General features: G+C 39.8%; 1 protein-coding gene across 1 annotated transcript; it reads right to left on the reverse strand.

Annotated features, from left to right (window-relative positions):
* Nucleotides 1-1,073: 1,073 nt before the first annotated feature.
* On the reverse strand, nt 1,074-28,360 carry LOC136568908 (leukemia inhibitory factor receptor-like). Its single transcript, XM_066569133.1, has 19 exons — nt 28,253-28,360; nt 27,435-27,555; nt 25,023-25,165; nt 23,542-23,705; nt 22,579-22,753; nt 22,027-22,293; nt 19,388-19,517; nt 17,428-17,591; nt 15,657-15,802; nt 13,183-13,348; nt 12,958-13,028; nt 12,314-12,527; nt 8,901-9,080; nt 7,167-7,268; nt 5,449-5,616; nt 4,645-4,806; nt 3,529-3,622; nt 2,909-2,987; nt 1,074-2,239 (listed from the first exon to the last, which is right to left on the reverse strand). Exons 1-19 carry the CDS (start codon nt 28,332-28,334, stop codon nt 1,601-1,603), a joined length of 3,267 nt encoding a protein of 1,088 aa, XP_066425230.1. The 5' UTR covers nt 28,335-28,360; the 3' UTR covers nt 1,074-1,600.
* Between the last annotated feature and the right edge of the window lie 43,729 nt (nt 28,361-72,089).

Here is a 72,089-nt window from a genome sequence, read left to right on the forward strand (position 1 = left end):
ATGTCTTATTTATTTAAAAAAAAAAACAAACCCAAAAACCAAAACCAAACAGCAATCTAAACCCCAAACAAAGCACAGTAGCTAAGGAAATGGAGATTAAAAAAAAATTGGTTAGAACCGTATGGAGACCCTTTTTGATCAAGCTCATCTGATACCTCCCCACTGTTTTACAGGAAGAAACAGGTAAATTTCTCAAAAGTTTCTCCTGTAAACTAGTGAAATTCATGTATGCCACAGCCTGAAATTTACACAGTGAAATGTTACAGTTACAGTTGTCTAGAGATGCACATGGGAAAACAAGCATTTTAAAAGATGATTGTTCTAAACACTCCTTTAAGCACACAAATGTATATAATTTAAGCTTTCTTTGCATTACATATCTGGTAAAGGAGAGGTAGAATTAGTGGCACTAAAACCTCCCTGGGTTTCTCTCTGCCACTAGAGAAATCCTACCTTGTAGTCCCAGGTAGGATTTGTATAGAAGGTCCTGTTGGGTTGACACATAAGATCAAAGATCAGTCAGACAGCAGGTAATACAAAGCTAATACAATAAAGACCATCCAAAAAGCAATTTCTCCTCAAGGACCTAGTCCTACTACCTCTAATTTCATGTGCCAAACTGCTTCAGCAGCTAAGGTGAGTTGACAGAGATTTCCCCGTGGCTTACATTACTGCTTAGTGCAAATCTGCTGAACACTGAGGGTGAATGGACTACTGTACCACTTCAAAGCAGGAGGTCTGGAGCAGAAGCTATGAAATACAAAATGTATTAGTGCAATACATTAGGCAAGATTAACTCTTTAACCAAAAGATAGAAAAAATATAGAGCATTCTAAGGTATTTCTTTAAAAAAAGGAAGTTTTAAACTTTATGCAGTTCTTGTTGAGGTTTCAATCAGTGTTACACTTCTTTTCCCCAAGTTTGTACCCCTGAGTCAAACATTTAATAAACATTGTACAGTAGGTACAGAAATTAGTGTCTAGTCAAAAAGCAACAGATTTGAATGGCCATTGCTTTGTAAGTGTTAAACAGTGACAATAACCTTCCATACAGGAGAAGAAAAAAAATAGCACTCTCATTTGTTCATTGTTTATAACTAGGTACAAGATCTCAACAGTTTCCAACCACATTGTTTCTGAGTCTTAGGCTGAGATTTGCTATAAATTAAACCTTCAGTAAGGAAATCTGTTGGTGCTGCATCATTTGAGTCTGCATGGTTGAGAACGACTGCAACAAAGCAAAGCAATCTTTCCAAGTTATAAATTGCATGAGACCATGTTTATCTTGGAGCACTCTGTGAAGGTAGGCAGAGTTCTTTGACTATAATTATCAGGGGCTGTAAATTCAAAACCCCTTACATCCAATATATTTTACTAGAGTAATAACTAAATTGCTATAATTTTGGCCTCTCAGCCTCTATTACAATGGAATATTAACACTTTGACTAACTTAAACATGGTAACATTCAGCTCACTAGAACTTCTGCTGACTGTCTCCAAGAATAATTCATGCCTTTTGCACTTTTCTTCTTCCTTTCTTAACAATACCAGGAATAAAAGCTTATTCAGAAGGCAGGTTCACATGCAATGAGGACTCACTGTTAATCATTTGGTTTGTTCTGAAAAAAGTGTGTGAAGGACCACCCTGTGTTAATGGGTTTAGGAGAGTCTTCATCATCTTTTGGGGGAAGCAAAAACTGTCGGGAATTAATTGAACATGGGCTCCCAAAAGATGCATTTTCATTGTTGCTTTCAACTGATCCAGGAGAGTCTGGAGTGCCCATGTTCCATGCATTTGTGTTTGCTTGAGGTCTATAGCCTGCAGTTTTATCCAATTCTTCCTCCACAGGTGAATGGCCCTCTATTTTCAGAGCACTGATAGAGAGCTGCATTTGTGGCTTATAGCCTGCTGTAGTCACTAAGTCTATTTCTGGCTCCTCCTCTGGTTTAATTTGAGGCTGATACATTGACTGGATGTCAATGTAAACCACCTGAGATGACCCTCCAGGTTCATCTGTAGGGGGATTTGAGATCTCCTCTTCAATGATAGGAGGGCAGTAGGAGACAACAACATGGTTTTCCATTTCTGAGTCAGAGCCATCTTCAGGCACAGTGGTCTCTGCTGCTGGGGACATCATCTCTGTGTCTTCAATCTTTGGAGCTGTGGACTGTGTTTCCACCACTTCAACACTGTTGGGGGTGCATGGGTTCATTTCCAGTGTTTTAAGTGTCTTATTCCCCTGAAATGAGAAAAAGGAGAAGGGGGAGACACTAAGCTAAAAGATCTGGAAAATCTGAAAGCAACAAGTTGCTGAAATTACAGCAGTTTGGTGGCTTGTGGACTGTACTCATTCCATGGCCACTATAATGATACATTAAAAAGAAAAAAGTGCTTATCATTTTCTGGCTCACATTCCTGTAAATGTTAGAAGTATTTTATGCAAATTAAAGAGACTTGAGATCTTGCAGTATATTTTTAAGAACTTTCTCCAAATCTTGTCTTTGTACAACCCATTTCTGAAGGCTGTTTAAATATTCTGCCCATCTCAACTGATGTATCTACCGGGATAATGGGATATGGCAGATCTCCATACTTCCTGCTTCTTCTAATACTTCAACAAAGATGCCTGTATTACTCTTGTATTCTTATCAGGTACTGACACTTCTCATTAGCTGGAAGAAGAGAAATGCAACAGTCCTTTCCTAGTTCAAACATTGCAATTAACTACATTACAACAACAAAGCTCTAGATAGCACCTGACAGAAGTTACTCAGTAAATTGGCTTGTTTCCCCCTGCCACAGAATTTTTTCCTACAATTGGAACAGATGAGTCAAAGTTTGCAAAAGAATTCTTTAACTGGTTTTATCTTTTAGAAGCTTAAAATACTAGATTTAAAATAAGGGTTACCTCACAGATGTTCCTCTGAAACTGCAGTGCCTTACTGTTCTCAGGATTTGGGATTTCTGGATAAAATGTTTCTTTAATCCTTTAAAAAGGAAAGAATAAACTATTATAAAGATAGCAAGGCCTGAAACAGATTGTGAATACACAAAAGGAGTCAGGACACTTCCCTTTAACTCAGAATACTGAAGACATCTGGTGCAAAGATTTAGTGTGTTAAACTTTCACTGAGTATAATGGAAAAAACAGCAACCCCTTTTTTTTTTAAGTTGGGAATTTAATATGCCACATTTACTAAAAGCTGAAGATGATACGTCTATCTTTGTTTGTAGAGGGCACACAAATTACAGTATGTCGCCAGCTTATTTCCACTCGGAAACTGTTTATAAACGGTGCTCACTGAAGAGAGGCTCCTGCAAAAGCTTTTTGCATTCCTCCCTCTGACCTCTCTCCAGCTCAGTTTCTCCCTCACTTTCCACATGGTGTTTTTGCCACCCACCATTGAAAAAAGCCCACCAACATCTTTGGGTATATAGAGAAAACAGGGAGTAATTAAAATAATGGAAAACCCTAGCACTGAAGCAAACACTTCCAGGAAAAGATGAGAACCCGAGGCAGGCAGTTACCATTCCCTCTTTCGGTAGCAGAAGATGCTGGCCAACACTCCAAGCAGCACCACCACTGCAACAGGGATGAGAATTGCAATGATTAATCCTACAGCTGGGGGATAAGAAAAAGAGGAGACAGTAAATATATATCCAATATAATCAGTAAGTTTTACAGCTTTTCTAATATTCCCCCCATTAAACTTTTCTAATATTCCCCCCATTCCATTAAACTCAGCTAGTGCAATGGTCTGCAAACAGTGACCTACACTATCACCCTTTCCCTTTGCTGGAATTCACAGATTCATTGATAACTACAGGAATCAGCAGATATTTCTCTCTGATTGTTTAATTACAGAAGGATTCATGTGCAGCACAAGACTCACTGGTACAGTGATTCTGTTCTCATTAAGCACTTGCACTGCACTTTCATGCTACCTGAGCTGGCCCAGTTTCTGATAATGGCTCTTCTAGGCCAACAACTAATTGCATAAACAGCATTGTCTTTTATATGTTTTACAATGATTCTAATCCCTGAGCTTTAGCTCCAATAGATCTCCACTGTCTTCTTCCATTGATATTAAATGCTTCAAGCTTGATTTTAGTTGCACCCCAGTGTTTAGTCCTTCATAGAAGTACTTTTTTTCTCTTATTCTCCAAAGTCAATCTCTTTTTTGTAATTGTCTTTCTGTGTTTGCTTCTGTCAAGGGATCAATAAAACTGAATTCAAAGCAGAGAAGCATCTGTTTTCAGCTCTGAAACTGATAAATATTTCCACAATATCTTTCTTCCCATCATGTATTAGCAGATATTCATAATGGGAAACCTGGCAGAAACAACTGGCTGCTTGAGAAAACTAAGCTCAGACTCCACTATATTTAGTAGTAGGTTAGAAGTTATTTTTTATGCATACATTACCATGAACTACAAAGTAGCTGTAATAGAAAAGGATGTTTCCCTTACTTTGAACTGTATTTTTGTATTTAAAAATAACCAACTAAATAAAGGTAAAAATTAGACTGTAGGCCCAAACCTACAGGACCAGAATAAACCAACAAAATAAGCTCAGCTTTATATACATTGTACAGCCCATGTGTTAAAGACCGGGATATGTCTGAACAGGGATAATCAACTTACAGTCTTCCTTTGTCACCACATAGAGGCTGTTTGGAGGGCTCAATCCACCGGCAGTGTAGGCTTGTAGTTCCAGCTGGTAACTCGTTTTGCCTTGAAGATCAAGTATTTTCATAGACTTCTTTGTTAAGTCAGTGATATTGTTAACTTTAAGTTCTGGATTTCCTGTTTGTTTGGAAGCAGTAAGAAAAGCATAACTTCGTAAGAAAGGATTAAAAAAGACAACCTCAGCTTCAGCAAAACTGTCTTGAAGTGAGCAGATGAAACCAGAAGAACAGTCTGTGTAAAAAAAACTGAAATAAAGAACCCTAGCAATGCTACATGCTTACACAGCCCCAAGCAGCACAGGAGTGTGGTGCTGCTGCTGCAGATTGACTACATTTCCTTACCCTCCTGAGTGTCCTCTTATGAATGTCAGTCAGGCTTCAGTCCTGACAGGACAGGCACTGGAAGAATGTTAAATTTATTTAACCCTATTAAATATAGCCTTGTAACCTCCCCACCTCATCTCCCCAGGGTATCTGAGCACAGGACAGCAGTACACATTGCCACTTAGTCACTGCATTACTTTATGGCCTCAGTGAGACAGGGTTTTCTCCAACTTTTGCTTTATATTAAAAAACAACTGGGCTAATCACACAAAGGCATTTTAAATGCCTTTGTCACATATCAGGAGCAAATTATAACAGTGAGTAATGCAACTGAATTATTATTAAAGCATCTTTTTTATTAAGGTGAAATGAAATTATTAAAAAATAAAAAGGAAATATGTAAGCAAGGAAGTTGCAATCTACACAATTAACTTACCTGATTCTGAAAGTCTAGGCTTTAAAGCATCTTTTTCACCTTTTGCAAAGGAAAGAAGATATCCTTTTAGAAATCCTCTGCATTCTTCAATAGGAATGTCTTCCCATTTTACCAATATAGAATCTGAAGAAGTTTCTTCAACAATAAAATTTGGTGCAGTTTTTGGAGCTGTAGAGAGAGTTATGAAGGAAGAAACCAGTAAGAAATTGCCTTATTATAAAATGCTGAAAACATGTAAGTATTTAATCAGTTTTATTTTGGAGCTAGCATTTTCCAACATTTTCCTCAAGACTCCTCACTGTAAAGTACATGTGAAAGACTTAGCAGGAGTCTACAAAAATACAGCAAAGTTGGGCTAATTGTTAATAATTACTGCAGTATTAGCTACTAAGAGGTGCTAGAAGAAAAATTTCTCTTTGGTCAGTCTTCTTACAGACCCATACCCTTCTTCCTGCAACAAACCCCTAAAGATTGTATAAACATTCAGAGGATACATGTTAGCTTTTACAGGCTTTAACTCATAGCCTGTCTTAAAACAAAAAAAAAAAACCTACACAATTTTACCATCTCAGCTTAAAAGAACTACTCTTAGCAGTTTACACAAGTCCTTTTTCCAATACCTGAGGCCTACTGAAAGTGTTACAGCAGCTAATGTATACCCCCATGTATAATGTCAGGACTTAGCTGACATTTGGCTTTAAACCACCATGGCTAAACTCATGTTTAAGAATGCATCAATTTTTCTCTCGATGGTTATCTGTCCAAAGGCAAATCTGAAGTTTTAGAATGAATCTATGCTCTCTTGTGCATTTCTCAGTTCCCAATAAGTTTCTTCTGCACGCTCAACGCATTATTAGTCCCTCAAAGTCTTTTTATCTTGAAAGCTTCTGTTTGATCTGTTCATAACACATATGGAAAACTCTTCTGGGAAACCTTTCAGAATTTCTGCAGAAATACAAATGGCTGACAATTGAGTTTCTGGTAAAAGCGCCTTAACCTCACCTTCAACCTTAGCAATGAAGTAAACAACACCATTTCCAAGGACTCAGATTATGTCAGCAGTTCAGTTTTCTAGGCAAACTATTTTAGCAGAAAACATATTAAACTTCAAAGTGAAATCGGTGCTGTAGTTACAATACCATACAGCTATGATGTTAAAGGCTAAAGTCATGTCCAGACACCTGGGAACAGAAAGCATTCAGACACTAATGCATCTTCACGCCAGCAAAGCTCAGCACTGGGTCAAACCCCAGTTACCCACACAGGGTTGTCTGGGACAGAATACAATTCTCAAAGTAGTTGTGCTCTAGGATCTAGTTTGGATCTATGAAATGCTTTCATTTCAACACAGAAATGTTATGGATACTTTTTACATTTTCTGAGCTGTACCAGATGTGCTTAGAAGTTTACTTGGACCTGATGAATCAAAAAAGTTGCCTCTTCTTGTGTAGAATGGACCACAGCCATGTGGTTCAAATTATGGCTGTGAATTGCTGTGACACTCTGTGCCACCACACAAGCTGGAGAACACAGGGTTATTGCATAAGCTTGGAACTGGAAGTGGCTGGAGAAATGTGTTACAGTTATACACAGAACAAAGAGAAGTCAGCAGTACTGCATGGAGATTCTGGTCTCAGCCTTCTACCAACACTGAGCTAAAAAACAAACACAGATTAAGTTCACTTTTCAGAGATCCTGAATGATAAAAGTGCACTCACGCAGCTCTTTCATATACCCAGTTATGTTTTTCAACAACTGATATCCCATGGATTTGCAGCCATACAGAGAAAAGTTGTATCTCACGCCAGGTTTGAAGAGAGCTGCAAGAGAAAACTGCTGTAAGAATATTTCACTTCAGAAGAACAATGCATTTAGATTTCACATGATGCAGATATATAAGTACATATTAAAAAATTAGAAAGTATAATGGTATAAATACCATTCCTGCTTGTAATTTCTACAAAAGCTATGCCATCAGATGTGGTTTAGAAGCAGTAACCAAGTCTAGCTACCAGAGAAAGCTTAGTACTAAACAAAGAAGATTCAAAACAAGCTACTCAAGTTGCATAAATTGCCCTTTCCATGGGGAAACACAAATTGAAGTTACCAGAAATAATCCCCTTACTTTCCTCCCACAGCAGCCATGTAGATCCTGCCTCCTCAGAAATACAAATGCATTTGGAAATAACCAGGCTTACTGGAGCAACAGTACAAAAGATATGCAGAAAACTCGCAGAAGTGACAGTGAAACAACTTAGCAATGAACTTCAGTCCTGAACTCACTTTAAAAAACACAGATAGTCAGCATATTTATGCTTCCCATGTCTTTGGTGGACATGATACTATAATTTTGATACTATAATTTGATTATTTGATACTATAATGTGTAAATAATTTACCACTTTCTGGGATTTTCTCAAGTTGGGGCTGTACACTGCTTTCAAGACTTTTTCTAAACAAGATACCACTGTGAAACTACACAGAAGTCAACTGGGTTTTGCAAGAGTTCAGGCCCAGCCTGAGGGATTCTCCTAGCAGGACTAAGAGCAGAGGTGGATTTGCCAGCTTAAGCCCAGCCCTAGCAGCTGGATAACTCATAAAAGAGTCACATGCTGCACGAAGCATCCCAGTGAAGAGCTCAGGAGTAAAGCAGTGCATCACAGACACTGTATTGTCTGCTTAAAAAAAAGAAATCTCTAGCTAGCACAAACAGAAACAACATGGACACAGTGTTGCAGTAACAGACAGAAAAACATATTGCCCCCTTCCTTCCAGGTCTCAATCCCCCTCAACTTTCCCATGTACACAGCTCCAAGTTGTTTCCTTGAATGGAGACTTTAATACTAAATTCTTTTAAAAGGCAAATATATACCCTTATAGAAAGCAGAGAAAAAAGTCCCACATCTTTAATGGGTTCTCTCTTTCCTCTTCTGCTGCTACTAGTCCCACCACAGCTGAATTTCATTTCCCTGATCTGCCCACCAGCATCTAGAGACCTGGAATGTGCCCTGTTCCAGGAAATTTCAATAGCTGACAGCAAGCCAACACATGGAGGTCACACTTAAAAAAATTTGCCTCATGTAAAAACAACGGATTAGTCTTCTCCCATCCTGAGCAGCACTGTTTATGCTTAGAATCCAAATAAAACCCCTAACCCTAGATTAACCACTATGCATTAGGCTGAGTTAGGAAATTTTGGCGTACAGCTAGAAGAGGTAATTTCAAAACAGTTAATAAACACGGGATGACAAAAGTTAAATCAAGACTGATATTTGGATTTGGCAAGGCTGTGTAAGAAATTAAAATAAACACAGTACCAAGAAGAAATTCATTTATTTACAGAAGTACACAGGAATCAAACCATCTGCAACCTATAGCTTCATGCTGCTCTCATTCCACTTGCTGCTTGGGATCTCAACCAGAAAGACTCACAAGAAAGTATTCTGACTTACCAGATTTTATCACTGCATTTGTTGTACTTGAAGGAAACTTCTGCCAGTCCACACTACAGGGTTCAGACCCAGATGAATGACACCATTTTACTATGTAGCCACACGTCATGTTGGGGTAAGAATCCCAAGAAATATTAATTCCATTGCCCATTGCCACGGCCTGATCTGTTGTGACATTGTCTGCAACAAAGATGACACAAAAATCCATCAAAGAGCAGACACTTATCTAAAGCCCAAGATGAAAGAAAGCCTTCCAGCCACAGCACAATGGCTTTATAAACAGCAGTCATTTCTAGGGGCAGTCATTTCTAGGAATGAGAGGCATGAGTGAACTCAGAATTCGAAGCAGTGCACTCAGCTGAGCTTTCTGGAGTGCTCACAATCAGACATAGCCTCCAGCAAATCCCTCAGCCAGCCTTAAGTACAATGAAGAGAAATGCAGCAGCTCAGGACTGGCTTAAACAGCACTTTTTCAAGGTAAGGATTTACAGCAGATGTCAGGTTCAAATATGAATTGACACCAATCTGGCAGGAGCCTCCAGCTATAAATTCCTGCTGTCATTTCATCAAATGGTTTGCTTTGTGTTTCTTTCAAAATGTCTTGCTGTCACCTGCCCAACCACAGACAACCATTTTTCATGAAAAATCAACATCAATAATCATGTCCCCGGTGAACTTTATGGAGGCTTCAGTCTACCAAGGGTAAATTATACAAGAAAGAAAAGAAAAAAAAAGCTTTGCCTTTAATTTATTTTTCTTGTTTCTGATTATCAAAGATCTAGCTGCCCTTGTGAAGTGATCAGATCTGGGAACAGCTTCCAATTCCTGCAGCTGCCTTCCATGGCTGTCCATTACATGGGACCCCACAGAGCTAAGGGACAGCTTCCAAAGGCCACCACAAAAGGGGTGGCCCCATGACAGATCTGCAAAAACAATCTCAGTGTTTCAGTTTTCCTTTTTCAGTGTTCTCATTTATGCTCCCCATTGAGTCTATTATTTCATTTTATTAAAGCCATAAACTAGGGAAGGCTCAAGGGCAAGGACAGTTTTCAAGAATTAGTGCTATGAAAACTTTACTCTCATAGATGTGCTGCAAATGTCAAAGGACTGCCTATTTCTAAATAATCTTAGCACACAGTTAAGTGTATAATTGTTTTGTAGCTTGCTTATGGTAAGAAAAAGACATAAGCAAATGAACTCCACAAGGGCCTTGATACTTTCCCCAGAAAAACTACTATGCATCCAGTGAAACTATATTTCTGTGATGCTGGTAAAGATCATATTTCTAATTAGCAGACTTTAATTTTTCTATTTACAGAAAAGAGTTTTTTACTGACAGTAATCACATACTGTCTAAAAACCATTTAAATACACCACACTCCACCTTATTTTCTGAGCTAGATGACTAGAAATTCACCATGGGCAGTACTACTCATTTTGGTGTATTTATAGCTGCAACCCAGACTAGAAGAACAAACTACTAGCACTAGAACACTACTATGTTAGGGGAGCCTGGATCAGCCAGATTATATGCCTCAACTCTCTACAGAGCACTGTTCAAGGACAGTGACAAATTAATTATGGCAGTGTATCCTTTGTTTGTGTTTTCAGTTTTCATAAACTCCAGCTTCAGACCCTTTGCTCTCTTATTGACATTAAAAGCACTTACAGACTGCATACAGGAAGCAGCCAGAAAAGATGTCTGGGCAAAAATGTCATCCAGTTCTTTGAATGAGTCATCTTGTATGACTCCAGTCAGTGGCTCAATTCCTATACCAACTCAGGAGCAAATCTTTAATGAGTACAAGTTGGGTAACACCAAAGGGAGCCTCAGACATCTAAGAGAAAGCTATAAATGAATGCAAAGCTCTAGCTGCCATCAGCTCTCCCAAACCACAAACCTATTATAGACCTCTTTGACTTCCAGATCCTGACTCTTTCTCTGCTAAAGGAGAGCTATAAAAGCATTTCAAATCAACTGTCCCATATAGTTACTTTTCCTTCCAATGGGCAGACTAAGAATATACTACCAGGTATTAGCATCAGTGCTGTGCTCAGTTCTGGGCTCCTCAGGACAACAGAGACATGGAATTCCTGGCATAGGTCCAGTGGAGGGCAGCAAAGATGCTTAAGGGAGTGGAGCATCTCTCTTACGAGGACAGGCTGAGGGAGCTGGGCCTGTTCAGCCTCAACAAGAGCCGAGAGGGGACCTCATCAGCGTCTGCCAAAGCATGCAGAGAGGGGATAGAGGAGGGACCAGGCTCTGATTGGTAGTGCCAAGCAATAGGACAGAAACTGATGCACAGGATCACGAACATGAGGAAGAACTTTCCTGTGCAGTGACCAGGCCCAGAGAGGTTGTGGAGTCTGCCTTATTGGAGATACCCAAGCACTATCTGGACACAATCCTGTGCCCTGTGCTCTGAGATGATCCTGCTTGAGTGAGGAGGTTAGACGGTGGGCCCTTCCAACCTGACCTATTCTGTGAGTCTTTGTTTTGGAGGAGCACAAGAAACATTGTATTTCACATGGTTTTGCTTTACACAGAAACAAACTTGTTTTTTATCTCACTGTGAATCTCACGCAGAACACATTTCTTCCTGTGAGAGATGGCCAAGTCTTACCAGAACCTGAGTTGCCAGACAACCAACTGTGACACCTGTTCCCCAGGTGGGCAAGGAGAAGTGGACCCATGAATGCTCCTGGCAAACAAGTTGAGACAGGCCTTGCTGTGTGAATCTGTTCTCCCTGCAGAGCATCAGCCAAATATGGAGCTAAAGATTTGGTGTGCAGGGAAGCGTGGACTCTCAATAACTGCTTTGCAATATTATCTACTCTGCAAGCTCAGTGTTAAGAGCAGGAAATCATTATCAGGCTCAGCTATTTCTGTATACAAAGCCTTCAGGAAGAGCAGCAGTGTTTTAATTGGGAAGCTAAAGCCCTACCTCCTTTTCAAATACTGGCTCCCTAGCACAAGGATGCCAACACCTTACCAACCAGCCCAATTAATGTTCTCCTACAGAGCTCTCAGGCATTGAACTGACAATTGTCACCTTAAAAAGCCACACAACACCTCCAAAACTTCTGAATCTCTTTAGCATGTCACACTTCTCAGTGTCTCAACAAGAACCACACAGGAATACACTGAGCTCCCTAAATATCAGGGATCCACACCAATGCTTTTGAAAAGTGCAAATAGCTGTAAAGACTGCACATTATCATCTTTATTTTATGTAAAGAGCACAATTAATTGGTGAGACACTACTCCAAAAGCAAAGCATTTGTCCCCCCACCCAGCAGATTTGTGTGGGGAAATAAACGCAAACAAACAAAGCATTATTTTTCAATAAAAAAACTCTACTAGATATTCCCCAAGCTTTGAAGGTGTTTAATTCTCAGCTGGGAGCACTCACCACTTGGAAGTTCCACGCTTGTTATCCTTGAAGGGGGAGATGAGCCCGCATGGTTTCTGGCTACAACACTAATTACACAGTCACTTTTTCCAAGTTTTATCTCAGTACTGTTTGAAGGTTCAGAGACTACTTTACGCTCCAGTAGCCTCTCTAGCAGGTAGCAGGACACTTCATGAGACACTATTTTTCCATTGGTTTCAGATAGGGATAAGGGCTATGAACAGACAAAGAGTGCATTAAAACCAAAATGCAATATACAGAAGATGACATAGGATAATATGAATTTACAGGTCCTGATCTAGTCTGATGACTGTGTAAGATTATAAGGCAAAAAAGTAACTCATGTGTAATTTGAGAATTAACATGTAAATTCCTAAGTTTTTAATTTTCAACTCAAATGCATTTAATTCTTCATGTGAAATGCTTCTCAAAGCAATATTTAAATTATAAAACTTTAATAACATTCTTATTTGGGGAAAAATATTTGTCTCAATAGATGGTTCTATAAAAAGTTAAGAAAAGCAGTCTGGTTTATTGACTATAAACTTTACTAATTTGTAAACGTTTATATATATTTATAAATTTATAAAAGTAAATAGTTTTTTGTACGTTACATGACATAATATTTTACTTGTTCTATCTACCTTCCAGAAGACTATTATGCTTTCACCAGAAGGACTTCTCTCTCTCCAGATATCCGGTCCTCTTGCAGGAGCTAAATAAAAAAATAAGAGTGGTTGTATTTTTCCCCAGTAGCAGAGTAGACAATTTACCATCTATTGAAAAGTTAGGTTTTTTTAGATGACTAATTTTGAAATACGTATCTTCCCAAGTTCAACATTTTATCATCAAGAGTGAGAGGAACTTACGGGCTTCTGATGTAGTCTGCTCCACCCCCCTGCTCCAGTCACTCCACCTCCAGAAGTGGTCAGCAGCCGAGCAGCGCACCCTGAGCTGGTATTTGGTGTCAGGGCGCAATGCATTCAGCTGAGCTGTATAAGTTGAAGATTTCCGCCCAGGTATGGAGACATTGTGCTGTTCAAAATTTACAGAAATTGACATGATACAAGTATTTTTTTTCTCCTAAATTACACTGCTAGTCAACACCTAAAAAAGTGAGGGCTTTTGTCCCCCAAAAATACTGACAGTGTCAAAGCTGCAGTCAAGCCCTATGAAGAAAATAGTGGGAAAAAAATGTCCCATGCAGTCACCCTGAACAAAAACTTCAGAGATGCACCAAAATAAAGTTCTATACAGACAGTATTTGAAGCATACAGTAATGTGCAAAAAGGAGCAGCAACATGGGTGATTCTTCAACAGGGTGCACACAGCAGCAGGTGATTGTTTCCCATCTATCCCATTCAGTCCCCCTCTCTCCCATTTGCATCCAAACTGCTCACATGGGGCAGGCCAGAATTCTGGTGTTCAGAACCCACACTTCCACTGAACACATGCACATCTTGCAGGGACAAAGGCCTTTTTCCTATGAGACATGCACAGAAGTTCACTAAAGACAGTCTGCTTGAGCAGGATGCTTATCATGCAGTCTGCTGCCTCCATTTTTCCTTTAGAAGACATTATCCAGGTCCTACCCAAGTGATCTCAGTTCACAGCTCTTATGACAGGACTAGCTCTCCTATTATTCTTAAAGTGGTGTGAGTCTAGAGAGCATTTCAATTTCACAATTAAAGAAATCCTAAGCCCAGGAATATTTTTTACTGATTCTAATTATAACACATGTGCATCACAGCTGCCAAAAACTGGACTCCAAGTGACTTTACGATGCAACTAATTTTGCATTTCTAAAGCCAAATGACAACTTGAAAAATAATAGAAAATCCAAATAACAACTTGAAAAATACTAGAAAAGCCAACAATCTCTCATGCAGATGGAAATGCTTCTGAAAACATCCTCAAAATGCCATGTAAAACCCCATAGCAATTTCACAGCTCCTTTTGTGACAGGGAACTCCTGGAGTTTTTTTATTAAGCAACCAGCAACCATAAAACAAAGCTATAAAAGCTTTTGCCAAGCTGTTTGCTGCATACAAAATATCCATGGGTGAGGGCTCTGATACAGGTGAAGGGAATCAAACTGCTGTGGAAGTGTAAGTCCTGACCCTTTTCCACTATCCCAGATGATTGATGCAGTAGCAGAATTCACAAATGAGTTCAGACCCCAGATTTTGAGCTGCATATTACAAAAATATCTGAGTTCCTTTTGTGGTACCTAATCTCTGGTATTACTTAACACAGGTTACTAGAGACAAAATACAAAAGCTTAAGGCTTCTGCACTTATTAAGTGCTCTGAAAGTATTTAAAAAATACTCTTAGAGAGTGTGCACCCTCTTATTTTGGAGGCATGTACATAATGATTATCTTCAGTCTTAGCTGCATCATTTATGTGGCTTGATTTACGATATTCAAGGCTGTGCTCAACAGCTGTGCCCAGCTGGCAACTAAGTGCAGAGGGTGACAGAATACTGCTAAAAATCAAACAAGCATTGCAAAAAGAAGCCTCTGAGGTTAATGTGCTCAAATTAAAAATTCAGGCTCTGTGCACCAAGAGCTACCTGAGAATTCACTATGTCCCTACTTGAAATGGTCAGAGATAAGTGCGCACAAAGAAACTGGGGGTAAATCTCAGGCCAGCTGAAAATGCACTTCTCATTAGGCTTCCCCAGTGACACAGGTCACCCCACATTAACTTCATGCTGCAGAAGTTACTCCAGGTAAACTGGGGTGTAACTGGAAATTAACTTCTCCCATCCCATGGGAGAATCTTTCCCTATCCTGCCTCTGCATCACTGACATATGAGCAGGTTTAGCAGCTGCCTAACATGGCCACATGCATGTCAACTGCTGGCAGCAAACAAATGAACTGTTCTCTGAGGGGAAAAAATAAAGGGAGAAATTCAACTGCAGACTTCAAGATCTGAAACAGCCAGTGTGGAAGTCTGCAGGGCAACAATGCATCCTGGAACAAGAGTATGTTAATACAGCTTGCACCAGGAAGGACAAAGCACATGGACTGTTACCTAAAAGATCAGCATAAAGCACTATGCACTCCTTTCAAGTACCAAATAACATGGTGTATAATTTGGCTTTTCTCTAGTGTTCAAAAGAAAAAAAAAACCAAAAAACCCACCAACCAAAACTGGCAATAACAGAGATGAGCAGGAATTTTTCTTACTTTAGTAAATAACTTCTACTCAGTACTACGTTAATGACTTAAGACCATCAGAATGAAGCTCTTGGTGAGAAATAAATTTGAAATGTGATTAGTTCAGTGAAAAAGTTTAGCATTTGTTCAAAAACTTTTCTTTTACAAGCAATGCTTACCAGTTTTCTCTCAGAGTGACTACTGCTAATTTCAATTTGACACAGAAGCCTGGTCTCAGCAAAGCTGCCATTTATAAACCAACGCAGTTGGATGCTTGTAGAGTTGTTCCCAGTAATAGTTAACTTTTCTGGGGCATTCGGATGAACTTAAAAAATAAAGAAAAAACCTTCAGTTGCAAGAAAAAAACCCATTTACTATAGTTCAGAAAAATCTTATTTTAGAAGGTCAGAGAGAATCAGAAGGATAAGTGTTTCAATCAGCAGCTGGGAAAACTGGTGCTGGGAAAGCACCTGCAAGCACTCTCATTCCTGATATCTTCTCAGCTATCAAATATGGAAAGAGATTTACTTAAGACTGAGTGTACTGGACACATGATAAGGAGTTGAGACACAGAAAAACATTTTTCCTCCTAACTGATTTTATCAAAAGAGTTAATCACTAGCTATTTCAGAAGATCACAGGTGATGGATGAAATTTACTGTACTTTGCTCAACTTCTGTGAACTTTTTAAATTAGTACTTAAAATCTGCAGACCCGGACAAAGGAGGATTCCTAAATGACCCCACCCCAAAATTCCCTTCATAGAATCTTTCAATAATATTCAGCACTAACATTCACAGCTATCAGAGTAAAAAAATACCTACTGTTGGATTTGGTCCAAATACCTTAATGAAATATGTGCTGTGCTTTGGAAATTAACAGTGCAGGAAAGAAAGAAAAGGAAACAAATAGGAAACAGCAGCATATCACCTGGGTGTGAAACAGCCCAGTTAATGATTAACAGAAACAAATTATGCTTTTCCCAACTGTCAATTTACTCTGACAATTCTAATCTCAGGCTAGTTGAACTGGGACCTGGACAATGAAAAATGTACTATCCTCATATTTAATTCAGTTTTTTGGAGAATAGCAGAATACTGTAACTAATAGGAATCCCTGAAATCTCAGCTGGGACTGTGGAGGAGAAAAGGGTGGTGAAGGCAATGCTACAGAGATGGTCATCTTCCTTTCCTTTTTTAATCTAAAGGTCTAAATGAGAGAAGTTACTTCTTTATCCAAGCCCTGACAGCAGATGATCATGGCTATTACCAATAGGACACAATAGTCCTGATATTACCTTCTGTCTTTCCACGTTATTTTTTTTATGCTCCAATCCTGCTGCTGTAAAACTGTGTAATATTTTGTCTTGTAAGCAGACACTGAAATACAGGGTAATTTACGTACAGGTTCATAAACTTACACCTAAATTTTAATTGTTGATGGGTAATAGAATGTGAAACATAACATAAACTTGCTGTTTATGAGCACGGAGAAGCTGTGGATGCTTCATCTCTGGAAGTGTTCAAGGCAAGGCTGGAGAGGGCCCTGAGCAACCCGGTGTGTGGCATCCCTGTCCATGGCAGGAGGTGGGGCATGGAGAGTGTGTGTGCTGTGCTGGAACTAAATGATTCTTAAGGTTCCTTCCAACCCCAGCCACTCTGGGATTCCATGATAAACAGCAGCTGTCTAATTATTGGATCACATATGAGAATTTGTCACGCAGCTGTCCGTCCAACAAGGCAGCACTGCTGTTGGCATCTCCCTGTACAGTTCATCTTTGCCTCATGAAATGCTCTGAGTTGCTTTCAAGTTCATATTATTGAATATGGTAATAATCTAGTGACAATTAAGGAAAATAATGAAAAGTATACCATGTAGAGCTCTTCAAGCCCAAAATTAACAAACAGCATGTAGGAAACATATTTTCCCTTTGTAAGTCATAAGTCTTACCTCTTTGAGTTATATCAACCAAAAGAGATGACTGTGCTTGCCCGATAGGATTGGAGACACCTAATATGAAATCATAGGTTTTTTGATCAGGCAGTACTGGAAAGCCACAAACATGGTCTCTGTTCATTTCATTGACTTCGCATGAAACATTTTTACCAGATGTTCTACAAAGAAAAGAGAAGAGGGAAAACCTTAGTTTTTGAGTAAGTTAATTCCTAGCAGCAATCACAAGTCTAGACTGAAAACATGGTACAGAACAATGGGTTCAGTTCACATGGCTTACAGAATGATTTGATTGCAGAGGCATATCTAACACCACAACGCAGGTTAAAGTGGCATCAGTCATGACTTGCCCTGTTCTCACGTGAAACTCTCCTCTTCCACTAGCATAACATTTCCATTCTCTCACTTCTCAAAAGCCTGGAAAACAGGTAGGTCCTGTAAAACCACCTTACAAGTCACAGCTAAGATTCTGATTGAATGTATCTTTGTTCAGATCAGCATACATTTGCATTTAAAGAATTTTCTTAATTGCTTTGTGAACTAGTGAGATGCTATACACATTGTCTTTCTATAAGCCCTGTTAAAAATGAAGACAGGTTTGTTACCTGGAATACATCCACTAGTCCCAGCTGTCTTTTAATAAAAAGCAGGAGAGGCAGTGTGTTAAAAGACAAGAACAGTGGTGCATCTTTAGAGATAAAATCTAAATTGTGTATCTGTACATATGTACATATATCTGTTTTAATTACAATCTCTGTAAGCCTCTCTTTCAGTAGCTCAAGTTTAACTAACTACTTCTTCTTTCAGGCATTTTTACTGTGTTCTAGCTGAGCTCTGAGCTCCCTCCACACTGTGCTCGAGTTCAGCATAGTCTGACAATAAGGATGAGAGTATTTATCCCGAAATGCATCATATTAATCTCTCAAATTTGGGCTGAGCAAAACAAAACTGGACAACATTATTACTTATAAGATGAATATGGGCAGTCAGTGACTGAAGCTCCTTTCCTGTGAATATCTGCCCTGTTTTGTCCACCTCTTTGCACCCTACCCAGCGGCTTTTTTAGCACTGGCACTCTAGATGACATCTGTGACTGTAACTCAAACCTCATTGCCTCCAGTGTGCTTCTAAGCCACCATGAGACTCCATTTCTCATCATTTTGTGTGACTCAGGCCTCTCCTGGCTTCTTTCCCTGACTGCTCCTTTGGAATGACACAAGAGCCTCCTCTCACCATGGGAATTTTGTTAACTCCTCACTAACTTCTAATCACAACCACCAAGGAAGTAGTTGCACTTTCCAAGTGCTATTCCAATATTTCTTCTTTTTTAAGGTTTTACATGGCCTGGCCTTAAAGACTATCTGGTAGGACACTAGTTGACTGTTTCCTGTGGGTGAAACCAGTGTTATTTGTCCTTTTCAATGTTTTAACATCTACTCTGCCTGCTGTAATTCTTAACAGCAGGAGAACAGATGGAGGCTAACTACTATTTTCCCTAGTGGCATTTGGGAAATGCCCCACAACCTGTCTTACAATTATTTCTCAGTGAACTTCTGTCATCCTGCTTACCAGAAGCTCAGTAAATGTCTGAAATTATCTGAACCAGGTTTCATATAAAAAAATTAAAAATTAGTGATTGCCTCCTACTATCTCCCTGTATTTTCATACTGGTCTTGACTACATGTTGGCAGCAGCCTGATACAGTAAGCCCTTTATCTGATTGTGGGTTCATAATGGTATAAGCCTTAGGGAAAGTTATCCTTAATTCCCACTGGAATTTTGCAGAGCTAGACCAAGGTTTTCCAAATCTAGTTTAGGTACAGCTTGCTGAAACTCTTGGAAAGTATTTTAGGCTCTAAGCAATTACATTTAAATGTGTATGGTGCAGTAAGTCCCAGGCAGCAATGGAGGTATTCCAGTTGTATCCTTTTACTCCTTGTAGTCCTGACTATTTTACCTTTCAAATAAACTGTACTTTGTTCTTCGTTCTCCATATAGTCCACTGGGCCTGCCTGGTTTCCAGCTGCATTTTATTATCAGAAAGTTGGGTGTTTCACAGCTGAGGTTTTGGGGAATATCAGGAGCATCTGTAGCAGGAAAGGAAACCAAAACAGTTAGCTGATGTTTTGCCATCCTAGTGTGACATTTGGGTCACTGGCTTCCTGAAAGCATTGCTCTTTTGTTTTCCTGGGTCTAGATTGCGTGTTTTAAAAATACATGGCAATAGATACACCCCAACCACAGAAGTAATATGCTTTTAAAAAATTACAATAAAATAAGTGGATAATTATCAGCCCCATCTGACTAACACTTGACTCTAGAATTCTAAGTGGGTGGGTAATCTGACAAATCTCATGCAAACATGTTCACAAGCTCCAGGCTCTGACCTGGAAGTGTTTCACTGCAACTATGCCAAGAGTTTTCTGAAATTCTGAGCATCAGTTCAGCTGCTGAGCAATGCAGGAATGCTGTCGGCTGTGCGTCACATTTTCTAACATGCCAGCCCCACCACTGCTTTGAATTTTCCAAACAAGTCGTGTCAAGAAAATAGTCCCTTTAGCATGAATTCCAAACTGAATTTGAAAATTAAAGCAAGCCCTGAATGGCTCATCCTCTTCACCATGGCTTTGGAAGTTTCCATCTTTTCCTTTTAAGTCTTGTTCTTTGTGTTCATACTAGAGCAGTGTTGAGTGCCTTGCTGGAAAAGATGGGCAGTGCTCCCAACAGACCATGCAAACATGAGACTAGGCAGAGCACTTATTTCAGGTCTTGTACACTTGAGCTGTATGAAACTGAAAAAGCGTATGCCAAAGGTAGAGCAACAATATCCACATAGAGATATATCCCCTTCTCTCTGCCAGCTGCAGACCTAGCTCAGATTATGAGCAGTGAGCCAGAAAAGAACACCTGTTTTGCTAGACCTAGGCTTAACCAAAGTGTTATGTATGCATATTTGAGATGCTTGAGCGTGTCCAAAGGAGAGCAACGAGGCTGGTGAGGGGCTTGGAACACAAGCCATATGAAGAGCGACTGAGGGAGCTGGGGTTGTTCAGCCTGGAGAAAAGGAGACTCAGGGGTGACCTTATCACCCTCTTCAACTTCCTGAAGGGTAGCTGTGGTGAGCTGGGGGTCGGTCTCTTTCTCCGGGCAACAACCGACAGAACAAGAGGACACAGTCTCAAGCTGCGCCAAGGGAGATGCAAGCTAGAAATAAGGAGGAAGTATTTTACAGAAAGAGTAGTCAAATACTGGAATCATCTACCCAGGGAGGTCGTGGAGTCACCATCCCTCGAAGAGTTTAAAAAAAGACTGGATGTGGCACTTGGTGCCATGATCTAGTTGAGGTATTAGAACATGGGTTGGACTCGATGATCTTAAAGGTCTCTTCCAACCTAGAATTTCTGTGTGTATTCTGTGTGTATATTTACTTCCTTCACCTTTTCTTCCCCTCATCAGCAAGAGGACCAGAACAAGACCTCTCCCCACTAAGCAGGTACTACAAAAAGAAACACTGATAAGAAACAGACTTGGCATCCCATCTGTTAAAAAAAAAATGAAGGAAAATCCTATGGGATTGTCACAGCTTTCATTCTTGATCTATTTACCTGGAAGATTTTCCCACAAAAGCAAATTCTCACACATAACGTAAAAATGGTATATCACTGAGAAGTAATAAAAGGCTGAATTATGTTTTACATTTCCTAGTGAACCCTTAACAGACCAAGTCAGGATGCACAGGCTGGAGATTGGAACACATTTTCAAAATTATTCCAGTTTCTCCTGTCCTTTTCCTCAACACCAAGGACCTTAAGTTCAAAGGCAGGCATTTGTAATAGGGAATGGGATTCTAATGAGCAGCTATTGGAAGACAACTCTCAAATTCCTTGTGAGGAAAAAACATAAAAAGCTTTAAAGTGACCAATTATGGGGAAGAAGAATGAGGTACGTTAAGTCATTTGTTTTAATAGGTATCTGTTTCTGAACATATGTCTGAGCCTTGCATGCCTACACAGAGAAGATACAGAGTGAGTCAGTATCTTTAAAGAAAACACTAAAAGGATGTTTTAGAAGAATGCTTTCCTTTGCTGTAATTAGCCCCCAAGGAGCTTCTGCCCTGGATGAGCATCTGTTGTTGCTGCAACTGTTGTCTTCACTTGACTGATTGGTAAATGAATGTTAGCACTTACAGTTCTTGCCCTTACTCTCACCTAGTCATGGACTATACTAGAACAGATGTAAACCTAAACTGATAGAGACTGGAAGAGGCAGGGGTTGAATATTCATATGGCAATAAAATACTTGGCATTCCAGATCATGAAAAAGTACCTTAGAACAATGAGAGAAGCACTGGGGCAGGTTCTAAAGAGGGATTACATGGGTACCTTCTCATCCTTTCAGACTTGGTGTCTCTTCCATGAGCTAGCCTTTCCACAGTGAAATCAAACAAGTACAATCCCCAGTTCAACTTCAAAACCAAACTTCAAAACGTTTTTCCCCGGGAGGGAAAAAACCCACAATAGTATTTTTTTCCTAGCAGAACCTTAAGAGTCTCAAAATTATTTTGATTTTCCTAAGGTTAGTAATCATGATACATACATCCTACAAACACGACACTTCCTTCCAACCCATTTTCGAGTCTGCACACTACATTTGTTCCGCTGGTATTTGAAACACTGGCATTTAGCACTCTGATGGCATGGCTTCGACGGCTCAGTTGCATCATTGTATAGGATTTCGATCCATAAGTCATATTTTTTATGTGCTCATCTTCTTCATGGACACAACAAAACACCAAATCTGAACCTACTGCCACCACACGGTCCAGAGGAAACACTCCACTTCCACCAGGCTCGGTATCTTTTCCTAGCAGAGAAGGAAGAAAACAAACAAGAAACCTCACATGAACAATTTGCTATTAAACACAGTGATGATCAGCTAAAATGTGACTGAGGAGCACTCCAATGCATACAAATAAATATTTGCTAGGTTTCATTAACTAGTGCTTGCATTATTTCTCTAATCATAACAGTCTCAAAGGCAGCAGCCCATGCTCTTCCTAATGCTAACCACCTAATGCTCTTCCTCTGACCTTGGTTTAATTCTTATAAAGAAATAAAAGTCCATGTGGTTGCAAGGGAACAAACATACCAGGGATTACTTTTGCTGGGCTCCAGTCACTCCAATCCTTGGGGCCAACAAACTGTGTTGCATTAATGTAACAGCGCATCTTCACATAGTGTGATGTGCACTCCAAAGGCATATCTGATGTCCAGCTCCAAGAAAGAATGGCATCTTCATGAGTCAGTTTTGAGTAGTAAGTAACCTGCAAAGGTTTTGCACGAAGAAATCAACCAAGACAGAGTTTATGAACACCTGTTAACAGTGACATATAATCTCCAAAGTGTCAACAGAATGGCAAATCGTGAAGTAAATCATAAAATCCTCCTTGATTATTGGAATGTTCTACCTAACTTTTATGACTTTACCTGGACAAAAGTCTAAGTGGCTAAACAGCCTAACAGCTAGGTAGACTGTCAGCCAGAAATACCAGAGGGCAGACATTTGAGGGAGAGCAAGAGGATTCCCAAGCATTTAAAAAGATATACTGCACCCTGGGAATCTCATAGGCAGCTAAATGTTTCAACTTCTCCAAAATAAAACTCGTCCAATATTAGTCCCAGGCTGCACATTTCATCTTTTGTCCATTATTAAAATTTATAGCACAGAGCTACAAACTGGAAGAACTCTGGTTACAAAAAAAGAAAATAGCAAGCTGAGCATTCAGAGATGACCAAGACTGGAGACACTGTTGGAGATACATAGACAATGGTGTAAAGTGTCTGCCAAATTCATAAGTAAGTTCTAATTCCAAAGTCTCTGTACCAGAAAAAAAAAAAAATTGCTGTGACCAAGTACCAACAGTACAGTAGCCAGTGCTCCCATAACTGTGAAATTTAACAAGAAGTTACCTGCCAGAAGCATAATTACACTCAGGTCCTGCAAAGCTCTACTATCTTCATCATTCCCAGTTTTGTTCAAGTGACCTCTCAGAACATTACAAAAGGCAAAAAACTGTACATATATTTTTCATAAAAGAAGAAAGGTACTTACTTGTGTGACTACCTCCATAGCTTCTTTTCGGAGTATCTGAATCTGCCAAAGGGCATCCAGTCCATATGGGAAGACCGATGCATTATCACTCCACTTCAGATTCAATGTGGAGGTTGGAAAGTCAGGCATTAAACTAAGAATGTGTGGAGTGACAGGAACAAAGGCTTGAAAAAGAGGCAGGGGGAGGAAAAAAAGTCATTTTCAGGTCATTAGTCAGCAGCACCAGCCCTACAGGTGTTTAACAGCCACATCCCTGCGCTCTGAACTGGCTAGTAGCCATACAAACATGTAACTCAACCTCTGTTTAATTAGAACAAGGCTCTGTGGCTACTTGAGCATGAGAGTTCTCAGGAAAGCATAGGTGCTGATGAATCATCAGGTAGCATTTTCTTTTAACACCTCAGCATGTAGATGGGCAAGTAACTGATTGTGAATATGACTCTTTGCAATGCATACTAGGGAAGATATCCCATCTTTCCCAACCTTCCTTCAATACCACAATGATAAAGGAAATATGGTGGCAGTGTTTGAAGTATGCATGAGAACACTTCTAGGGAGAATGGTGGGAAAAAAAATCCCCAAAAGAAGAAGTATGTTTTGGAGACCAGCAGGGAAGTGGGGACTTGCAACAAAAGGGAGAGTGGCAAGGAAGGAGACCAGAAGCACAGGATAGAAGAAGCTCACATGAGGTTCTGAAGATCACAGGGAAACTGATTTTAAGCTACAAGAAGTATTAAGGGCATGAGATCCTGACAGGGACAAGACACAGAGATTAAACAGAAGTATCTCTTCTAAAAATGTGTTGTGGTGAAGCAAGAGGTTGAGAAACAGGGAAGAACCTTGGTAATATAAGGGTTATAGCAGTTCATTGGGCCTGGTGCAAGCTAAAACATTTTAAAAATACGTGTGATACATCCAGCTTCAGTCCTGACCAAGGATCTGAGAGCCTACAAAGTATTCAGCACAATCAATACACTGCCCACAATAACCTGTGATGAACTGAGAGACTTATCATGTTGACCAAATATTTTTTAATTGCATTTTGTATAAGTTCTTGAGCTGCTCTTGACTGAAAACAGAACCATGGATAAGAATCATTACTGACATTAGAATCTGACTACACTGAAGGAGTAAGCAGGGAAAACAAACGTAAAATCTAGACCAAGCATGGCAGATTGCATCACTGCCATCTCCTGTTTACAATTTCCTTCTTTGCCTGGAAAGAAGTGGGAAAAAGTCTCATTTACTTATGTATGTAGTTTAGGAATTTGTTTACAAATGCTTCCTAATTTATACTGGGAGTATTCCTTCTCTTGAAGGGTTAGAGAACACAATCTATAAAAATACACGGAAGCTTTTCATGGAGTCACTATATCAACATTCTACATATAGGAACATTGTCAAAGAAACCTGCAAGCATATGAAACGTTGTTAAACATAGTATAAAGGCCTTAGGTACACACATATGACCTGATACTTACAGATGTCTTTCTGGTGAATTACAAATTCTCTGGTAGCAAAAGCAGTTCCAGAGCTTTTGATTGTCACTGTGATGGAGCCCTCTGGGATTGGAATCTCAACTCTTTTCTCCTTAGTTTTAAAACACACTTGAGGGGTAAGGCCACTAAAAGGACAGACAGGATTAAACAGTTATTTCAGCTGATAGGAAGCTAAGGCAAGTTAAGTCCTATTCTTGCACACTAATAAAACACAAATTCTCTGTAATAAACAGAAAACTCCATATTGAGTTTGTGAAGGACTTGCTTGGGCTTTGGTTAAAATCAGATTAATGGCATTCCCTCATCTTTCAGGTCACTTTTATCATAGTGGTAGGTTGTGCAGTGGCTGCAAAATGCAACAAACTAGTTGTTAAGAGAACACTTCAAAGTGAAGACCTTGCTTTTTAACCAAAATCATAGAATCATAGAATTGCTAAGGTTGCAAAAAACCTTTAAGGTCATCAAATGCAACTGTTAACCTAGCACAAGCACCACGTTCACCGTTCAACCATGTTCTTAAGTACCATATCCATATGCTTTTTAACACTCGCAGGAATGCTGACTCAACCAACTCCTTGGGCACTCTGTTCCAATGCTTTACAATCTTTTTTGTGAAAAAATTTTCTTAACATCTAATTAAACTTGAGGCCAAAAAAATACATGTTTCTGAAACCTAGTCACCATGAATCAACATTTTGAAATAAGAAAAACAAAAAACCCCAAACCAAACCTAATAGCATCGTCCCCTCCCTTTGTGTTTCCTGACTCACTCTCCCTCCATTTCTTTAAAACCCATGTGCCCTCACATGGGTTGAAAGAGAAGGATTACCACCCACGTCCATGTCTTAGAACAGATCTTAGCTCCCTTCTGCTGCTCAGCTCACAGGGAAAGAGCAGAGAGCATGGCACAGGATTCCTAAAATCCCAGGTGAAAATGTAGCCTGTGCTTAATGTTTGTGCAGTGCTCAGCACAATGTGATCTGGCTTTTGTCTTGAAGATGTAGATATATACAGGAAACAATAATGGATGGGTCAAGTCCCTTTGCTCATTATCACTGATATGCAACTAGAAAGGCAGAAAGTTTGGAAAAATCCAGACCTTCCTCTTGGGGGAATGACGGCAGGAAGGAAAGCAGAGAGAACAATGCCAGACTTCCTGCTGAGGGACTGTTACTCACTCATGAACTGGAACAGGACCCTGGAGCTCCCATCAGCTGGAGTCAAGAGCTTGGGTTGAACTCTTAAGATTCACACAATATTCTGGGCTAGCAAAGGCCAGCTGAGACTTGAGTGCTCAGAAAGGCTGTTCCTCTTCAGTACTGAGATATTATTAGAGGATGTTTGGGCAACTGAAAAACAAAACCTCTTTCCCTCAGAGATGTCTGCAAGCTCATCTCAGAATTTCTGCTTCAGGGACCCCAGCCTGTCCTGCTTTGCAGCAGCTACATGACTGTTCCTGTTCAGAGAGCAGTACCTCATGAACTCTGCACTTCTGAACTCTGGCCACAGAGTCATATATATGGTGTTTTTTAAATAGGAATGATAGCTGGCAATGCAGCAGGAATAATGAGACACAGAAAATCAAGCATGTAGGTGGACTAAGTGCAGCCAAGCCCCGGGACCCCAAGGAAAAGTCTGGGCTGCCTGCAGAATTTGCAGGAAAACAAAAGACAGTACAAATATCTGGACTGGGGGCAGGATCAAGATGCAGAATGGATTTGAACTCATCCCTAGCACATGATAAGTATTTGGCAGATGCACAGCATGGGGAATTGAACATGTAGTTCTCATTAGTGAAAAAACACACAGAAGATTTAAGTTTTTTTTAACTTTTCTCAAAATTCTCAACTTGCATTCACTTCAGAAAAGCTGTTTCAATTGTGAAATAATTTTTATGTTTCCTCTAATACAGCTTAAAATTTATAAAGGTTCTAAGACAGTTGCTGAGAGATTGTTCATGTTTTTCCACACAAAATCCACGTGAATCTCAACACTTGTGTCATATATTCTACTGCTTTGGCCCACAACATCAGGATTCACTGCTTCCAACTCTCATTTCCTTTTGGACTGAACCTGTTTTGAAGATATCCCTCATGAAAACTCTGAGCAAGGGATAGGCAGACATACAGAGAAGTCTGAGTAAATAAGAGCATCTTCCAGTCCTTTGAAAACAGCAAGCAGATTTTGGCAGGCAAATTATTAGCATGGAACAGCTTTGCCAGAAACCCTGCCATTGCCTGAGTTAACAGGGCCTAGGGGAAGCACCACCCAAGGAAAACTGCTAGGGAGATGCTGGGAAACAACACCATCACAATTTCCATGGGCAGTGACTGAGGAAAAACTGCACCTTCATCACAATTTGGTATTTTTAACCAGGTATGTAGAGGGACTTACTTGGTAGTGTAGCAAAAGTCAGTTTGTCCATGTCTTCCTCTAGAAGAGACATCCCAAGTACAGAGCATTTTATGTAAATTGTGCGTTACACATTTCAAATTCCGGGGGTCCCCTGGAGAGCCTGAAATAATATAAAAAATACAGTAAAAAACTGCAGGTCAAAAATGAGCAACTGTAAAACAACTGCTATTTTTCACATCTGCAGCCATTCTCCTTAAATTTTTATTGCATGCATGTCTGGCCAGTATTTTAAAACTGTTGAATGATTTGTGTGCCTGATTAGACAGCCACAGACTTGTAGAGGTACCTGAGATCTGGATTTAAACTCATGTGTATAACAGAGGCAGCTGCCTCTTTCCACAATACTCGTTCCTTGCCTAGCCTAATAAGCAGGCTTTGGGCCAATAGCAAAACCACAAGCTTTGATTTTAACATAATGAGTTTTTTGCTCTCCTCCATGTCATACATGGAGGGCAATTAATGACAGAAGGACAGTTAATGATAATGTGTGAAATGGCTGAAGAGGGCCAACATATACAGCAAAAAGGTTTCAATGCAGACATTTACACCAATGCATATGCAGACTATCAGTGGTTACTATGGAGAATTTAACACCCAGTTTTGCACTGGTTTCCAAGATGCTGCTGAGTGCTGGTGGAAAGCAGAGACCAGGCCTGGCACTGCCTCCATCCTGGGATGGTGTGGGGCCACAGAGGTGACAGGTTTTGAACATACTTATAGTAGGAAAGCAATGCAATTACAAGGTACAGAAGCTACAGAGAAAAAGGAGTTAGTGAATTACATTGCAATAAACTTACCTATCTCTTGGCCATACATTAAGCTTCTTAAGCATAAAATAGCTAGTGCTAAAAGGCAGCGGAGGCTTGAGTTCTTCCACATTCTTCTACTGTTTGTTTTAAGAATAGCAGCTTTAAGCAGGAGTAAACGTCATCTTCCAACAAGCTGGTCAGTTCTAAAATTAAATACAGAAATAAATAAATAAAAAAAAGTTTTAAATTCTGGACCTGGTATGCCACAAATACCACTTTTTGTTCCATATACTTTTCTTCTTCAGTAATGCTCCCAGGCACAGCAACTCCTTTTCCTTCATCTGGCAAACAAACCTCTTCTCTGTTACAACAACTCCCTGATTCATGCATTTTCTGTAAGACATATCCTCAAGAATCATAGACATATAAAACTCTGCAGTTCATAGGTACTCTTCAGGACTATCTAATATCAGAACAGAACAGACATGGCAGAGTATTCTCCTAGGATAAGGCTCTTCATCTTAGATGAAATGCCAGATCCACAAAGGATATTGTATACCGTGACTGGAAATGTCCTCTGATTAATTTATGCACTTAAGACCAAACACACCATCTGTTTTCTTCTTTCCTTTGCTCAATTTTCAAAAAGCTCTGATTCAAAGCTATGGGATGCCCAAGACATTGCAGAACCAGATCTGATCACCCAGGATCACTGGTTCAATCAGTGTTAACTAATGACCCCTGGAAGAAAAATAATGGAGGAAAAAAGGGAGCCATTTCTTTCTCAAAAAATAATTCTTGCTGTAACCACTGACCTCAGAGTAAAAACTTATCATCTGGAGTATCATGTTTAGTGTGTTCATTGAAGATTTAACAAGCTTCTTGTTTTAAAAAGAGAAGGTCAGCTGTTCAGCAGGACCCTGGTGAACTCAGTTCCAACCACACATCATCCACTGTCAGATTTTGTTCTCAAAAGGGAAAAACTGCAGGAAAACCTATCTAAAAGCTCTGTCAATACCTGGTGCACGGTTTCCCTGCTACCTGAAGTCTGTGAAGACATAAGCACCCTTCCACCCTCACATAGCCAGAGATCTTCTCAGCAACCAACAGCAGGAACTGGGTGATTTTCATGTTAGAATATGACCAAGCCTACCTGTCCTACAGAGCAGCTTTGTTCCCATTTTGTCCAGGATCCTATTTTGAAAGGCTCCTGACCTTGACTCAGAATATCTTCCAAAGCCAGATAAACATCATTAGAATAACAAACTTTGTGTAAAAGTCTCCGTAATTTTAAAAGAAATCCCTTTATACTGAATTTCCCTGCACCACCAGGACTGTGCTCTCTCATTCCCTGTATTTTTATGAGCTTGGCTTTTTGTTTGGTTGTTTTTTTTAAGGGATCTTCACTTAGGGGACAGTTGGAAATGCATGAAATGCTCTTCTGTCCTTTACCAATCTGCACTGTGTGAGGAGAAACACAGCAGCACTATGCCAAATAATTCAGAGCTGCTCACAAGAGGCCATTTCTCTTGGTCTGCAATAACCAGGTTGAGGGAAAGGTCCAGGCAGCACAAGAGATGAGAGAAATGCTATGGTCAAGACCACTGTTACATATGGAAGGGCACCCATAAAGCTGAGTAATTATTTTAATTTCAGCATGTTCTCAAATAATTAGAAAACCTCACAAAACAAATACTAATTTAAGATACACTGCCACCACAGAGTATTTTTCATATATTCCAAATTTGTAATATCCATGCTGTGCAGCTTGTTAAAAGCAAGATCAGGAGCAGAGGTTGACAAATCCAGGAAAAGATGAATCAAGAACCTACCAGCACAGAAAATATATTTATCTCTGTGCCAAATTCTCCCTCTGCATTCTGGTGTATCTCAGGGTACTCATATTGAATTTCTCTAAGTTATTAATGAAAATATGGAATGTTCTCTCCAGGTTTAAACATTGCTCATAAACCTCCAACTTCGTAAAAAGCGTGCATACCACTCAGACAGGCCTGGAAGTTACATGAATAAAATTACTAATTTCTATTTCAGTCTATGAAGTATATGTAAATTTTATCTTTTTCTGAGGACTTCTTCAAAGGTTATTTCCAGTTTGCAGAAAAGTCCAAACCCAGAATTTCAAGCTCTAGAGCACAATCACATGACAGTCCTCTATCAGCTGGTAAAGTCAAGGAAAGATTAAAAGGCACTGATGCCACTTGAAGAAGAGAGAACTGAGCTGTGATGTTAATTAAATCTCAAGCTTTTCATGTTAATCCCAAGTCTCTAAACACATTACCTGAGTAGATACATGCAAAACCTGCTCAGTCCTGCCAGGTTTATGAGGTAGATTCAGCAACTACGTATGTGTGTGTGTATTTTAGGAAAATCTGTTTTTTTGCACCTCTTTCAACATGTAGCTCACTGAGTTGTCCTCCTACTGCAGAAGTTTTAAGAGTAACATCATAGCAGTGCATTACAAGAAATCTGAGTCATACCAAGTTCTCCTAACTCAAGCAGTTAGGAGAAATTAATAGTTTTAATTTCAGTTTCAGAGTCAGGCACAGAAGTGAACCTATGTAGTCTCATGCAGGGTATGATGAGAGTTTTGTAAACCACGACCTTTCATAACAAAAATACACTCCCTAGCTCTTATTTTCTTATTCACATTTTATAACTTGCTGAAAAGTTGGCAATTAGAAGCCACATGTCACATAATTAAATGCCATTAGTCAGGAGAAAAGATTCCCATTTATAGCCTTGTTTTAATTAAAAAGTTACAAAATAACTCAAGTACTTTAAAAATAGGAAGTTTACTTTCTTTGGATGAAAGCTGCCTTCCGTGAGTTCAAGACTAACTCAAACAAGGCATGGATGTTTTTCCTTATCCTGAAAGGTATGAGAAGCATATTATCCTCTAGACAGAGGTACTCTTAGAAGCATGGATATTTATTTAGTTCAAGAGAGCTCAACATTGTCACAAGAAGGTAAAACCTTGACCATGGTTGCCTGGGAGTGCAACCAGACCAGTTGTTACTAAATATAATTGTCTTTACACTGCAGCTCTTTGTTTTTAAAAACAGTATGAAGGGTGTTAAGTCCATTGTCTCCACTAGAAAAAGCTACTGGAATTAAACCACTTTTAACAGTTGTCCATCTTAAAAAAATAGCACATCCCATAACAATCTCATTTCCCTGGGCAATATATTCATGTCACTTCACTGGCACTATCATCAGCATTCCAAATGTGCTCCACAGCTATCTCTTGGTCCATTTTAAGCACATTACTTTGTCCTATCTCCAGCAGACAAAGAACAGTTTATCCTCTGCCTTGCAGCAACCTCTTACATAGAAGATGACTGATATCAGATCTCCAATAGCGCCTCCCTTAAAAGCTCCAATTTTTTTCACCATTTCCCAGTCTCAGTTTTTAGATTTCTGATCATTCCTGGAATAAACATTTCCCAGTGAACCAAAGCTGCTGTATCCATAGTTTTGAAACATCTCTGCCCTGAGGCCTGAGCATTATCAAGAACAATGAAGGAACTTTCCTAAGGCAAACCTATGTGTTTACACAGCCCATGACATATTTGCTTTTTCCTACATTCAGACCTTGTTGACTCAATATCAGTGTGTGATCCAGCCTCAGATACTGTACAAAGCTGCCACGTAGTTGTTTATTTAATACTTCAGACTCCAATCTCATCCTCAAATGGACTGCAAACCTCCTGACTGAGCATGAGTATGTTTGCACAGCAAATTCACCTTAAAGTCTTTGCCTGAAAAGGTCTTTCACTTTTGAAATTTTAAAATATGGAAAGAGCCTCCCAAAAATCCATGCTAAAAAAATTGTGGGTGCGTACAGAAAGTACTCACATGCAAATTCATGCCATAACAACAGCAGGCATGAATGACAGGCTTCAGTGTAAACTGCCCTTCTTTAAGAGCAGCTACTACAAGCAGGATTCCATAATAAGTGTTGGAAGGTACAGCACATGGGAATGCCCTGACTTCTGCCCAGGGCTTTATGTCATGCTACCTTTGCACCTGTGGTCAGAAAAAAGAAATTCTGAATTTCTTTTTACACAGACAAGGTAGCAAAAGAACAGTTAGATTCAGATTCTTAACCACTGAAGCCAGCAGTTGGTGGCCAATATTTAAAAAAGGTCAACAGTCATCATGGACTTTTAAATGACTTTTAAAGACATTTTGATGCAGTCAGTGCATCTACGCACTGTATCTATCTGTAACGATCAGATAGATCAGAAAGGGAAAACTACTCCAAGACAATAATGGGAAAATATGTGAGGACAGCTTTGCCTCAAAACCTTGTCAGCTGTAAAGAAGGTTAAAGGTTCTGTGACAAAGAAATGAGGGCAGCTAAGAAATTACCAGCCTCTTTAGACTTAACCTCTTAAAGGAAAAAGCAGAAAATAACTGGTATGTCTCTTTCTGACTGTGTTTGTTACTACTTATTTCTTGGCTTAACTGGCTCTGTGTATCTTTTCTTTTTTAGCATAGCTGCCCAAATGCTCAATTATCTTAAAAAAAAAAAAAGTGTTTTCTTAGTCAGTTGTAATAGACCAGTTCTCTAAGCACAAAAGTTCTTCAAAGCTTTGTTGTACTTTTGAGTTTTCTGGTCTCTGAATGTATTTCATTGTCAAGTGCTTGGAAACCACTTTGAAAACAAACAAACAAAAAAGCTAAAGAAAAAAAAATCAATAATCTTTCCAGCCTGCTTTCTGCCTGCAGCCTGATCTGACAGTCACAAGCCTCCAGATACATCTTTTAAAAACGTCTATGAATTGAGGATTAGTTGCCAGAGTTTTTATATATATAATTCTGCTCCATAAACAGACACCTGAAAAGAAATGGTTAAAAAGACAGCTTATACAAAAGGTTTAGGAAACTAAGTCAAGAAGTCTAGATGAAACCATGAAATCAGTAAAAATATATGTAGTAAAGGCAAATGAAGAAGTGTCTTGGCCAATAAATTTTCTCAAGTTAGTATTTTTATTTTGCCTCCATAGCTAAAGGTATCATAATAATTTACCACCAAATGGGATATTAAAAGCTCTCAAGGAAAATTATTACATAGCATACCACCAAAATATTGTACAGAATGATAAGAGGTTGCATTTCTGGCAATAGCAGACAGCCATCATCCCAAATACTATCAGGCAGAAATGCAGGTGATATGTATGTGCCTAGATCAAACCTTTCTAGAAGAAAAATTACTCTCCTCAGCAGGTGGAGAAAGATCATTTTACTTGTCTCTGCTGAAAGACACTAATTCAACCTTCAAAGTGAAAGAAAACACACTCACATCCAGGTAATAATGCATATATCAAGTTATGCATTCTACTGTTGCCAACTGAAAGCTTCCAAAAAAATTCCCCTATCTGAAAAACCATGCCAGAAGTACACATTTCTGGGAAACCAAGCAAATGGCCAATACAGCTGACAGTAAAAGCAATGAACACAGAAACGGAAGATGAACTGCCTTTCTTTAACACAGCTGATCCCACAGGCTTCAGTCTTTGACTTTAAAGATAGCTGAGTAATAAAAAAAAAAAAAGAATTAATAAGATTTATTTGAGGGAGAGGGAGCTTGGCTGTTTTTCAATAGAGTACATTCTTTCACCTCCTTGAAAAAATTTCCGAAGTTGAGACAAAAATCTCTAGTAATCTAGATGCAGGCTTTCCCTCTGTTTTATAACATGGCACTATTCCACTTTATTAAAGATTTGCAGGACATGAATCACTGAAACTTGTTTATAAACGGAGACTGAGTCCCATTTGGGAATCTGGCTTTCCCCAGTTCTGAGGAATTAATTTAAAAATCTGCTATTCCTTTTTTTGAAAGCTGATAAAATAATTTAAGTTTCCTATCTGCACCAAATGTCTTCTAATCTGCAGTGGAAGAGAAGAAAACAAAGACAGGGTATTAATATATTATTCAGTAAATGTGCAGGAGTACACAAGGCCAAACTTACAGTCCTATGAGACATTTGTTTTGTTAGGGTCTTTTTCCTGTCAAGCACAAGAAGAAAAACTCCCTCCTCACTGCCTCCCCTAGCTGCCAAACAGCAGCATCACCTCCGAGATACTGCAGTTAATCTTGCAGGCACCTCCAGCAAGAAGAAGTGAGAAGTCAGGAGACAAGCTCAGTGCAAGGATCAACACTTCAGCGTTTCATTTTCAAAGCTCCTGGTCTCAAGCACCACCTACAGACACAAGTATTTTAGCAAGAAATTTTACCAACAAGGGTAAAAGTGCACCCCAGACAGAGTAAGTATGTCACTTGTTTCAGCTTCTAAGGCCAACTTGCAACTGCATCTGCATTCCAGTATTTTTAGTTCTTCGTTTTTTTTTTTTCTGATTCCAGGACTGCTAGACACTATGGAAATACAAATAAGTAAACTGCAGACTGGGAAAGCTGCAGGCTATTTCCAGGTGGCGATTTGCATGAGAAGCACCTTTCCCTGGCAAGGGCATGAGATGACAAATTCATGAACAAGCGCCACAACTCAAGGATGATTTTATTAAAGCATTTAGCACCTCTTGGAGAGCACAACACATACACAAAAATTGAGACATTCAGGACCTGCCTTTTGAAAGAAAGGAAAATATGTAGCAGAAGTAGACATCAAATACTTCATATTTGCAAAATGTATACAATTTTGAGATGGATTTGGAAAGTACAGTGGAAGACTCCTTCACGTTACTCATGTAAACCAAAAAAGCCCCACCAAACAAGAACAAGACAGAGACCACTGGGAAGAATACCCCTGCTGGGATTGATGAGCTAGAAAGAAAAAAGCACAGTGATACTGAAGAGGTGGAGCACTCAGGTAGAGCAGTGGACTGAAAGGGCAATAAAAGCAAAGAAACACTGCAACAACTGATGACATTTTTCTACCACAATCAAAAGGTAACTTATTAGATGACTTTTCTTGTTTTTCAAGCAAGATATGCATTTTGGACACTTTGCCTTTTGCTCTCATTGATTTATGCCTGTTTTCAATTAAACTGTATGCTAACTTAAAAACTCTTAGTCCTACTAGAGTAATTTTTTTCACGCATTGTTCAGTGTTCCTAGCGTGAGATTTTTCAGAAGAATGAGGACACTTTCAAAGGAAAATTGGGAGTCTCACTCCTGATTTTGGAAGTCCTTGCCATATCAATTAGTCATCAAGTACATGTTTAAATGCAAGCACACCAATGACTACTAGGAGCACAGCACTGCTCTCCAGATGGTAACAACAAAAAACAAACTCTTCTGTGAAACACAGTGAACCCAAATACTACCAAAAATAGACTAAATATGTTTTGGGATATTTGCAAGCCTGTTCGTGATTTATTGTTGTTACATATTAGGACAATATTATTATAGATTACCCCTAGGCCTTATTAGACATCGGAAAAGGCACGCTGGAAAAGTCTGGACTGCAGAACAGTAAAGGTTGACTTCACTCTGCAGCCATTTCCTCAGCAGGGTTTCTCCATCCAGATGCTGAGTTTCACCATGTTTGTAAGGACACAGTAGAGATCTCACCTCCTTGTCCTGACTGAACTGAACTTGAGCAGTGTGTTCAAAGGTTACTGCAAGGGTGAGGGGACAACACATTATCAGATAAGCCCAGCTTCCTTAGGAAGTCAGCTCAAATTAACAAGCACAAATTCTCCTGCCATAGAGGTGCAGATGGAAAACACCTAATCATCTGAACAAAGAACAAAGCAAAGGGGTGAAGGTTAAGGAATGCTACTGGCCAAAAGAGAATTTTTGATCTTGTAGGTTATTGTGCTGTGCAGGAGAAGGAAACAGCTCAGAGTCACTTACACACTTGCATTTTAACCCATTCAAAAATTTTCTTGATACTTACTACAACTGGCAAATTAATATTGTATGGAGACGAGGGATGTACTTTAATAAATCTGATTCAGCTACACACATTTCCTGATATACTTGAATTTGGTGACCTCATGATCAACACACTTCCTTGAATTCTTGTGCTTTGCAACACAGCATGGAACAAGCACAGTGAGCAAATGCACAGAAGTCTGATTACTAAAAAATACGTCTTATCATGACTCCAGTGACTATCCACTATGCCTTTTCAATACTTAATACAGGTGCAAAGCATAGGAAAAAAATGCACCCACCTCTTTTTTTTTAGTACATAAACCAAGAATCCAATGAAAACAGAGAAGTTTCCACTTCTCCAGTGCTTATTGCATTTTACTGACATGTAACTGGAAGAAAACATAATCTAATTATTTCAAAGCACATTTCAGTTTTGGAGGATACTGTTAGCCACCCTGTAGTTCTCAAAACAGCACGTCTTCATAAGAAAATGTCAACTGCCCACATTGTCAGCTGCACTTTATTCAATGTCAGGTTCAAGGGCCAGACCACATCACTCAGTCTTTATAAAGATTGCAGAATAAAATTGCTGTTCCTTAGAAGTCATGTTATCTGCATAATACTGTCCCTGCCGGTTCTCTTCAGCTCATACACCCTTGTGAATTCACAAACATTTAAGAAGTCGACCTTACTAATGAGAGTTTATTTTCCTTTATCTGGAAGTTTCCAAAAACTTACTTTGAACTATACGACCTTTAATCTTCTTCCATCACAGGAAAAGCCTAATTAGTTTTATAAGAGAACACTGATAATTACTGAAGCAATTCCAAGTGTGTTTTTTTAAAAAACCAGCAGTGACCCAAGGATTGGAATCCTTCATTGTTTACAATAAAACCTGTGGTATCCAAATTATTTTTAAGGTACAATGAACCAAATCCAAAGTCTCTTTTCACCTGTACAAAGAGCACATAAATAGATCAAATGCTGAAATGCAGCTTTCGCATTAAATAATATATTGAGAATAAAGAACAACAGTTATGCAATATCCTTTTAGAATGAATGTAAGGAATGAGAATCACTTACGAGAAATAAATTGATTTTTTTTACTAATCAAGGAAATGGGCAATTCCTGAAACTACAGATCTATATTTTCTGACAAATTCCTGTTGTACTAATCTTTATTGAGATTAAAAGCTCTCAAGACCGGTTGTAGTTCCTCTCTTAATAAGTATCTGATGGATCACATGAAGACATACTGCAGCATATTATCATGTATGACGACCCTTCCATTGGGGTGGGCAAACACTTTCCTCTCTGCTCTGCACACAAATGCGCCCTCAATGCTGCCATTCCCCTTCCAATCTTGACAAAGGAGAAAGATTGACAATACGGCAGGACATTATCAGAACAAGTCAGTCCATGTGTAATTACATAGCAGTTGTATTTCCTTCATGTATTTCCTTCAAATACTGTTTTAATTGTACTTTGTTACCCTTTGACTTTTTTACTTACGCATATATACATGCACGTCCCTCCTTTTAAGGTGGCAAAGTGCGAGCGCTAAGCACTCAGCAAATACTGACTTCTAATTAATATACTGGAGACAGTCTCTTTCCTGATTAATTCTCACAGACACAGGCTACAAGAAATTTGTGTTAACTGCACAGTTCATGCACGTACATGGGCTCACTCTCATGCCTGCTTATGGTAACAGTACTCCTTCATTCTCTTGCTGCTCACAGCTTCCACTGGAGCCAGGGACCCAAAAGACACGCAGGCACACTAACCCAACTTTCAGAGGGCAACGCTACTCCTCTTTGCTGCTCTGCTCCTCTAACACCATAACCCTGCAAAGGGTTTATGGTCCATTTCCAGATCTTGTAGCACCTCAGCAACCCAGTGCCTCAAAATAAACTGACTCTTTCATGTTATCCTTTCTACCCATCCAATCGACTTTGATGCTGCCAAGAAACATACAGCCTCACATCAGTTTTAGTGTGCTCCTTATCCCTTCTACAATGCAGCACTTCCTTAATTGTATTGCCCTGACTAAAACAAACCACTTATTGCAATGCGAGAGGCACAAGATGCAGTTGTTTTACAAGTAAATTAACACCCAGCTTTCGGCTTCCAATAATTTAGACTGATCATTCAGTTTAGGCAGCACATGGTCTAAAAAGAAAACGTGAAGGAAAGCTCAAATTTTGTTTTCAATTTTTGCTAGATGACTGTAAATAGAATTCAAATATAGACTGAAATCTCTCAGTCCACAAAAAAGATTCTGAAAATTCCAAAGTTTTTCAGAATAATATAAATGAAAAGTTTATATTTTGTCTGTTGGATGGGGTTTTCTATCTTAGAAAGTTTATTTTCCTTGATGTAAAAAAACCTAGCAGTTGTCTAGGTGTTTCATTGAGGGTCTCAGAATAGAAAATACTGCTATAAATGTACTTTTCAGGGATGTTGTCCTGGTTTCAACAGGGAGAAATAGTAAAGGCAACTCTGGACCATTAAAATAATGCTCAGAAGAAGAAACAAAGCAATGAAGATATGAACATTTTAAAACAATACACATGATGGCTAGGATCCATGGTTTTTACTGCTGTAAAATAAAACAATGCTTTTCTACAATTTCTTTTAGAAGTTAAGAAAATTGAGTCCCTGTAAATAACTCACCAGCAAGTGCTGAGACAGCAGCATCTGCAAGGGTAGTGATGCTACACCTCATTTAAAATTGAAAGCAGCTCATACAAGATTGAGACTGCTACTAATAGGACATAGAGTGAGTTAGTTCCACAAATCTCTTCTGACATGATTCATTGTTAGGATAAGAAAATTAAACAGAAATTTTTAAGACCACGTCTCACATCTCCACATCCCTTTCACATGACCATCATTATAGCATCTGTAACTTGCATCTGCCTCTTCTCCCTCAATCCTCCCTTGAAAGTGAGACTCACCTCCTGAAGCTCTCTTTTGTCTTTCTCTTCTGAAGGGTGACTATAAAAAAGGGCTGAGGAGAGGAAAAAACACCTTGGATTTTACACACATAAGTAATTTCAACTTTTCTATCTATGCTTAACAGGGTTCTTCCTTCCTGCTATTATTAGTAAATCTCACAGTTTAATTCTCTCAGCATTGAGCTGGCAGATAAGGCACAAAAGAAGAAGGATTTCTTATTAGCTTCTGACACCAATAAGCTCTGTATCCTACACAGTAGAATGGAAAAACCTCTTCCTGTGGAAGGTTGTTCATCACATTTTTCATGCATTGTTGCTGATATGTTTAACTTTTTTGTTTCATAAGTCAGCGATGAAGCAGCTATTGTTTCCAAAGTGCTGAGCAAGTCTGACTGCGGGAGCAAGAGATGTGCGACAATTCTCAATGGTCTCTCTGGTGGCTGCAGACTGAGGTGGCCAGACATTGGGAAGAAAAGGCAGGGGAAAGGGGAACCTGAAGAGCTGGAGGACTGGAGAACTAAAATCTGGGTGTAGTTATATGGATCAGAAGTTCTGTTTCAGTTTATTTTTAGTTTCTATTCCAGTATTCTATTCTTTAGGAAAAATTCTGCTCTTCATGAATCTAGTCAGGTCTATCCAGACACATGGCACATGATGCACAAGGCCAAGCACATCCTTACAGGTTCACCTGTCGAAATCCATAGACTAGCAGAACATTTAATTTTATGGTATGAAACAACAACACATAATTTTTTATTCCTTGTCTGAAATATTATTCTACAAAAGCTCGCACCAATCTCATCACCAAACAAGTCATTAGAATTCACAAAGCATTACACAAATAACACCACCTCAAACATCTTTGGAGAGTACTCTGCTTTTCCCATTTCTGCAATTTCCCATACTAAAGAATTATTCACAGAATCTGCACATGGACTATAAATGCAAAACATATTTAGATGCCAATACATACGCCTCATAGTAATATAAGATATAAGTATTTTACTTTAGAATATTATATACAGAAAAGATTTGTAAACCACAGTAGAGGAGCTTAAAGAGATCAGATACCTATGTAGGTATTAGAAATGCAAGTGACAAGTGCCTGATTTCATCCAAATAAGAAAATTTTAAAAACTAAAACCAAACCAAGTGACTATCATTAAGTACAGCAAAAACTAATGGTCATTACTTGAAAAGAAGAGATTGAGTGGAGGCAATTTTTACCAATACTTGTTAAATTCTTAAAGTGATCAGCTCATCAAAAAGCTGGGTTTAGATTGCAGCATCTTATTCATGTTAGTTCTCAGGTCTCATGAAAAAAGCTGCTTAATGCTATCAGAGGTCACCTATGTCCTCTGATGAGAGGTATTTGACAGCCAAGGAATGATGCTCGTGACTGACTCACTGCAGATTTAAGCAAGATAATAAGCCTCAGTAACCACATATATACACATATTGCTCTGGAATTTCGGAAACATAAGTATATGCCTAATTCTAACTTATGAATGAAGGTATGCACAAACTCACATTTGCACTGCTGGCAGGAGCCCAACTGCAGGAGCTCTTTCCTTAGTCTTCAGTACAGGACAGCTGAATGCTGAACTATTAATGCACTCACATGAAGCACCTGAAGCTGAAAGACTCACACAAACCATTGCTAGGAATGCCACACTTGAGGATCATTCAGAAAATATGTGAAATTATAAGGATACATTATGTGTTTGAGTGTGTGAAGAGGAAAATTAACACTATTTTGCTGAAAGCCTGTTAGTGACCTAATTCTACAGCAGCTATTGTAATGCTGAGTACTTGCTCCCATTTCTGTCTGCAGTAATCACTGACCAAATTTCAACCCAGAGCTACCTACTGATTAGCAAGTATGCATACACCAGGGGAAAAGGATAGCAGACAAGAATCTAACGTTTTCAAGGATGCATTCTTTGCATGTTAACACCAGCTGCACCACTCACGAGTTAAAATATGAGGAAGGAACTGGAAAACGTTCAGTTTTCAAAGCATCAGCTCAAGCAAATAAATACATAAAAGATATTGAAAATAAAAGTCCTAACAACTTTTTCTGTATGGATCAAGCTACCTTACAAAAGCTGTTGATCCAAGAACACAAGAGAAAAACTAGCCATTCATTAGCAGTGGAAATGGTTTCATCCAGTACAAAGTCGATTTATACTCAGGATCAAATTATTACTTTGAACAGTTTGGGTCTGTTGTTGCAAAGGCTAACACAATGTAACTATTTAATTCAGAGAGATTACTTGGTCACAGTTCTCAACTACCTACACAGAGAAAGGATTTAAACTTAATTCACTGTGTAAGACACAAGAGGAAATGCCATGTAGTAGACCTCCACTGAAAAGCGAACATTGTGAAAAGCAAAACTAATTAAGTGTTGGCAAAGGTACTCACAGGAGGAGTGAACTGGTTGAAATAAAAATAAGATTGGGTGTATTAATTACTAAGAAATTCTAAATATGGGTTCAATGCAAGTCTTACTATATTAAAGCCTTTAGTTCACATTACTCCATCTGACTAGATTAGCACAAATCATGCACAGATCTCACTTTAGAAAGGATTTTAATGGTGAAGGAAGAAATATGAAAGGTACAAAATACAGACTTTGAGGTAAGACTTACAATAAAAGGGTCACCCAACATCTTGCTGGATTTACATCCAGACTGACCCTGTCTTTTGAAATATGCGGCAACATTTGGTCAAAAATTTCCCATCATCTTGAAAAACAAATCACCAATCACCTTTAATTTGGAGAAGGCTGTTCTATATTGGGAATTGTGACAATGCTGCTCTAGCAGATGAAATATGAGTTACGTGCCTTGAGACCTGTGCACCAAAGGCTTCCCACAGCCATGACCTTCGGAAATGTGTGGAGCAGGGGGAAGGAGGGGAAAAGGAAGAGGAACAGGTAGAATCTAGGGAACAGATGTTAATATCCTCACAACTAGATGAAGCCCTAAAGGAGTTTGACATTTAAGTTCACCTCACACACACAGTACTTCTGTTCTTGTTGCACATAACTCAAGACAACACGTAAGCTTGCAACAAAAACAAATATTTTTCTTTTTTTTTTTCCTTTTCTCTCACCTCCTCTCTTTTTTCTGCCTAGGATTAAACATTAGAAGCTTATCTCCTTGGTTTTAGCTCCAGAGTAGCTGTAAAAACCTCAGAGGTCACACGTCCCTTGCCACAAGGGCTGAACCTGATCCAAAACATGAATTATTGTGAAAATTAGTTATAATTGGAATACTTATAACTTACATTCACCCTCTGGACTTCAGAATCTGCAGAAGCTCCACCTATGATACTGACCATTATAATTTTCTTCTGAAGTTCATTTTATTTAGGAAGCATTTTTGCCCTGCAGTAATATTCAAACCAATTGAGAAAAATATTTTGAAGCTCTGTCCTCACTGTTTCTACACTTAAGAGAGGCCATTAGAGCACCCAGTTCAAGAAGGACAAAACCATGATCTGCCATACAAACATAGTTACATCACATGATGAGCAGCACTGCTGTCTTGGCACAAGAGCTTCTGGATGACTGTGCTAAATCCTGTTTGGAAAGGAGAAGGGCTGCCAGGCTAAGGCAGATACCACCAAACAACCCCAAAAGGCAACTGCCCAGACCTGCCCCACGCTGAGCAGAGTCAAGACTCTTCTTTCACTTGTCCAAATTTCTCTTTCCTATGGATTCTCCAAGATATGTGGGATGTGCAACTCTCAAACATGCATGTAATTTGAAATGCAGCCAATAAAGGAAAAGAAAATATGTATATCAGATATTCTCAGACCACCCTGATGGACTGCAGTGTGGAGGTGTCTTCACCCACAGCCTAAATGCTGCAGAGGGGCTCACCTTCACACTGTTTGAGACCACCCTGAGTCTGGGCTAGACAATTTTGCAGCAAGTGGCCAGGCTGGCTCCAAAGCAGCTTTTCCTGTTCTTCTGTGTTCAAAATGTTTGAAATTAGGAAAGAGCAATTTTTTAAAGCTTTAGGCTGAAACCTGTGTCATGCCCAAGGGCACAATGTGGAGGGCATTCAAGGGCATCAAGCCAGCTGGGAGAGAGCTGACTTGCTCTGCTCACCACCCTAGCCAACCTCGCCATAGGCCATACCCCCACCATCCAGAAAAAATGCTCAACTGTGCCTGAGTTACATGCGGTCAACTGAGCCTGCATTTCTTCTTGGAGGGAAGAAATTGATTTATTCAGGGAGCAAAACTAGCTTAAGTGGACGGCTGAGGCCCAGAAGTAAAACATGGACCATTTCTGAGCCAGATTGATAGAGTAAACCACCCTCAACCACCCCTGTTGCTTGTACTTTCATTATACCTTTAAGCAACTTATGCAATAACAACAAAATTATGCAAGCATAAGAAACACTCCAGCATACTTTTCAGAGAGTGTTTATCACCTAAAGAAAACACTCAAATACATTGCTTTATTTAAATCTCATGATTATGCACTACAAATTACCAGGCAACCTTGATATGAAACTATCAAGGTTCAGTCAATATTATAAAGCTGTTATCAGTGCAGCTGTAGGTACAAAGCAAGCATAAATGCACACCTCTATTTTTGGAATATACGTATATTCCATAATAAAGTATTTTTGACTGTTGATGAAAATGCAGTAAGCTATACTGGCAGAGAACACTAGCATAACATTACTCATCAATATAGAACCATTCCCTTCCAAAACAAAAGAAAACAAAAAAAAAATCTCCAAAAAACTCCACCAAAAATGAAGAAAAAAAACCCACAATAATTTCCTAACCAATGATCCTGTATCACTGAAACTGGCTGACTGGGGAGAGAATGCTGCAACATAAAATCAACCTCAAGAAAGCACATCTTTATCTACTTAAAGGAAATTTCAGGAGACGGAGGATGGCTGAAAGGCTGTGCTTTTGGTTTTGCAGGAAACTGGGTATAGGGATGAGAAAGAAGACTGCACCCTGACAACACACGGCCCAAGAGAGGGGGGAGGTAGTGCTAAAACCAGCCTGCCAACACAGCAGCCCATCCTCTGCTCTGGGCTGTGCTGAGGGTCTGATTTTTGGCAGGGTAGGAAGCAAGGCAGAAGGAGCAGGGAATTGCCACAGTGCTGTCCTTGTTTCCATGACACATGCTTTTATAACTTGTGCTCCCTGAGGTAAAAGGCACAATTTGGACTCAACAGCTGACAACTCAGCAGTTCCCTGCCTGTGGGATAAGGGAAAGCTGGTTCTGCTGTAGCAACAGTTGACCTCACTCCAGTGCCAGCTCCAGACAGTGCACAGAAAGGAGGGGGTGCATATGCCCTTCAAAACCTTACACCCTGACCAACATTCATACCAATGGCTTAGGAGCTATTTTTAGCCTAAGCACTTTCTGCTTACAGTGAAACCTGCTACTAGGAATAATTCCAAGAGACAGCAGCAGGGAAAGGCAGACAGCAGCAAAGTGGCAAAAGGCCCTGTTGAGCTTCTGGTGCTCGCAGGAGTTCAAGGACCTTATGGACACACATAGCAGCAGGGCTCCCACAGACTGTAAATGTAGGGACTGCAAATTTTCCAGAGGAAGGAGGATAGCAGTGAGCAGCAAATAAATGATAATGTGCATTAAAAACAGCCCCCAAATATATTTCCCAGGGATAGATAAGAACTTCCAAAGATTATTTATTCTAATTAAAATCTGTTAGTTTGTAAGTCAGTACAGAAGGAAGGCAAAGAACACAGGGGATTTCTGTGTTTTCTAGTGATAGATATCCTAACTGCCCCTCAATCCTGCAAAATACAGGTAAGAAAATAGGTCTGTTCATCAAGGAATTTGTATGGCCTTCATCATTGCCATGCTAATGACTCTGGAAGAAATCCATACGATTCTGGAAGATCATGCCTGAAGGCATTTAAGCATGTATAAAACCCAAATTTGAATGCTTCAATCTAATAGAGACATGTTTGAAAATTCCACTTAGTTGCAGTTAAATATTAGAGAGAAAAATGAAAAAAAAGGAGAGGTGATGATAAACTTAGTAGGCATCAGCATGCACAGATGCAGTCTCACCTTTGACAGGACCATACCACTTGCCTGATGCTTAAACACTCAAGATTCACAAAGCAACTACTCCCTGCTTGTACCTGCTGATAAAATGAGCACAGAACCAAAGAATCAGGTTCCAAAGAAAAAAAGCTGTTGCTTTTGTTTAAAGATATAGGAGAAGAAAACAGCAGGAATGTTCCCTTTTCCGAAGCAACCCAAGTCACTGCAGCACTTGCGGGGGTATCAGAAACACCTCAGGCTCCTCAAAGTGCCAGATGAGTCAGGATGAAGACTCCTCCAGCCCTTCTGTCGATTCTGAAGCCTAAGCAACCACTGACTCAGTGCTACAGTCATGTCCTTGTGAGATGTCACTCACTGGACGTGCAGGATTGTGGACTCCAGGTCTTGGTCCCAAAAATTATTGTCATCTTTTACATTAAACTGTTTATGGAACAAAATGTATCAACCAACTTTGGAGCATAGAGCACTTCTCAAGTCTTATCTAGAAGCAATTTATTTTTCTTTTTTTAGACAAATTTGATGCCTACCGGTCAAGAATAATCATAACTAAATCTCAGGGGCAAAAGAAAAACATAATTCATCTGCATCAGCCTTGGGATATACGGCATTCTGCAAGATAGAATCAGTATTTACAAACATCTAGGTTGTTTAAATACATCTTTAAATATATCTTTTCATAAAGCACATAATTTGCTGTCAGATACTCATTGGATTAAGCAATCCAACATTTATACTCTAAAAGGGCTGTTTCTAATACATTTAGAGATTCTGTTCTCGCCTTGGATGTTAATGGATATATATGGATGTCAATAAATTCAGATATTTTTTAAAACATTTTCCAACACCCTCAGCTGCATGATGCTGAAATAGATATGACCTTATAGCCAGAGACTGTAACTCAGCAAGTGCTTGAAATTAAAGTCCTATGAATACCTGCTAGAGTAGCAGCAGCAGCTTTGCCACCTGTGAAAAAGTCTTCCTCTCTTAAGATGCTGGAGCATCTCCACCCATATGGCTGCTCCCATGTATTCCTGATTTGCCTTCGGCAAGTCTGCGAGAATGCCCTCACCTGAAGGTTAAGTTTCTCCCTTTCCTCAGCACACCTGTAAAGGGATTTTGCACAATCTAATTCACAGATAATGCTTGCCGCTGGTTGCTCTAGGTGACTAAAGTGGTGCGTTTGGAGAGTGCACAATGGAAACTGTTATCACTCAGTAGTGCTGATAAAAGTTTGAATAGGTGAAACAGAGATAAGATGAAAGGATGCAAATACTTAGTAAACAGAAAGCAAACAAAATTGGGTGATCTACTGACTCCCTAAAAGTTATATTCCAAACCAGGTCCAACTTAATGATTAGTAAGTGTTCCTTTTGTGACTTTCTGCAATTTTTCCAGGGTAGATCACAGCCCTGCAGTCTACTGAGACTATCTGTCTTTTTTGAACCTCTCCCAAGTAACCTGCAGATCTATCTCCAGCTAATGGTCAGCAACTCATGCTGACAAATAATAGCCAAGTGCAGATATGGTGCTTGCTATTCATTCTGTGGATACACTCATGGCATTTGCTCCTGTCTCTTGCACATCCAATCCTTTCCCTCATCAAAGATAATTTTTGTTTTGATCTTCATTCAAATTGTGGCCAAATCCAGGAGACTTCTAGGTCTATTCTCACCTTTATGTACAGAAATCAAAGCTTATCTTTATCACCAAAATCATGCAGCATAAAATGGTTGATGAGCTAAGGACAAGCACAGACTTTCTGCAGATCAAGGCATTCATGCATTCTTCCCTACAGGATGTGCAAAGCTTTATATATAGAGCATGTGGGCACTGATGGAGCTACACCAAAAAAACATACTGTCTCAGCTGGCAATGCCACATGCTGATTTGAGAGGGAACGTGGCATGACATAGAGTTCAATCTTTCTCACAGTTACTAAACCTGCTTAGCCTTATTAGCAGTCTGGGTTCATGCTCTGGGGTTGAACTAAGGGTTTAGGAAGAATTTAAATATTTCTTCTACAGTAAGGAGAAAAGGCAGAATGGACCTCCAGGTGAGATATCAAAGGCAAGTTACACTGTCTTACTTAGGTAACAAGCTGAGTTTCAAATACAGCAGAAGTCAACCCAATTCCCAAGCTTTCCTGAAGGAACTTTGACACGACATGGCCTTGATAATGGAATATAAATATTTGACTATTTTTGCAATGGCAATTTTAAGTGTAAAAGTCTGTCAAAAAGAATCAGAGTGACAATTCCTACACATCAGCTCACTATCCCACTCTCCTCAGTAATAGGTGATTATAATACCTATCCAGATTTTCACTCCCATTCATAGCAAACTTCCCAGGCATTCACCACCAATAACAACTGAAAAAGCAAGCAAGCATATAACCAATTCCTACCGAAGTAACACACAGCCTGCCAGTACAAAATAGTCAATTCAAATTTACACGCTGAATCTTACAACGGAATAACGTTCTTTACAGAACTGCCTCAAAGGTTTTCACAGATCGTTTTCAAACACGGTATCTAGACACATCAGAAATTCAATCACTCAAAACAGACACAGCTGCCGCTGTGCCAGAGTCCCTGTACAGCCAGTGCGCAGAGAGGCACCCAGCATGTCTGGATGCTCCCCAAATACAGAAGGGGTTTTGGAGTCCCCTCCTAAATTCGGTTTTTCAAAAGGGTGCTACTTATTATAAAATAAAGTGAAGTGCAGTGAAATGAAATGAAATAAAATAAAATGAAATAAAATAAAATAAAATGAAATAAAATAAAATGAAATAAAATAAAATGAAATAAAGGCATAAATAGTATTTACCCGCTGCTCAGTCCTCGAGCCAGCCAACCTGCCGGCCAGCAGAATGAGCTGTTGACAAAACACAGCCTCTATTTAAGTCGCAGGCTCCGGCAGCGGCAGACAGGAGCCGCCGGTCTCCCCCCGCGCCCCGAGGGAGGCTGCCGCGCTCTGCGCCCGCACCGGCTCCGACCCTCGCCGCGCCCCCGGCGCCGCCACCTGTCCCCAGCCCCGGCCGAGCCCCGAGCCGCACGACACCAGGCAGGCAGCCGGGGGCTCTCCGAAAATCGCCGCCGCGCTGGGTCCCGGTGGGGCTGCCAACCCCCCCCCCCTCCGCCCCTCCCGGCCGGCACCTCCCCGGGGCGGGCAGAGCGAGGGAGGGATGGAGGGAACATCCATCATCGCGCCCCTCGGGCCGCCCCCTCCCAGGTGCGAGCGGCCGGGAGCGGGCGCCCGGCGCGGCCCCACACTCACCCGGCGCCGCCCGGCCGTGCCCTGAGGGGGCCGCATGCCGCGGGTGCGCGGGCGGTGCGCGGCGCGGCCCAGCTCCGGCGGCAGCAGTGCGCAGCGCCGACAGGAAGGAGGGATGGAGCCGCGGAGGGAGGGAGGGAGGGAGGGAGGGAAGGAGGGAAAGAGAGGGAGGGAGGGATGGAGGAGCGGGGCTGGCGGGCTGCCCGCGGGAGGAGCCTGCGCCTCGCACCGCCCGCCGCCGCCCCCGGCCCTGCCCCGGGCACCGCCGCCTCCCGCCGCCCGGCACGGCCCGGTTCGGCCCCGCTGCAGCAGCCCCGGTGCTGCCGTGCCGAAGCTGCCCGGCACTGCGGGCTGACGGCGCCCGTGGCCGTGCCGTGGGGCCGAGCTGGCGGGGACCCTGCAGCGCCGGCGGTGTGGCTGGGTCCCCGCGGGCTGGGGCGAGTGTGCTGCCGGAGGGTGAAGGCGCGGAGCTCATCTGAGCCTTTCGGGTTTTCTCAGGGATGCGGTCAAACACCCTTTATAGAAAAGTGCCTCGAACACTTCCAGCGCTGCCAGACCTCCAGGGTTGGACGCGGTGGGCCTGGCTCCACAGATGCAGGCAATTCTTGATTCATTTTATCTTTATATTTGCCACTAGTTTTTGAGGTCTGAGACTTGACCTCCAGCATTTCTTTGAAGCCGCAACTGTTGCATGTCAGCCTCTCTTATAAATTAAACTTGAAATCCTCACAATCCCACAGTCTCAAGAGTCGGGCAATTAAAAAAAAAAATGCCACGAGACCCATAAAATCAGAAGAGTTGGCAAGCCTGTGGCTCTTCTGTTGTGCCCCAGTCAACCACAGGAGAATGGGGAGAAAAAGTGTGTGCTGGATTTTCCTTGTGTTTTTCTGCCTACATTTTCCTAGTGCAGTTTTCCAAGTTGCTGCAGATTTTTTGTTTCTCTCACAACCCTGATGACAGAAAACTGCAAATACTTGCATGGAATTCCTGGGCCAGACTTTTGTCCCATGATGGCTGAGTAGACTTCAAGTTCCCAAATCCAGACTCTCCTGCCATCCTGCACATTACCTGCACAGTCTAAGTGAAGACAGGCTGTTCTGTAGAGAAGAAATGTGTCACTGTTCTATCTCCTATCCAGCATTTTTAGTTGTGCAAACAGAACTGGACATGCAGTAGATCAGCAAGATGCACCTGAACCTTGTGGTTCAGTCATGCATCATGATACATGACTTCAGATCTGTTCTAGCTCAAGAACACCTTGACTTCAGGCCTTGAACCCTGAGACACTTGTCTGTGTGTTGGCCTCTCAAGAGGAAGGATTGAGTCTCCTTATACACCTACAATTCCTGGATTATTTTAAACCTCTTTTGAAGACAAGCCATGGGCTTGGGATTCAACCATTGGCTGAATCCCAAGCAGAACATTGATGCACACTGAAACACTCACAACTCCAAGGATAGACAGACTTTATCACAAGACTCCTATTAGGGATCTTCTATTTAGTAGGTTCAAGCAGTTGCCTTTCCAGCATATCAGTCATCTTTTCACAGTACCAAATCTCTCCTCACTAGAAAGGCTGCTGGATGGCTAATTCTGTGGTGAAGTCTTCAGTGCAGGCACAAAGAGGTTTGATATGTCAGCTGCCTAAGAACATTTTCCCATTTGGTTTGTATTCTAGCCCAGAAGCCCTTCTACTTTCTTTCATGCAAAAGCAACCAAATCCCAATGAAACTGGGAATACCCATAGCACCACAAGCTTTGAGGAGAAGGTGGACATTTCATTGTACACACCTTTTCAAGGGAGGACTGCCTCTGTCTTCGTTTCCAGATCTCATTAACTGCAGCCTGGTGCCCTCTCTAGAGTCTGCATTTAAGTTTCATGAGGATGTAGCATGTACTTTGTGCCACGGATGATACACACTTCCATCCAAGAAAATGACACAAGAATTGTCTTTAAAAGGCATTGAAAATGTTAAATGAAATTTTACTACCTTTCTTTTCTGCAGCTCATGCTATTTCAACTTTATTAAAGGCTCACAGGCATCTCACTTGTCCAAAAGCCCTATAGCATGATACCATCAGTAGTGGCAGAAGATTTGCAAATTTTCTTGATCACAAAATGAAACAATAGTATTTTTTACTATTTCCTCTGTTTTGTTAGCCAGATAGCTTTCCTGTAATTCACAGATATTTCATAGAGGAGCTGTGTATGTTTGATGGTTTTTTTAAGCAGAAAAGTGTGATTGTGAAATTAGAAGAGAGTTCTAGGACAAAAAAAGAGCTAGGGATAGTTCCTGAATTTGTATTAATGTTTTAATATTGTAATAATGAGTCAATTTTCAGTGACTCAGTTGGAAGTTAAGGAGACAGAAATTTCTAGGTCTGGTACAATTTATGACAAGTCTGTATAGCACAAGTTTCAAGAGGATAAGACTACAGATGGTTGGTATCAGTTATCTCTTTTTTATACAGCAAAATATGATAATTTTAATATAAACATCCCCTAGATAAATGAGTGGCCTAATTACCCTGCTACTTCTGATCTTCAGTAAATATGCTATGCATGCATACAGTCTCATCATGACGTCTTCTCCATAAAATATCATAGCTGCTATACTTTATGAGGAAATTTATCTGCATAGAGTATATACAAGAAAACCATTTATATTGTTTCCTGCCTTATCTGTGTTTTCCAGAAAACTGAAGGACAGATGCTGGAACACACAACTATGTCTTAATATAGTCAGTGTAGGATCTTGTCATTGATGTCAACAGCAGCAGGGCTGTGCCTTTCAACACTTATATTTTGGACATTGAGAGGGAGAGGTTTAAGTCTCTATGGAAAGTAGGTTAGCTTCAGTTTATTTTAGTCTATCTCAGAGCTTAGTATTACTTAGAGAACAACAGATCTGCTGTCTAGGTCAGAAAAAATTTCTCAGGCACGTAATTCCAAATGAAAGTGAGAAGTCCAGCTAGGACATTTTCATTAATGAGAGTTTCCTGGAGCCATATAGTCTTGTGTTTCAGGGTGTGTTGGTTATTTATGGCAGAGAAAAGGAACGGATGTGTTGATGTTCTGGAACTTTTCCTTTGTGCATTGTTTCTCATTTCACAGTTGTATTTGGCACCCACTTTCCTCCAGCCAATAAAGAATATTAGAGAACTTCCTTTGCTGAGAAGCTGTGTGCACATTTTACAAACCATACAGTTTAACCAGAAGTTTGAAAGGTACTACTTCTACCAGTGTTTACAAAAGCCAGAAATTGCAAATATATAGTAGTGCCGGCACAGGTCTGCCAATGGTTGTTTTTATGGGCTGTCAGTTCCTGTTTTCTTTAAAACAAAATTATATAATACAACCGACAAAGTAAATTTGGGTCCAACTAAATGTGTTCAGGAAGGCCAATAACAAAACTCAGATTGGCTGTGATAAATGCAGAAGTAACCTCTGCTCATGCCAAGAATAACCTCGAGTACTGGGGATAGTGCATATATTTTTGTGCACTTACAAAGCAGCGGTTCTTTCCTATGAACTCTCAGTGGAGGCATCTCTTGTTGTCAAGCTGACATGGAGCTTTTCTTGGAAATGAGGACACTGATCCCAGAGAAATAAACTCTTGGTAATTAATAATTTTCAAATACAGAGCATTTTCTTCATCATTAAAGACCTATGACTGTAAAACCAGGGACATGTTGGCAATATATTGTTAAAGGGCTTCAAAAAATTCCTTGGTCTTTCTTGTCTGTAGGAAAACCATGTAGCCCTTTGTGGTTTTTGTGTTTACAGGGAGAAGCAATGAAGGACTTTGATCTACTGACCTGCACTAACTTTGATAGTGCCATGAATTTAAAAAGAAATGGGAAGAAAAACACTACTTGCCAAAACCAATTAAATTTAATGCACTCACATTCCTTTCATTGGGAAAAAAAATCTGCCTCAGATGCCCGGGAAATACATGGTGTTGAAATATTGGATTCACTGTCCATAATAGGACCCTTTTTGTTGGCAGTGAAAGTAAAGCTTCTCCCATGCATTACAGAGGTGATAGGAGATGGATTACATTGCCACACATTGCCAAATGCCAAGATCTTTGTGTCTAACTAGGGCATTTGTGTGTAGGATAGAAGTGGGGGTACCAGCTGTTGAGTTTTCACTGAGTACCTTGGGTCCATCTTCACTGGCAACTGCAAACAATTCCTTTGAACAGGTCTTTTATATCCTCCTGAGTCAAGCAGCTGTGGTCTGGTCTTGCCTCAGACCCTTCCTCTTCCTTGCCTTGCTCTACAGAACCTTTGGAAAAGTTTCTGCCCATCACCTTATATCCTCATTTTCACATTTTTATGGCTCCTGTCTGCCTTTCTTTGAGAAGATGTCATCTGAGCCCATGTTATCAGAGCACAGTTTTGGGGGTGGGTGACAAGTAGCGTGTGCTAAGGGAACAGAACTTTTGGTCTTATCTTGTGATCTTGATGTAACCAGCACACTCCTCACCATTCCTTGATTTGAGTAAGGTCAGTGATGCCCATTGTGTCTAGCAATGCTCATTCTTTCCACCCTTGCTCTAGTGTGGCTTCTGGTGCTCTCACAAACAGGCATTTCCATTTGTATTTCATTCAGCTAAGTCTTAACACCTCAGTTAAACACGTCTGCAGGGGCTGCAGTGAACTGGTGCCTGAGAAGGGACCTGGTGCTGAAGTTCCCCTGCTGCAACAATCTCCATACTGTAACCAATTAACAGCTGCAGGCCAGGCCTGCTTTTCAGTCTAAGCACTTGTGCACTTACACTGCAGAGTCAAGTACAGCACATGCTTAATCATCACGTTGGATGCATCATATTGCTGAGTCTAATACAGTAGCGTGAGAGGTCAGCTGTTGAGACTGTGATATAGGACATAGAATAGTTCTTGGGAATGAATAAAGCTAAATATACATTTTTGAAGAAACATCAACAAATTGTTACAATATTGCTGATTGTGGAAGAGTTGGTGGAATCAGTCCTAGAACTAAGTATGATTTATAGGTAAGAAATTGAAGAAGCATATTTTGTACAGTACTGGGAGGGCCTAATTACATAAGAAAAAAAAAAGGATTTATGAGAGTCAGAAGCAATTTAGATTTGTAATAGCCAGAGAAGCATGGAAATCTGAAAATAAAAGATACCAAGAACATCTCAGACATTCATATGCCTGTAATTTTACAAGGCGCTTCACTGGCTACCTGACAGCAGTGTATCACATTCAAACATCCTGTCATGTTCTGTGCAACTTTCAACTATGCTCCTTATTTCACAACTCATTGTCACTGTTGTGTTGGCTCTATTTCCAGTGCAGTGCCTTTCCCAACAGTCACACTTTTCTGATCACCAATTTATCAGCTACATACTGCCATGCTTTATCTATTTCTAAGAGATCTCACCAAGAAATGCCCTCTGTACTTCAAGGCTTAGTAAGATGTTGCTTCAGATTTTCTGTTCATCAGTCCATGGCCTGAACATGTCTGATGAACGTTGGATAAATTTGAAGTGCTCTAAGCTGTTATGAACTTTAGATGCACTCCAGAGCTGATCTCCATTCAATCAGAATTCATGTAACTCAAGCTGAGCTGCCAGTTTTAGTGAATCCCAAGTCCCTAGAATTTTCAAAATTCTCCTTGCACAAAGCTTCCAGGCAGCAACACTCTCTACCCACATTGAACTGAATCCAGGGAAAGAAATATGACTTCTCCAACACTATCCTTGGATGGAGCTGTTAGCCCACTCACTGCTTGGAAGCTAATTTCTATGCATCAGCATAGAAGTAGGGAGACAAAGACAGCTCAGCTAGAGAGGAGGTGGAGATATGTAACAAATGCTTTTCAGGAAAACAGGAAGTTCTGTATTCACATGGTTCACAGCATTCCTTCTGCCAGTCTTTCCATGTCGTTTTTCAGATGTGGGTTTCAATACTTCTTGACGCAGTGCATCAAAGCTTGGGATGTTACAGTACTAAACAATATGCAAATAAGATGCCTCAAGGTGTGGCCTTGGAGAATACGATGGAAAAATGCAGTTATTAGAAGAAACTTTGTCCTTTCTGGGCCTGACTTAAAAATACTGGGTTTTTTTGTTAGTGTTTTATTTACCCTTGTTAACCCCAGTTCTCTTGTAAACTAATAAAAGGTCTGCATTTGAACACAAACAGAAGTGCTAACCTTAGTAAAGCAGATATTTCCAGCATGTTTGGAAGTCAGGCTCAAAGAAGTTTTCATAAAAGCAGGCAATTCTTTGCATGAGGTTACTTATTCCTGCAAATTCTGTATCTATTCTAGGAGTTTCCACCAAGGTGGACCCATTTTTGTTCTCAACCTTATTTTTATTATTGTCTACAGTAATAAAACTCTGTAATGACATACAATTCTAACCTAGTATTGACTTAATTACATATCTGTGTACATCCTTACTTCCTCCCATCTGGTGTAACAAGCACTTTTGCTTTCAGTAATTTGAAGACTAATGGCAATTTTAATTTGCCTCTGCATAACCTGGTAAAGCCAAAGGAGCTGTCTGCACAGGGCCTGATTTTTTGAAGCATCAGTGCTGCAAGGCTGAGCTTCTTTAGGCAGAGAACAATTTCTTGCAAAACCGTTTTTAGAACATGTGTTGACAGCAGTGGAGACACCAGAAATGTACGTACATACTGAAAATTGTGTGACTGAGCATGCTTTGTCTTGTTTCCGTTCTTGGCCAAGTTGGATGTCTAGGCAGGCATTCATTCCCCACTGGGGTCACATGAGATGCAGACCAACCAGGGGCCACAGAACCACATCTGTCAGCACTGAGCTGAAATGGATTCACAGTCACTTGTCTCTGTTCTGTCCTCCCTGCTCTGAAACACAGCTCACCTAGGAGGCTGCAAAGCGCATTCTTCAGACAGGTGCTGCGAGCGCATGAGTGAGGCACAATCTCATGCCTCTTAATGAGTTGATGCATGTGTTGGCCTAGATTAGGGTTTGGCAGGTACATTTTTTGCCACCAGTGTGAGCTTCAGCATCTATCATATGTCTCTTATTCTGTGATTCTGAATTCTGTAAACATAATGTTTTGTGTATTTCCACACAGTAATACAGATTGAGGAAACAATTACTTCTTCTTTTCTCTTTTTTTAAAAAATTTTTTCTTCTTTTTTCTTCTTTTTTCTTTTCTTCTTTTTTCTTTTCTTCTTTTTTCTTTTTTCAGATTTCTTTTTTTTTTCCTTTTTTTTTTTATTAACCTCCCCTCAAGTTATATTTTAACTGAATCGTTTTCCTGCTCTGAGCTACACTAAGTACAAACATCATGACTCTGGAAGGCTGGTAGGAGGTAGGAATAAACAGGAATAAACAGCCAAGGGCAAAGATTAAAGGGCTATAGGGCTGGAGTTAACATCCAAGGGCAGAAGCTGAAGGAGCGCTCCTGCTGTGTGTCAAACCACAGTCCTGGGCTCTAGGCTGACCTTAGTCTGGTGGAGGTGCTGAGTTCAAACTTCAGCTTTGTGCCTTAGCCATTGGATTGGAGTATTTCAGGCACAGCCAGGGACTCAAGCAGGCTTGCAATAGCCAGGATGAACTGACAGTAGGAATCTGAGGAAAAAAGGAACTTGCCTTCTGTCCATTTTCTGAGGCATCATAGTTGAGGGAGGTGAGCTCTGTCCCTAGTTGCAAAGATCATCTGGACTCTACTCTTTGTGAGCCCACATCTGAGCATGACAGCAGTACTCACCCTCCACAAAACTCTATAACTGATTCATTTGGGTGCCTGCTGGAACAGGGAAACTAACTTGTCTGGGAGGAGTGCCTGTCTTTGAGGAGAACATACATGCCAGAAGCTTTTATTAGGCTTTTATCTGCAATTTTACAGGTAGTTCAGTGAAGCCTCAGTGAGGGTGTTTGGTTTTGGCATTCTGGCTGTTGCAATCTCTAAGTATTGAGTGCCTCTTCAGCCTGTGCCTGTTTCCTGCTTAATGCATGGGGCTGCTGTGAAATGCAGCCTGACAGATATATACAGACACTGCAGCATTTGGGAATTTGATGTTCCTCCTACTTGGATAGGCTGCTATCTCTCCTTCACTCTAATGAAAATTGCAAACTTAAAAGTCAAGGTCCTGACACACTCTCTGCTGAACCTAAAATGTATAATAAAGCATCTAGTGAACACAGGAAAAGGCTCTCAGGAAGCAACCTGCTGAGCACAGAGCACTTGTTCTAGCCAAAAGGAAATTCCTGTTGTTTCATTTGTTTTCTCAGTTTTGCCTTCCTCTACATAGCTCTGTAAGCTGAGGTTTGTTGTCTTTTGACTTTTGTCTACCAACAGGCAGCAATTCTACCATGCCTTGTTCCAGACCCCTGGCCTCACATGCAGTCTTCTGTCTCATGCCTGCAGTTGGCAAAACTGATGCTGAGGAGGACCCTGAAAGTTTCGGCCTGTTAAGATGTAAAATATACACACCGTGTGAAGTCACATTTAGATGGAATCTCTTCTGGCTTTGGAGATAGCATTAACATCAATATTTTGTGTCACGTCTTGCCCTACCTACTCAACAGTTCTACTCAAGCCTCAATTGGCATTTGTGGCCCTGAAGCCCTCTCTTGGATTTAAACACTAGGGAAATTTGTTTCTCTGTAGTCACAAGGGAGAAACAAGAAATGCATACAGGCTTTGAAGGTTTGATTGGGAAGTGGAAGAGCTGGAGTGCAATGGGAAGGGGGTGCTCCTGAGACTTTTCCATGCCCCCAGGGTGCTCTGGCCGCCTCCTTAGGCTAGAGGGCACTGTCCACTCTGATTTTGAAGCGTGGACATCCCTTAAAAACCAAGAGGGAAGCAGTGGAGGCAGAAAGGGCTGAAGCGGGAGTGAAGGTGGTGAAGTGAAGGAGTGAAGGAGCGGGAAGTGCAAAGTTCTGATCCCTGCTCCAGGGCATGCTTTTTTCCCCCCGTTGTACTTGGGTGCAGAAACTGTGCGTTTTTCACACAGAACAGTGAGGCTTTCTCAGAAAGCTGGGAAGAAACTTGTATTTGCCCGTGACAGTCAGACTATGATTCACCCTGTCCCTTATTACAGGCAGCAACCTTGACAACTCTCTTGTGCAATCCTACCACTTTCCCGGACTTCACGGGAACACTACCCTTTGTGTTGAGCTATTTCAGAATGGCCTGACTCCTCCCACCCACAGAAGAGAAAGCCTGGACAGAAAGACTTGCTGAAACTCCCACTTCTTCGACAGTAATGTAAGCTGTGCCATTAACATGTTTTCTTTTGACATCCGAGTGGCAAAGGCTTCTTCCTAGCCTTCCCTTCATCCAGAGGAGGCAGGATTTACAGCAGCCATGAGTATGTGCCAAAGCTCTGCAGCAGTGGGAAAAGGTGACTCTGGGGAATTAAGGGCTGGTTATTCTGTTTCCAGCTGGGAGTACAGAGCAGCACTGTCCTGCAGTGATAGCAGAGCAAGCATCTCACAGCTCCGGTGCCCGCAACCCCAGAGAGAGGCTCTGGAATTAGGAGATAAGCTTATATGCTGCACAGATGACAGTGGTTGCATAAATCATTGCTTTTTTTTGGCAAGAAGTGGTTGCCAGAGAGACTGCAGGCTGCACATGGATGTGAAGTCTGGTCTGGTAGCGCAACTGGCTCCAACTCCAGAAAGAGGGAGTGTACCAAAGGCTTCAGGGGGAATTTGTACCAGTTGGCCAGTGGGATGGGTTCTCACAGCTGGTAAGAAGAAGTACAACAATAACTCTTCTTCCAAAGGGAGCTACTCATCAGTCTCAGATTGACACAGAAATAAGCACTTGAATTTTAGAAGAGAAAATCTGGGGGCAGTCTTACCTTAAACACCCCAAAATTGTTAGTTTCACTAGCTACTACAGCTCTGCAAATACTATTGCCTCTATTTCTCTCCTTGTTTTAATTGGATCTTTTTTCTTTCTTTTTTGTTCTCCCTTCCCCTCTCCTTTGCTCTTTTGCTTAGTTATTCTGAAGCTGGTTAAAAGCTACTCTAGCACTTGCTTACAAAGGTCTATAGTCTGTGGTGCCAAGTGTCATAGAAATTTCCAGGGAGCTAGCCCTCATTCTATTCTGCAGCGGTCACTGACCAAATGTGATGCTACTCTTAACTTTTGGGACAAAACACAAGCTGCAGAACCAACCCACTAAATGGTCTCCCAGAGATGCCTTAAAGTTTCTCCACTAATTTCAGCACTGTGCAAGAGATAACTTTTACAGGAAATCTCTGTACTGGAAACAAATGGGAAGCTTGGCACTCTAAAGATTGGAGAGGAAGGGTTATCTTTCTGTTTAGCTAGTCATTTGCAGCTTACAGCAATTTGGAAAGATAAAGCTATGTAAATGTTAAATTTTATTGAGGGATATAAACCATCTCCATATTTACTAGCATGTATGTTTAATATCAAATCTGGCCAGGCAAAGTGACAAATCCCTTGTCTTTGATGTATTCAGGAGCATATCAGGCCTGTGCAAGCCTTTGCTGTCAGTTTTAGTGGGAAAAGAACTCTATACCATAAGACCTATATCTCGCAAAACTTTTCCTGAAAAAGATGAACAGAGCAGAGAGGATAACTGTAGTGACATTATCACTAGAAAGATTGTTACTTTATCACTGTGACTCTTTCTTCCCCATAATTTTATTCCTAAAAGCCCATTAATGATGTTTAAAGGGTGTGTGTTAATGCTTGCTTTGGAAACAAATGTAATTAACACATAATTTGTGATTTTGCAATTTTGCTTTTGAAATTAATGCAACACTGAATAATATTTGCAAGTTTCAAAATCTATACATTTTGATTTTTCTTGAGGAAGGGTTTTATTCATGAAAACTTCTTTTGTTAGTCGAAGGGGAAGCAACATTGGGCAGCTTCTGAATAACCTTGATAAATTAAGTAACAATTGCTGATCAATCTATACCCAAAATACAATCAATATCCAAATTTCACATATTGCTTCTGTTATAAAGCTTAGTTTACTTTTTGTTCCAGGCTGGTAAATTTTCTATATTTTTTTGATTTATTATTATAAAAGTATTTAGTTTGCTTTTACAGAACTCAGAAAGTTAGGCAACAAACACACTACCAAAGGACTATATTTCACAACATTTTACTTTTCCAGTCTGTGTTTTTTGTGACCTTCAAAATCTCCTGTTAAGGCCTAATAAGTTCTCAAGAAAGGAACCTATAGCATCTAAAATAATCCAAAATTATTTAGATAATGAAGAATTTGTGGCATTCTATGAACAGAAGAACCCCATGACAACATTTTTATATATGACTCCTTCATCCAGCAAAATCCAAGGTCCTGATGGCTTGTGAAAAGCAAGTTATGCAGATCCAGACCTAAAGAAAATAAAACATGTAGAGCTGCCTTAGGCATCAGCAGTTTCTACCTCCCCGATGCTCTTTGGAGTGTGATCTTCTTGACATGATTTTGATGACAGGAGCTTGGAATCTCTACAAAGTACATTTTTTGGCACTGATCTCCCAGGTTTGAAAAAGACATATAAAATACTGTGTTCTTGGTTTCCCAGTGAAGTCACAGGACTATCTTGGGTGTTCCAGTATCCTTAAGACATTTACCCATTTTCCCACTGCTTCAGAATAACAGAACTGAAACCAATATTTGTCCAGGGAATGCATAAGTCTATTGGTATTTGGAAAAAACAGCAAAAAGCAGTTTCTCTACCCCAAACTTTTGCTAGAAGAACTTTTCTGATACATATTTGTGAAGGTCTGCATGGCCAACGAACAAATAAATGAGCAGGAAGAGAAAGTAGCATGAAAATAGGAGAAGTCACTGCAGAAGAACATGCCATGAGCAATATAAAGTTAGATGAGAGCTCCTATGAGTGCTGGCTGAAAGAAACAGGGACTTAGGAGCAGTGGAAGAGCATCTAGCTGTTAGAGGCTGATCAGGAATACAGGCTTACTGGGGTCTTTGCACATAAACTAGGGTACAAAACAAAAGGTCTGACTCTGTCACTACCTTCTTCTCTGAATATGAATCATCTACAACAGCCTACATTTTTTTAGTTGCTCAGATGAACTGGGGGACCCGAGAGGAAATTACCTGTAAGGCTCATAAAAAACTACCAGGAATGATAGGATACATGAATATTAGGAATATCCTAGATACAAAGTATAATTCCTGAAGAGTGGACAGGTGCTCAGTGTCATGTTTTGCTTTCAACATGAATGGTTGGTACAACAGCCCAAAGAGCTGGCAACTGAACTGAAAACTTAAATACAGAGTGTCCAATCTTCATCTACAAGTAAGTCTTGTATAAGCTGTTTTGAATAGATTTGGGGCTTTGCTCTGCTTCAGTTAAATGACTTAGAAATGACAGCATATATGACATGAGAAGTAATTTTCACAGGCAATTTCTGTATTGGAAACAATAATTGGAAAGCATGGTGCTGTAGTTGTTAAGGTGCAAAGGTGGAAGATTACTCACAGGACAATGGACACAGATTTACAAATTCAGTGATTAGTGAATTCTGGCATGAAATATTGTTGTGCATTTGCTACTGAGCTCAGCCAAACAGGATAATCACTGTAGAGACAAGGAGATTAATTTAAAAATTGATGAGCTCTCACTGCTGATATTTATTTCTGCAATCACAAACCAACAGTTTCGAGCTGATATCCTGCTTCTGAAATAATGTGAAAATGCTTAAATAAGAAAACAAAACAAAAAGAAACAGAGGAGGAGTAAAAGAGGGGCAAATACACCGAAATGCACCTGTCACCAACTTCTGAATACAAGCCCTTTCATATCAGAAAATGTCTGTATTATCTGTCAAGATCTTGATGTTCCTCTGGAAATTTCAGTGCAGAAAGAAGGCTAAAAATCATTTGTTAGAATGAACGGAGGTGCTTTGGCCAACTTTCTTTTCTTTTTTTTTCAGCAATAATCCCATTTTTTATGTCTTCAGCTTGTGATTTTTAAAGAACACATTACCACTGACTTCTCCTGAGTGACATAATTTGATAATGATAGACTTCAGCATTCAGTATTTAGTGATCCCATAGGATTTTCATTGCAGTAAACTAAAGAAATGACGTGGTGATTTTTATAGATGAAGGCTTAGAATAAGATCAGATGTTTTGAATGATTTCATATTTAGTAACACAGATAAGTGCCAGCTTGAATGTCTGAAAACTACATGTGGAGATATGCAAAAAAATTGCCTTTTAAAGACACTCATATTATAGAGGGAGATTATCACCAAAATTGTTAAGATGAAGTGTTTATTAAATGAAAGGTTTATGCTGTTTATTTCCTATTAAAAACAGAAGTCTAGAACATATTTTATAAAAGTCTATCAACTCACATAGAAATGACAATGGTAAGATGTCCTTGAACTTGTAAGGGGATGAAAAACCTTTTCTGAAATCCTTGATCTGAAAATCATGAGCTGTTCAAAGTTCATTTGTTTGAGAGATGATACATGCAGCAACAGATGGAACCTCCCGAGGAAGCCTGAGTATATTCAAAAGCTTCCGACTGATTCCAGTAAAAGTCCTTGTACAGAAAGTTCCAGCTCACTTCTTGTTTACTTGGTTAGCTGCTGTAGAGGAGTCACATAGGATTTCCCTAACAAATCACATGTTCTCATATTGCAGCATCCTTGAGCCAAATGCATAGAAAACCTTGGGTAACCTTTTCTTCTTCAATATACACAGCGAGAAAAAAAATCTGTTTTCAACATTTTTGGCCCCTGCATTACATAGATGATGGCCAAATAATGACCTATTCAGCATATTTCCTCCTGCACTCTGAACAGTATCTGTATAATTTTTCTGTCAGTCTTATCCTTAGCAGACTGGAATTTATAAGTAAGAGGGTCATACATATAGTAACATAACATGAATGTACGCTTACAATTTTGAGTATTAGTTCACAGGAAATTACTCTGTTATAGATGCTGTGAGCTATTTTCCTGTGCCTACTGAGAGACAAAGAGAACTAGGGCTGGAAGAGGCTTTGAAAGAGTTTTTGGAAAGTCTGGCTTCCAATATCTGCTTCTTCCTTAGGCGCTTCAAAGTCACACATGGCCTCGCCCTTGAGCTCTTGGCTTTCATAAATAATTCTCTGAGCACTGAGTGCAACTGCCTTCAGTCAGTGTTCTTATTGCAAAAGATGCCTAAAGATAGCCAATACAAAACCAGAACAACACAGATTTCTCCAGATTCCTACTAGAATGTGTCAAGTTGAATACTTGTCACAAGAAGGGGCAATCTGAATTCTGACCCCTGCTCCAAGAACTGTGCCCTGAATCCACTCACTATTTAAAGTAAATAAATAGCCCTTAAAGCAGGACCAGAACCCAGAGTTCCATTAGTAAGTGGAAGTGCCACAATTACTGAATTACTGCTGTCTTTTTCGTGCTTGGTGAGATCTGAAGTCTTTCTATAGAATGACTTGTTTTTCACAGAAGGGGTAAAAAAAGATATCGATTGCTTGTGTCACACACACTGTTTAAGGAATACCTGCCTTGTATATGCAGTTTCTTACCAAATGTGTAAAACACTTTAGGTCCCTAGTTTCTTTACAGGCTACACAAAAGAGGACTGCACTTACTCTTTAAAATACCCATGGCATTGAAAAATATCATAATAAATATGTAATTTCCAGTTCACACTGTTGCTGACTTGTCCATAAAAATTTATATAGGCTTTCTTGTAATATCTGTGAAAGATTTTTCATTCCACTTGTGAAGAGAAGGGATAGCACACTCATGACTCAGGCAAATAGGAGAGAAGGTGATAAGAATGTCTACTGGTGTTTAGGAGCAGCAAATTTTTCATTCCACTATTTATTTATTTTCACTAATGCCATCCTCACTAACTTGTGCTCATACCACATGTAAAACAGAAGCCATTTAAGCACGATTTATTTTTTTAGAAGACTTTATGACAGATTTTTTTATTTTCTTCATTTCAGGCAGAGTAACTCAGAAAATATTTTATGTTAATGATGGCTTTCTCACCAGTCTTCTTCCACAGAAGGCATTGACACCACTGACACCACAACAACATTGATATTGATAAAATGTGTCTTTAAGAACAGCAACCATTCCCTCCAGGACTGCATGTTAATAGTAACAGGCTTTGTTTAAATCTTTGTGCTCATGGAAAAGCTCCCTTTGAATCCAGTGGGCTTTGGATAAGTTCCCTGGACTCTGAGCCCAGAAAACTTTCTTCACTAACATAGATTCATTAACTTGGACAAGTATCTGCAAAGAAGCCATGATATGTTCTCAGTAGGTGACAAAAGTTGCACAAAGAGGTATCTTAGTGATTCAGTGATGATAACAGCCTAAATAACCAGCCTCTGGCCATACTAGGAGTCAGAGCTGTCTGGTGCAAACTAGGCATCTAATTCTTATGAAACAAGAATTACTTCATCATACTGTATCTTGAAATACAACCAGAAGAGAAGCTCTAAACTATAAAAAAATGTACTGGAAAATATTCTTTCTCTTAAAAAAATACTTGCAGCCCAGGTCAATAGTTCAGATACTCAGATACTCATTTCCAAGGTGATCTGTGCAAGTTTTCAGTAGTACACATCCTTCCCACATTTGTACAGCACTGAAGAGTTAATGTCTTCAGTAACCTTTTCATTTTTGCAAAGCATAAACTTTGCAAAAACACAGTATTTTGTCTAAATAATGTGTTCAGTTCTCCTAACCAACAGAAATTAAAGGTTTTGGAAATCATGTCAAGGTCGCTGTATAGACTGTGCACAAATTTTGTGGTTGCTTTTGTGTTCTCAGTGACTCACCCAAAGTTGTTTTTGTATTCTTAAAATATAGATTTAGCTTCAACTTTGGTTCAGCTTTTATAGTAACATTTGATGCACTCTGTCGTCAAATCTGGAAGATATTTGTAAAGTAATTTATCTTCATTCTGTGCCTCTCACTCTTTCCAGAAAGCACTAGTGAATCTTTTATTTCTGTATTCAATTGTAGATAAAACTTAGCAGAAAGCTAAGTTAAAAAATAATTCTGCTATAAAATCACTTACAGGAGGGAAATACCCTTCTCTAGATTTCCAAGCCCAAAGGTGTCACTTTCCTCAATGATTTCATGAAAGAATATGGAACAAAGAGTTTGGCAATCAATAGTAATCAGCTGCATTTGAGTAGACAAGGACAGTTCTTACACTCCTTCTTTAGATAATTGGAAAGCATGCTTAAGCATGACCATCCAAAACTTACTTATGCTCTTGAAATTAAAAAGTCACTGTTTTTCCCAATATAGGGCATGTGACATGATTGCATTAGGAAAACTGCAATGTAACTTCATAACCCTTATTGATACTGAGGTGTTATTTGGCAGCACGCATAATGTCTTAAATGCAAGAACCAGGAACATTATTATTCACTACTGTGTATTTCAGGGCAGAAGTAGGTGCATTCTCAAATACTTAGGCAAAAAGCTAGAGTCTCCAGAAAATAAGTGAGAAAGGCTTTTCCTTCATAATGGCAATTAAATCTGGCTTGAAATCCACGAACTGCTTGATAATTCTGGGCAGAAAAGCTCCTGCAGCAAATAAGTAGGGAGCTATATCTCAATTTTTGTTATTACTTTCAATCCTGTCTGTGTGGCCAGCCCAGCATCACAGTGTGCATGATAAGCACAGCTCACTTTTGCTTCAGAGACACCAGGAGCCAGACATTCCCCTCGTCTTTTTCGACTTGGGGAATACGTTCAAACTTCTGCTTAGGCTGAAGTAGAACCGCTTAAAATGTAAGGCTCCTCCTTTGTTTATTTTGAGACCTAGATGAGTAAACTCAGGAATGATGTAAATGGTGATATGGCTTAGGATCTGGGCTGCTCACCACTTGGCAGACCGTAATCACAATGTGCTCCTCTGTTACACGCCCGTCTCCTGTGGCATGTGGGTATGCCTGAGAGGCATAATTCTCTGCTGGTGGTCCATTTCATTCCCACATACTTGCTGCTTTCCCCCTTCATGGATTTAGAGAACATAGTGACTCATGACTCCTCAGTTTGCCCCAAACTCCTTCTGCTAGGGCACATTTTTTTTGTAGCTTGACACATGTGTTAAGAACACAATTTTAACTTAGTGCTTCCACTTTTCTTCCTTTTGATTGACCAGCCTCAAGCAGCAATGGAAAAGCTTTACCCAGATGCTTCTTGGTCTGCCTTGGGTCATCTTAACCACACACTTTGACCACTGAAGCTATGGGGATTAAATGACTATTCATGTTCTCTGTTGACCCCCCATTATTCCTAATTAATTTTCTTACCCACACGTGCTTGAGCCGTATTTTGTTTCTGAAGTTATTTCATTCATTTGTCTTTTTAGTAAATCACCAAGGGTCACTTTTATGTGAAACAAGATGAATTGAATTTGTCTGGTATATTCTAAACTCTGGCATTATAATTTAAAAATAAAGTAACACATGTTTCTAATACATTTACCTTCTCAGATTGATATTAATTTCCATATTCCCATTGAAATCCTGATTGTTAATTATCTGAGGTACTTTAACTGCCAATGTTCTGATCTCTACAATTATCAGCTGATAGAGAAGCTTGTCTGAAATTCTCTTATCTGAGTTGGCTTTATCTTCATTTATCTTAAGTCACATTTTTCTTTCTATGTCCTTGAGGTGTCCAATTATTCTTTGTATCTTTTTTCTTCTGCAAGCACCAAAATTACTAGCGACATCAGGGGGACTAGTGAAGATGACCTGATTTCTGTTCCTCCAGAAAATATTATAGTTGTGCTATGACTCTCCGGACATCTTAAGAAGACACAACAAAGTCAGTCTTCCTGTGTACTCCCACTCCTATTTTCCAGAAACCACATTTCTATTTAGTTGTTCTCTTCTGTGTAAGGGAAAGGTATTTACAATGTCGCAAAAGGGTACAATGAGTAGGAAGTTTTATGACACTTATTATTGTTTATTTCAACACTTTCTTATAAATGATGGAGAAAAACTATTTACATACCAACAAAGCCAGCTTCTGTAGTCTTTGATCTATCTTATTCCACCATCCCACAAAGTTCTTTCCATCATCTCTCTGGTTACAATTATTTGGTTCTAAAATTCCACACTCTTCTTTTTTTTTTTCTTGATGAAAGCTTAAACTGCCTTTTAAATCTCCTGTAAACTTATCTTTCTCAAACAGCTCAGCTATCTTTAACACATCAATACTAAGCAAGTCACTAAAACCTCCCTCCCTCTCTCCCTCTGTCCATAACTGCATCCTTGCTATCACATTCACAGCTGATCTTGTCTCCATGTGTTGTAGCTCACAAAAAATACTCCCACATTATGTGCATTTTCCTCTTGCTTCATTTTTTTCACCAAATCCTGAAAACCCTTCATGGTCCTCTAGGTGCTTTTTTGCCTAATCATGATTACTTCACACTTAGAATAGAACCTGCTTGGGGTTCCTATACTCACTGTCACATGCCTGTCTCCACTTACATTGCCATGAGCTCATTCAATGCTTCTTTGTCCTTACACCTAGACCTCTCCTGAATTATCTGAATTATCATCTTTAATCTAAGTCATGATGTCTCCTGAAGCCTGTTTTTAATTGCTACCTATTCTAGACTCTTACACATACCTTCAGGATGTTGTGTTATACCTGTAATTTGTCTACTGATTTTTCTTACCATTTTTGTGCTATCACACTCTTATAACCTTCTGCTTTGCCTCTTGAGACAAAATGTACAATCTGATTACTGGGAACCACTTTGATCAATAAATGGATATGCTTGAACATTTTTATTAAGAACATTTTTGTGCTATTCATTTTTGTAGTGTATTCCTAACTGTGAAAAAACCAATTAATAATCTAATAAACTTTAATAAATCTAATAAACTTTAGATCCCTGACTTCCACATCTTTCTTGGTACTTTCATGCTGAAGCCATACATCACTATTTGGTACCACACTTTGCAATATTCTTGAAGACTATTATCACAATCAGGCAGAATTAATCTCGTAAATTTTTAGGGATTTCTTTGCTGGGAGCACATTTTTTATATTCTCTATGTTCAGGATGCTCCACTAGCTTGAGGTACTGACAGTTTGCTTGTTTTTTTCCTTCAAGGATTATAAAAATGGAGAATATAATTTCAGAGGCTTGATGATATATCATTGGTGATATAGAGAGACATAATCCTATCTTCCTTGACTTTCTTCCTCCTTCTGACCACTGCTGCTAAAATAAATAATGATGATCCTCCCTAGGAAGCAGAAGTAGTCTTGGATACCTTTCCCTCCATTTGGTAGAACCACCCGTGAATGATATTTCTCTTTTCATGGCACCACTCATCATGTTATTTCAATTAAACTATTGCTTGTCTTCTCTGAGAAAGACAGCATGGATATAACCAACTTCATTAAAAAGGCTGTCATGTGCATGTCATTTTATATTCTCTGCACTATAGTTTGGAGTACTCCTGCCCTGGGTAACAATGTTTCCTGCACGCCTTGTTAGGATTTGTAGAGCAGAGGATATTTCTTGCGCCTCAGAATGGAACAGTAAGTCTAAGCTTCAAAGGCTTCTAATGAATGAAGGCCCCACTTCACAGAGTTTGAGTGCTTCTGTCCTTGCTTGCCTTTGAAAATTACAGCCCAAACACAACACTAAATGCAGCTGTCAGAGATTTTGAGACATCTTACAGAAAATACATTTTCATGCTCTTTCTGTCAGCACCTATTATGCCAGAAGAAGAGGCATATTGTCCTCTATAGCAGTTGTTATTCCAATATTCCTTTTTCATAATAAAATCAATTGAAACTGTTTAGGCAAAAGAGAGCATGCTCTCATCATGTCATGTCTAGAAGTCTGTGGGAATTCCTGTAAAGGAAAAAAATCACTATGTGGCCTGCAAAGCAAAAAGAGCATGAATGCCTTTCTCTGAATATCTGCATATCTGTGTCTGTGCATATCTGCAGGGTGGGATTGCCACTGTAGATCTAATTTAGCTGATAAAGAGAAACGATGACTTAGAGTTTCTCCTCAGAATGTTTTAATCTCAAATTCCATTGTTTGTATTCCTAGGGCACAGTCACTCTTTCCTGCTGTTGAGATGCCAGGATCACAGCTACAATGGTATAGGAAGAAAAGCAGTGCAAGGTAAAATCAGGCTGCTTGTAAAGGACTGATTCAGCAAATTATATAAGCATTTTTAAACTCAAGTGGATATTTAGTTTCTTTGTTGAACGCAGATTGATGTTAGAATAAAGCATAGCTCTATTCTGAAATGCTTTGTTGAGTCATTATCTCAAAACTAATAATGACTCAGTGCAATAGAGAAGACTACAAAGTCTTCTGCTGCTCAGCACTCTGCAGCCTGAACCAAATTACTCTCCTAAGCTGCACATGGAGAGCTTCTCTATGTTTGTCACCCATCATGTCAGTTGCAGAATTGTGTCAATTGTCAAGTGTTTTCTTGGCTCTGCTTCTTAACTGCCAAGCTGTGAAGAGTTCTGCAAGACTCCTACGGGTTAAAGCAAAGGGAGATGAAGTAAACAGGCTGGTGTTGTCAAGAAAGGCAGCAGAAGGAACAGCAGCTGTCTCAAAAAGCCTTTACCTCAGAGGCCAACATCCTGAAGTGCCCTGGGAATACGCTCTACTCACATTCTGTGCTATAAAAGCTTTCAAATTTTAAAGGAGAGAAACAAGGGAAACTGAGGAAAATTCTGAAATGCTAAGTACTTGGGATACTTCCTATGCCATTATAATAGGTGCATTTTCTAATGGATTCTTATGGTAAATTATTATACAGTAATACAACCACAGGATATATTTGATTGCAAATCTGGCCTCTGTACTTTAAGAATCATTTCTATAGGGAAGCAGATGAGTAGAGGAAAAGAGCAAGACACTGGCATGGAAATTAGGTCTGGGCTCAGCTTTACATAATTCCACATCTGTGAATCTTTGAGAACATCACTGGTGGTCAATTCTGCAACTACATTCACCAATGTGAAAGAGTAACTTCTCACCTAGATAAAAGTAGCAGGCTTTGGTTGAACACCCAGCATCTTTTGCATGTGGCAAACCAAGAACTGGAGGTTCAGTAGCTGACAGAGACCCAGGAGTACTGGAGCTTAGAGCTGCCTGAGACAGAACAATATGTGTATTGACAGTACTGGTCACAGCCTCCCTCTCCCTCACAACTGGCACCATTCAGTGGGATGTGTTTCCTATCACATGATGGGGGAGTCTGTGTGTGTATACCTCCAATTTCTGTGAATCAACATCTCAGCTGAATCAATTTGTGTCCAAATAAGTTGTTCTCATTAAAAAAAAAAAAAGCCTCCATTAATAACTTAATAGCCTGTTAATTAAAACACTCAGCCTGTGACCCGGGATCTTGTCCGGTTCAAATTTGAGAGCAGATATTTCCTATGTCAAATGGGGCAACTGTCTTCTATTTCTTCTGTAGACATTATCTCACTCAGTACAAACTTTTGAGATAGTCTTTTGGGAAGAAAAAGAGAACTGCTGCTGTGGACACAGCTCTGGAGTGCTGTGATTTCTATCCCTCCTCCTGGGAGGTATTTCGGTATTTTATGAGAAGCAGAAAAACTTAAGCAGTCTAAAACGTCTAATTCAGAGGCCAGTGACTGGACACCTTAGCTGGGGGACGGCAGGACCCAATTTTAAATCTTTCTTCTTTAAAAGATTTGGAGTAAGGATGTAAAACCAATTCTTCCATTTACAGGGACTTCCTCTTGCTATCTGATTTTTGAGTGAAGGTCGATAGAGAGACGTAATGCCTGATGGTGGAAATTTCAGAAATGTTAAAGGAAGGAAGTCAAACACAATTCTTTTAAGCAGATAAACAGCTACATAGCAACTGATTTTAGAAGCTCCTAGTGGTAACATGGTACTGAAATCTGGGCCCTAAAATACAGGAACTTTATTGTTCTCATAACTTTAAGTTCTGTAAATTCAGAGGCTGTGCTGAAACCTTTTTCTTTCCCCTCCACAGTGAGATTCTGCATTGTCACCATCAGATAATCCTTCCTACTTAGAAAATCATTCCTACTTGAAAACTGTCCTGGTGGAGATCCCTGTCAAAGCCTCAATGTGCTCTTTGATGCTATAAAATGATCAGCAATGTCTAATGCATAGTGTGGCAGTTCTGGGCTGGCAGTCTTGTGATACTGGATGCTGAAAGTGTTTTCTCAGGTACAATAGATAACTAAGTAAGACAGATGTGGTGCTTAAGCTGTAAATAATCTTCTTACATACATCTTGGTCCGAAAGATTGAATGAAGGATTTTTGAGTGGAACTGTTCTTACTCCATTCCCAGAAAACTCATCTGCTTTTTTGAGCCAACAATGTCATGTTACTTTCCCCTACAATTCCTTCCCCATTTATCATAGAAATTCTATGATGCTGCTAATGATGCTGCTAATGATGAAGAATTACAGTACAATTAACTGTAATGTAGCTTTTGGAACTGTATAAAAGTAATGACTAGGAAATTGTGAGTCTTCTTTTCCTCCAAAACCTTGTATAGTGCTGAAGAGTGTGTACTGCAGTACTTTTGAAAGTTATCACTTCACAATGGGATTATTTGATTAAAACAAACTCAGGAAATGGGTTTATTCACTATCTAGGTTATATAAATAAGGAAAAAGTCTTCATTTTCCTTAGGACATTTCACAAGCACTAAATAGGTAAAACAAAAATTACTAAGCCTATCTATGGAAATCTTTATCAAGTCAAGCGTGCTATTGCTAGCTACGTCCAGCACTTAAAAAGGTAAACAGGTACATGTGGTTATGGTTCTCATCTTGCCTTACAACTGCTATCTAGATTTATGTTTATGTGGGCATGCTCCTAATGCCTGTATTCATATCAACAGCATTTACATGCTTTTAGTAACCTTGTTAAGAGCTTCTAATCACCAAAACTATACTTGTGATTCCCTATGCTTTAGAAACATCCTGAATTAAGCGAATCTACCTTAGTAAGCACCTTAGTATTCAACTACCAACAGTATGTGTAGACATTTACAGCTTTTAGTCTTCTTTACTGCATTGCCCATGAAGAAATGTTGTGAGACCACTTTTAAAGGCATAAAAGATAATGTAAACACAAAATGTCATTTGAGAAGCTTTAATTGCATCAGAATAATGCAATTACATGAACTGAACATAAGGAGAGCTACAGCTAATGTTTGTGTGATGCTTGGCTCAAAGAAAATATTTACCGAAAGAGATAGGGCAGGGTGCTGAATTTGATGAGTCTGGAATTAAGGACAGTAAACAGGATAAGCATTGACTCTGAAAGTCCATGCTTTATAGAGAATATTTCTGAAATAACTAAAGGAAAAGAGGAATAGGAAAACAAGGGAGCTCTGCCAGTCTCCTTCGTAGGAGTAAACAGGATTAGATATAATGAGATTATCAAGTAATTCTGTGTGGCAACACCCACATAAATCAACAGACAAGGGGGAGGGAAGGAGAGAGGGAGGGAGATGGACTCTGCAGTGGCTGTTAATAGCAGCAATGTACCAGCCATAAGAATAAGGCTCCCTACTCCCTTGCCCCCTTGTCCCAATATGGAGGGCTATAATTAAAACTGTAACCAAGTTACAGTCTTAGTTATAGGTTTAGTTTAGTGTATACAGTTTTAGTTATAATTTCAGTTGCAGGACTATAATT

This window comes from Molothrus aeneus, chromosome Z (genome assembly GCF_037042795.1).
Source record: "Molothrus aeneus isolate 106 chromosome Z, BPBGC_Maene_1.0, whole genome shotgun sequence".
In the NCBI taxonomy this organism is placed as follows: domain Eukaryota; kingdom Metazoa; phylum Chordata; class Aves; order Passeriformes; family Icteridae; genus Molothrus; species Molothrus aeneus.

Bases quoted from the DNA above. Each gene is read 5' to 3' on its own strand.
- LOC136568908 (XM_066569133.1), bottom strand. From the start codon at position 28,334: ATGTGGAAGAACTCAAGCCTCCGCTGCCTTTTAGCACTAGCTATTTTA. The intron at 23,706-25,022 runs GTAAGTATCAGG...CTCTTTTTCAAG, and splicing joins AATTCACCAGAAAGACATCT to CCTTTGTTCCTGTCACTCCA. The intron at 19,518-22,026 runs GTATGTATCATG...TTCCTGCTACAG, and splicing joins AAGTGTCGTGTTTGTAGGAT to ATGCTCCTGATATTCCCCAA.